The sequence below is a fragment of the Argentina silus genome (assembly GCF_951799395.1).
Source record: "Argentina silus genome assembly, chromosome: 7".
Classification (NCBI taxonomy): Eukaryota; Metazoa; Chordata; class Actinopteri; order Argentiniformes; family Argentinidae; genus Argentina; species Argentina silus.
In genome coordinates, this window is record NC_139661.1 from 4,795,377 (window position 1) to 4,867,020 (window position 71,644).

The 71,644-nt window shown below is 40.8% G+C and overlaps 6 protein-coding genes across 6 annotated transcripts in view; 4 read left to right on the top strand and 2 right to left on the bottom strand.

Moving 5' to 3' along the window:
- Positions 1-20,967: 20,967 nt before the first annotated feature.
- Positions 20,968-30,097, top strand: htra4 (HtrA serine peptidase 4; the record flags this gene model as incomplete). The annotated part of the gene is made up of 9 exons (XM_083672809.1): positions 20,968-21,390; positions 25,319-25,410; positions 25,642-25,846; positions 26,780-26,974; positions 27,169-27,201; positions 27,927-28,041; positions 28,196-28,253; positions 28,434-28,529; positions 29,465-30,097. 9 exons carry the CDS (start codon positions 20,968-20,970, stop codon positions 29,628-29,630), a joined length of 1,383 nt encoding a protein of 460 aa, XP_083528935.1. The 3' UTR covers positions 29,631-30,097.
- An 841-nt stretch (positions 30,098-30,938) lies between these two features.
- On the bottom strand, positions 30,939-33,397 carry tm2d2 (TM2 domain containing 2). The gene is made up of 4 exons (XM_083674073.1): positions 32,904-33,397; positions 32,455-32,542; positions 32,093-32,208; positions 30,939-31,537 (listed from the first exon to the last, which is right to left on the bottom strand). Exons 1-4 carry the CDS (start codon positions 33,158-33,160, stop codon positions 31,324-31,326), a joined length of 675 nt encoding a protein of 224 aa, XP_083530199.1. The 5' UTR covers positions 33,161-33,397; the 3' UTR covers positions 30,939-31,323.
- Positions 33,398-36,204: 2,807 nt separating this feature from the next.
- tbx3b (T-box transcription factor 3b) lies at positions 36,205-37,982 on the bottom strand (the record flags this gene model as incomplete). The annotated part of the gene is made up of 4 exons (XM_083672713.1): positions 36,205-36,285; positions 36,732-36,878; positions 37,203-37,470; positions 37,609-37,982. The coding sequence occupies 4 exons, from the start codon at positions 37,980-37,982 to the stop codon at positions 36,205-36,207; spliced, it is 870 nt and encodes a 289-aa protein (XP_083528839.1).
- Positions 37,983-56,277: 18,295 nt separating this feature from the next.
- On the top strand, positions 56,278-62,877 carry lman2lb (lectin, mannose-binding 2-like b). Its single transcript, XM_083673208.1, has 8 exons — positions 56,278-56,476; positions 56,826-56,944; positions 57,290-57,407; positions 57,517-57,596; positions 58,176-58,337; positions 58,468-58,582; positions 58,805-58,924; positions 59,201-62,877. The coding sequence occupies exons 1-8, from the start codon at positions 56,284-56,286 to the stop codon at positions 59,341-59,343; spliced, it is 1,050 nt and encodes a 349-aa protein (XP_083529334.1). The 5' UTR covers positions 56,278-56,283; the 3' UTR covers positions 59,344-62,877.
- Positions 62,878-63,648: 771 nt separating this feature from the next.
- LOC310807625 (leukocyte surface antigen CD53-like) lies at positions 63,649-67,153 on the top strand. The gene is made up of 8 exons (XM_083674175.1): positions 63,649-63,863; positions 64,298-64,397; positions 64,944-65,132; positions 65,511-65,585; positions 65,682-65,792; positions 66,019-66,126; positions 66,262-66,345; positions 66,732-67,153. The coding sequence occupies exons 2-8, from the start codon at positions 64,335-64,337 to the stop codon at positions 66,798-66,800; spliced, it is 699 nt and encodes a 232-aa protein (XP_083530301.1). The 5' UTR covers positions 63,649-63,863; positions 64,298-64,334; the 3' UTR covers positions 66,801-67,153.
- Positions 67,154-68,194: 1,041 nt separating this feature from the next.
- LOC310807303 (leukocyte surface antigen CD53-like) overlaps positions 68,195-71,644 on the top strand; it is a 4,334-nt gene continuing 884 nt past the window's right edge. Inside the window, exons 1-8 of the mRNA XM_083673722.1 lie at positions 68,195-68,359; positions 69,197-69,280; positions 69,404-69,592; positions 70,038-70,112; positions 70,635-70,748; positions 70,857-70,964; positions 71,122-71,205; positions 71,363-71,644. The exon at positions 71,363-71,644 is cut by the window's right edge and continues 884 nt beyond it. Coding sequence (XP_083529848.1) covers positions 69,218-69,280; positions 69,404-69,592; positions 70,038-70,112; positions 70,635-70,748; positions 70,857-70,964; positions 71,122-71,205; positions 71,363-71,434 — 705 coding nt within the window. The 5' untranslated portion in view covers positions 68,195-68,359; positions 69,197-69,217 and the 3' untranslated portion in view covers positions 71,435-71,644. The remainder of the gene's footprint in view (positions 68,360-69,196; positions 69,281-69,403; positions 69,593-70,037; positions 70,113-70,634; positions 70,749-70,856; positions 70,965-71,121; positions 71,206-71,362) is intronic.

The window sequence follows — 71,644 nt, forward strand, 5'->3', positions numbered from 1 at the left end:
CATTTCTTACAGATTTAATAAATATGTTTAGTTGGTTCCTCTTGACTAATGGGAATATTAGAATGACTCCAGATCTCCAGGCAATAGGCAGCCAGTATAGCAACCCCAGGGGGAATGGGACAGTCCTTCTCTCCTGTCTACGACGCCTCTGCTCAACTCACTGACAGCTTTGCAACTCTCACAACCTAATATGTAACACCATGTAATACTGTGCCAAGACACCCTCATTCTGTGTAGGACATTGAGAAAGTTTGTCTGTGGAAGATTATATAGTGTGGTATTTATACTAGGAGAGGATGTACAGTTACGGTTTAACTCCTTTTCGAATTGCTTAGGTGTTTACGTGACGAGAGTAGGAACCCTATGTTGGTTAAATTAGATGGATTTATGTGCTAATGAAATCCTGTGTTTTCAAATTGAAATTAATGATGCGTGTATGACATCAATCTCAACAATGGAACAGATTAGATAACCTTAGCTGCTTCTGTCATTTATCAAAATAACTTAATTATCTTAAGTATCTTAATTAGTGTCATTGACAAATCAAGTGTATATAAAATATTTGTTCAATATTTGTGCATGGCCCAAATAAGTGTCATCCATACTTCTAATTCTCTATTTTAGATCTATCTATTTTATTTTCTGTAGGCTTTTGAAATTTCATAGAAAGCAAGCAGTTATTGAAAAAGTTCAAATGTAGTCAGATACAACAGGCAACTGAAGATCTGAACATCAAAAGTGCTAAGCCTGCATATTTCTTGAGAATGTCTTGAGAATCAAAGGGAATGACTTACCAAAAAATAAATTATTCTTTGGCCTCTCTATAGATTCCCTTGTGTTGATCAAAGATACAAGTAAGTCCTTATATTTAATACATAAAATAAATGTGTATCTTTTTCTTTTGCCTTTGTGAGAGTTGGTGAAATCTCAGCACCTAAAGCCTTGGAGATTTACCCAAGTTTGAGTGAGGAGTACATATACAGTATTCTACACTGCATTGCATAAAGAATCCTTGATATCACTCCTCAGTATCAAATGATAATGATAATACTGTCTACCTTACCTCTTGTGTCAATAACATGAAACGACTCAAAATGTCTTATCTCATTCATGCACAATATCAACATTATACAGTATATAACTCCATGAAAATTAGTTGAATAATGAAAAATCTTGAAATGTCTTTCACAGTTTAATAATCTCACATAAGGAGGTAATAATTATGAGGAAGGGATACACTTAGCCTTAACAGGGATAAAATATCACACATGATCAGAAGGCCAATGATAAATCATTATCCCTCCAAAGGGGAATGAGACCGTTGGGCTCTCTCTGAGATTTGGATGAACCAAGCCAAACGAATTTCCGAGATAATTTAAAAATCGATTATAAAAAAATCATCCATAAGTGGCAACTCCCTTGTTATCGTGTCAGTGAATGTGCTGTTTACTATTTACTTGCACGCAGGGAAATATGAATGAGCAAACAATGAATGTGACAAAATCTGAAATTCCCAAGCCCCTCTCAAGGTCTCATTTCACAGGCAGCTGCTGGGGAGCAGGGGAACCGGAAGACAGATCGTCTATCAACAGCCTTTGGGAAAATGGCTACAGGATTTGTTTCCCATGTAATTTATCTGAATTCAGTCAGGCTAAACCGGATGGAAGCTTTATCCCCTCACAATGTCTCTAAAAGACAAAGAAAACACAAAAAAACACCAACAGTGAAGTCAATTTACTCTCAAGTACCATACCATTAAAAGCAACCAAGAATGAATTAAACCTCAGAATCAATTACACCAGCCCTTGATTGTGAAGAGAGCGTGTTGTGTATGTGTGGAAGACCTGTCACACAACAGTATTCATATGCTCAGTCACAACAGCAATGGTCCATATGTATTGTAGCTGCTACAAGTCACAGGCTCTCCAGAAGAGATCATAACCTTGCAACTATTGTATAACTCTTCATACTCTTACAACTGGGAAAGAACACTGAGACCAATGTCTTTTACTAGTTGTGTTTCGAGAGCATTTACATCAAGAAGTAAAAAAAAAAAAAAAAAAAAAAAAGAAAAGTGAAGTGGAGTGAAACGTATTTAATAACACAGTAATTAATTAGAGGCTTGTCAAAGTTGAATGGCATCCATCCAACTCATGCAGCGAGTGACCAATTAGCAAGGTATGCAAAGAAAAAGGGGAAACCTGTGCTCCTCAGCGGAGCTACTCATAAAAGACTGAGAAAGGACATTATCAGGTATGCCAAAACATGTCTGTCAGACTTGATCCAGTTCATTAAAACAAGAACATAGAGTGCTTTTTTTTTTTTTTGCATGGGAACAGTGTAATACAGTATTAAAAACATGAACTTCAGTGTTTGCATAATGACATTTACAGTTGACAACATGTTGACAACTTCTCATTTGTAAGCAAGAAAATCCACCAACTATTAAAAACAGCAGTTGCATTTTGATGGCCGTGTGGGAAATCTGAGTCGAGTGTGAGTCGAGTTCCCCTGACACAGCCCTAATGAGAGTCCTGCTCCACTCTGAACTGAGCTTGATCTACATAACCGTTTGTAAATTGAAGTTGTTTTGTGTGTGATTTTGTATCCCTTAGCCAAAACACCACCGGTTATCCTAATCTACATATTGATTCTTGTCTGGTGTGTGAGCAGGTTAATTAAATATGAATAGTTAGGCAGGTACATAATATTGAGCATGGAGGACCGAGGAGAACAGCCAGTCCTTTAGATGTTAAAATAGCAATCAATACAGCATACAGAAACTAGGGAATATCGGTCAACACACCGCAAACGGATGGGATCAAGAATAATCTGCAGCAAGATTAAGTAGCTGGCATAGGGCACTTGGGCTCAATTTGAGACTTTGTTATGCATTTGTAATGAGCTAGTGATGCCTATGAACTAACATGGGGAGAGTTGAGAGGATGTTTCACAGAAGCACTTCCAAGACACCTGACCCTAGTATTAGACAGCAGCATTATGCTGAGTATGATCAGGAAGGATTGAATTGCCCCAAAGGAAAAACCCAAACCATTCACTCAAACCACATAACAAATGTGAGAAACAAGGATATTTGCTGAATTTATTGAAAGTAACAGTAGCCCTTTATCTGAGAGCCCTATTTTCTGGTACTTGCATTCATAAATTCAGAACAACTGGTAATCTGGTACTAATTGGCCCATAGAACAGTGTTTGAGTCAGTGAATCTAATAGAAGCAGTGAGTGTAATTAATATGCAATCACCAGTAAATAAGGGTTTTATCCAGTATTTGTAAGTTCCTACTTAATACGGATTGTAAAAAAAGGGGGTTTGTATTTTATTTTATTTATTTAAGCTTTATGTATCATGGGAAATACACTGAGACCAAGGTAGCTATTCACAAATCCAATATAAAAGAAAATATACACACATCAAGCTTCCACATATACTGTCTATAATAGTGGTGGGCACCAATATGGATAATTCAATATGATATTGATATCAATCGAGATTGATAAAACTCTAGGATATGTAATATCACTTCCTTTTAACACTATCCTGGCAGGCTAGGCCGCGTGACTTAACTGATCTTGCAACCGCTATCTGAAACAAAGCCATCAATAGACTGACAGAACCAACTATAGAGAGAAAATCTAAGTTGATCTCCATGTGATCAAAATAAGAGAAGACTGCCCTCATGTTATTCATACTAGGCCTAGGTATAGTAAAACTGGACATAGCCAGAAGCACTATGAGTCACTAGGAGCAGCTCTATTACAATCAGTCGTATCCATACACATTCTTCTCTACACATTCTGTCCTAAACCATGTTGCAAAAAGAGGAGTCCCAGCTTTCTAGCAAGCCTAAATGTGTGTCTCAAGAATTTAGCAAGATATAGCTTGAAATCAGCTGTTTTCAGCATAGGACAACGCACAGTGACTCTCGTCTCCACCACAGCGGCTCGCTTCACCTGCAGCTAGACATTAGCTGGAAGTGGGCACAACACAGCTGCTCAGGAAACACACTTTAGTCCCCAATTTGCTTCCGCTAAAGAGCGCTGCGCAACACTACGTTATTATTGGCCACGGCCACTAAATTAGGAATTTTCATTTAAAGTGGCGGAGGGCAGGTCTCCAATGGGCAATGAGTAGGTGGGAATCATTGAAAATGAGATGAAGATATCCATTGGTCTCGCCAATCTATGATATCTTAATCTAACCACAAAGGAAGCCTAGAGTGGGCACCAAACTCAACCTGAGCTCCCTTATAGCCAGCATAGCAAACACTCTGTTGTTGTAACAAAGGCACTATGTGTGTATGAAAATAAAAATCAATTCATTCATTCAATTAATTACAGTACACATATGATTTGTCTTAATGGCTTTAGAGTTAGTTAATTCTGTGTATTCCAAATAACATATGCTCTATCTTCAAGTCAACATTATTAGTAATTTGTCTGTGTATAAAGTTTTAAAGGTCAGTTCAGAATACTTGGCTTTAAGTACAATGCCGTTTATTTTTTCATCATCATTATTACAAAAAGTGCAATATCTATATCAATTTTAAATCTGACTATGTTTGATTATACCGGATAACACCTGCGGAATATCTTAAGAGACACCTCTCTAACCTTATTCGTCAGAAGAAATGTCCTAGGTAATGCCCAAGTACTATTCCAATCTATATCATTGTATAAATTGTTCTAAAATAAAACCACAGAGAGCTTGGAGACAATGTCTCTCTGAATTATGTATTGAATGCACAGATTTGTGGCCCTTGCACTAGACAAAGAGCACTCATTGTCAATATAAATTTCCTCAGGAATCACTTCCTTTGGGAGGTGATATTAATAACATTCTAGCACTATTTGGGACTGCATCAAATACCTAGTCTCTGGGAGTGATAGGAAAAACATATAGTGCCCTCCATAAGCATTGGAAAGAGGAAGTATTTTATCTTCTGTACTCCAATAGTTTGGATGTGAAATCAATTACTCTGGGGTCTAAGTAGAGATTCTCAGCATTAATTCAATGGTTTTTATTTTCAGATTGGGTTCACCATTTAGAAAATACAACATTTTTAAAACATACTCCTCCTATTTCAGTGCTCAGTGTTTTAGGATAACTAGTGGTCTGCACCTTGTAGTGAAGCCTCTGTAGTTCAGCTGGAGACATATACATATTTTATGGATGGTAGTCTATGACACATTCACGTCTACCTCCTGGAGAGTGTTCCTGATCTGTGGGACAGTTGTTTTTTTATTTGTTATGGTGAGCATTCTTCGGTCATCCACTGTAGAAGTCTTCCTTGGCCTACCAGCCCGTTTGCGATTACTGAGCTCACCAGTGCTTTCTTTCTTTTTTGATGATGTTACCAACTGTTGATTTTGGTAAGTCTACATCTTCTGATATTTCAGCCTCATAATGATTTCCTTGACTTTCATTGACGTCTCTTTGGTTCTCATGTTGACAGACATCAATAGCAGACACCAAAGGCAAATGCAAAGCCTAGAATCAATATTGGCAGCTCTTTTATGCCTGCCCAAATGGTGTGACAGAACACCCGACTAACCAGAAAGACCTATCAAGCCAATTTTCCAATACATTTGGTGGCCTGAAATAGGAATAACATTTATTTCTTTACTTCTAACCTTATAGTAATTGTTTGAGTACAGAGCTATAGAGCAAACTGTTGGAGTATAGAGCTAAAAGAAGACAAAATGCTTCCTCTATCCTGTACTTATGGAGGGCACTGTATTTAGATTGGAACTCATCATAAGTAAACAGTTGACCTTCAGCATTTAGTAACTGACTGACAAGTATTATACCAGAAAGGACGTAAGATAGCCAGGAGGTTCCTGTAACGCTGCTTTATACAAAACAACCAGTGGTGAAATCTTGGTTAGAGAAGGTGGTTAGAGAAGGCCAGCATACATTTTGATATAAAATACAGTGGTGGGTGCAAAACATTTCATCAGTAATAAAACGAAGGGTACTATGGTGCAGTCCAGAGGATTTAGCATAGTAGCGGGTGCATGCATATTGATATTATCCCCGTAATCAAAGATTGGCAGGAACATAGCTCGTATGATTATTTTCCTATTATCCAGAGAGAAACAGGATTTATTCCTGTAAAGGAATCTAAGACTACTGTAAGTTTTTTGGTTAGGCCATCCACATGTGTTTTAATAGACAGCCTGTGTTCAATCTGTAATGCAGTAATGCAATTTATTCATTTATTTACAATTTTAGGTTTTTGTACAGTGTTAAAAGCAATTTGTAGGTCATTAATAGCCTAGTTCACAGCGGGGGCACAACAATAGACCATTGCATTAAGGGGCAGCTTACAAGTGTTCATAGAATGGCCATGAATATAATTAGTAAACAGAACCGGTCATGAAATAGAACCTTGTTGTACTCCTTTAGTGATATCAAGGAACTGAGAATGTAGACCATCAACATTGATACATTGGGTTCTATCAGAAAGGTAATTATGGAACAAGTTACATGCAGCTTGACCCAACCCAATAGAGGACAATCTTTGCAGTTACCAAAATAACTAATAGAATATCTGCCTTAAACCTCTGCTACGCATTAAAGCCTGACTTGACCTCCTTTGTCTGGTTTAAATAAAAAAAAACATTGTTTGCTGTTTTGAAGAATATGTTTTACGGAAGTCACCTTCAGCATGGTGGGTGTCTATAATATCTGAGGTTTTTGTCTGGTGCAGGGCATGCTATATCAAAACCACAACTGAGCATATCAGTCATGTGAGTTCTGAGACATCAACAGGACTTTGAGCCTGTGAAATTCAAGCTATTGCCATCAGCAGAGTGTGATAAAAGAGGCCTTGCCAGACAGTGATGGGTATTGATGCTGAAAGTGAATTTCAGCTTTAAGCTGTCTCGCCTATTCTATGACATGTAACAGACAAGTGGAAGTCGCTTACAGTAAGATGTCCTGACCAAGATAAGCGTTGCTGTTTGGAAAAGGAAATCTAAAACAGGGCTTTCATCTTCCTTCAGTAACGAATCCCTGTGAGTGAGAGGCATAATGATCCAATCTGGAGGTTTTTTTACTTTCATTTCAAGACTTTTGTGAAAACATCCCTATGTATTGTAACTCAAAGTGTGGCTACAGCACTTTGACAAGAGAGTCCAAAAAGCCCTTAGGTTATTAAGGTGTACAGACCCAGAACGGTTACATAGTGCTCCCGCTGGAATGGAAACCAATCCCCGCATGGCAGGTGAAAAATCACCTATCAATATCACTTGTAATTTGCGTCCACTGTGCAGCGTCAAACAGGAGGGATCATGACAAGTTTAAATATGGCTCCCGTCTTGTGGGAGGGAGGTTATCGCTTCAATGAAACCCGCAACTGCTGCCTTCAATGTCTGGCGCCAAAAAAGAACAGTCGCAATGCATCCATCTTATTCATCAGCACCAGAGACGCTCATGCTGAGCAAAGTAATACATCCATGAGTGCTGTTGATTCAACTGAGAAGATTCACTGGGTGCCGTTATTGATCCGTAGCCCAGGCCTGTGCCCAGGAATATCATTCCCCCCATCAGGAGGGGAGACAGCAGGGCGTCACCGGGGTGACTGGCTCACCGCCGTCACAAAGAAGGAACACTTTGATTAGGAGATTAAAAAAAAGAACAAGCTGGGATCCTCAAAGGAAACAGGGATTTAGATTTGATGGAAACAAGGCGCTCTTTTTCTTTGCACAATTTTAAACAACAAACAACAGTCTTATGCAGTCTTATCCAGACCATATTGTATGTTATTATTGTATGCAGAGTAGGGGGGGGTGGGGGCCTGGGGGCTGTGCATAAATGCTCATTCCGAAAACACAATGTGGATAATGCTGCATTAATTCATTAAATTAATTCATTAAGTAAAAAATGACTTACGTTTCTTCTGCTAACTACTATACAACAGAGGCTGTGAGACATTAATTGCTGCTCAATGTTGGCATGAGCCATAGTGTGAAAGAGAGCAAGAAACTGGCATTGTCTAATTATAACAATCTACCGAACCCCTGTGTTTCCGTTTAGGTACAGTTACAGTAAGTGAGAGTGGGTTTCCATCCTTCCATCATCTGAAGAGGTGCATCCTTACACTAGCCTGCACTACCATTTTTCACTACCACTAACCACTTCCACCCGGATGGAAATGAGTAGAATGGACATGGTCCCTCAACCGATAGCAATAGGACTGACCACAAACCAATCACGGATCTTTCAGTCAAGCATGTGGGAAAACTGATGAGTATGATTTAGCTGATCGTGACCCAAGACAAGCAATTACCATTGGGCTAGTATTCTTTTATTGTTTTTTACTTTCCACCAACCAGTCGTTTTCACGCCTACCTTGAATGTTCCAGAGATCTAATCCTATCTCCAACAAAGATTCTTTTCACAAGATAAAGTAGGCCTATGCTTCATAAAAAAGATATATACCGCAATATATGTAAAGCCACGGATTTGACACAATATATAGCAGTCTACCAAAACTTTACTCCACTTTTCGCCCTCTTTTCACTGCAATGGGAATTGCAATGACAATTCAGAATAGTGTCTCTTCCTTTCTCCCTCCCCTTGCTCAATGCAAACTGCTTCAAACTGAAATAATGAGTCTATCAATGATTTTCTCGTTTTTATCCAGTTAGTTTCATGACTTTGAAACTAGCAAAGGATCTGTGTGGTTAAAATGCAGTCGTTATTTAGTTTGGAAATGTTTACGGAAACATGAACATGAAATTGAGCCAAACCCCAAAAAGGTTTCAAACAAATCACAAGTCACAACGATGCTTCATTTTAATAGGCAACCACCGTTAGCAGCAGGGAGGATATAGCCTATGCAGTAAAAGTAAATCTGCATTAATACATCATTCATAGTTATGTTAGCTAGCTAGCCGATTATATGAACAGAAATTTATTTTAAAAGTTGTCTGCATGCTCGCTAACTATTTGGATAACTATAGTTGGACTTGCTGAAGCAAGCCCACAAATTAGCCATAACCATTAGGATACCAACTCAGTCTCCAAATAGTGATGTTCTTATTGTGTTAGCAAGCTACTGTAATTTCATGTGGGGTTTGTTTTGGTTTTCTAAGGGCTGAGGCAGTGGCTCTTCAGTCAGCCCATCAGGACTGTGGAACATGAATCTTTTGGGAACACCCACAGCAGCAGACTGTGTATTTCCAAGAGAAAAAGATCATACAAAATAGTTACGCAACTTTGTTGGGGGGACCCACATTGATAATTTAATTCTTATGGGGGACCTTTGATTTGTTATTCAAAACCCTGGCAGCACAACAACCCACAGTTCTCCCTTAGAGTAGAAAGTCGTCTTTCTAGAGTGAGAAGCCTCTGCACTGCACTGAATAATAACTCCATTGATCATGCTCAAACCCAACAAAGAGGGTACAGTACACTACATGAGTAGGAACAATAGAGTTCTCACTGACCCTCCTGTCTCTATTTGGTCCTAATTAAGAGGAGGGGTATCTGAAAGCCTTTTTTCCCTGAGCAATGCAATTCTGCTGTTGCAGTATCCTGAGCTGTGTGCCTCAATGATAATGGAAACCAACCCACTCAGAAGACGACCTCTCTCTTTCTTCTAAATCTTCAGTAGCCTTCATAAACGAATAACATTTTCAGTAATGTCCTCATATTACGATATGAAACACTTTCATGCATTGAGCTTGTAATGCTTACTTAAATAAGTGCAGCTGTGAACACCATCAAACGCATGCGTCTCATCTCCTACTTCTACTCCAGTACTATGCTGGAGTGGAAGTTGACAGTTGAGGCCTTAATAACAGAGACACCTCTGATGAGACCAAATAACAGAGTCAGAATGTGTTAGGGGGCAACATGTAAAACTGTTCACAATAATCCCCCTCACAATACACCAATGAAATGCAATACATCTATATGCAAATACGCAGCCAGGGAGACTAAATAGCCAGTAGGTATTAGGTAATAACTGCATCTTAAATACAATATCCCTCTCTGTTTGCTGGCTTTGACTTTTATGTAGTAACCTCTCTCAAGGCTACTGATTATAAAATAATGATGGATTATTTTGGGTTGAATGTGACTGAATATTCAAATAATATAATAACCTTTCAAACCATTACAATGATGTTTTCCTGTAATATAAGACAACATGTGACGCGAGTATTTCTAATTGCAATGATACTATTTTCACCATGACCACATAAGTGATACTCCTGTGGGCAAATCACCTGTCGGCAAGATCCTGTTATGTGTCCATATCCACATAGAGAGAATGACCATCTCTTCACTCCAGCTTGTGTGACATGAATAGAAACCCCAAGGTTGGAGAAGGAGTGGGGACCATATGAAGGCAACACCAACTGATCAGAGACACAAGGTGCCAAATCCAACATATTTTTGCTTATCAGTCTAATTAAGCCATCTTGAGCGGGGCTGCATCTCTAAATCACCTCCCATCTGTTGAGGCTGTGACAGTGCCATTACTGACTCCTCCACCCCCGTCTCAGTAGACATGCCATCCATCAATCAGAATGTGTTGCTCTCTCTCTCCCTTTAACTCTCTCAATCAGACTGCACACAGACTGCACTCTCCACTAAATCATGAGCAGGACACAGCGAGTCAGTGTCGTCTCGCTGTTTCCCTCATTACTTGAATACATACATCCGGCATAATGGTCAGAGTGAGGTACACCGACACATCAACCTGCCTGGGTTTCTAATAGACCAGGCCATACCTTAATCATGTGTGTAGCAACTAGAGCACTGTGGACTGTAGCATTTAGTAAAAGGAAGAACAAGATGTCAAATCCCAGCCTCTGTGCAGGGTAAGGTCACAGCGATAGGCAGAGTCGGATTTAGATAGGGTAGACCAGCTCCCCCGCCTAAACACACAGACACAACCATACACGTGGACAGGTGCATAGAGGAGAGAGAGAGAGAGAGAGAGAGAGAGAGAGAGAAAACCAGAACACCTGCTGTCTAACGATGGAGGGTCAGGGACATCTCTGCACCTACCACAGCCAAATTGGAGTTTGTCACTGCTGCTAAATATACACTGTTGTTTAAAAACGGCCCACTTGTTAACCTTGATTGATCATCAGTGGTGTGGTGAGCCCAGAACACCCATATAGGTAAAACATGGCTTCCCCTCCCTCCCAAACCTGGAACAGACTGCTCTGCTTTCGAGAGACTGTGCATAGCAGCGGAAGGTTTTTGCTATAGAAGGTTGGGTTGCTTTGTTTTTAGTTTTTTTTCATGAGGTATGCAAATAGCTGAGAATATTCCTGGAAACACCGAAATAGTATGTGGTTTCACTACGCTCTCACCTCCTCCAGTGCATGCTGTGAATCCTGGGGCTTGAAGCAGTGACACTGTACTTACAAATACATTATATGCCATAATGCCTGTCAGCTTGTCTTATTCACCAAGAACATCTCATCTCAAACTTGTCAAAAAAACCAAATGCCCTTTTGAGATGATTTTTTATGTACATGTAATTGCATGTGTTCATTTCAGAGTGGTGCTCATCATGTCAAGAGCATCTCATTTCATACTGTGATGCGATGATGTTTTCTAATCAACTTCGGCTTGAATCACCCTCACCGGCACCAGACTTGAGTGTATGACACTCACTCTGAGCCTGGCCCAATTGTCTTTACACTTCCGCCACAAACACCACCTCAAGCACCTCTCCGCATTGGATTTGCCCTCTGCACGCAGAGACAGAAAGGTAAAACAGCTGTTTTTCTTGGTCGGCAGAGAGCAGTGTAAGTAAAGAGACATGAAATATTCATGATGTGACATACAGAGCTGTGCCTCTCCGTGGAGCCTCATGGCAGCCTGTTGTAGGCTACTTGGGTTTAAGGAGCGCTCAGAGGTCTGGGAATTCAGGATCCTCCCTCTCCGATCCCCATCCCTGTAAACCAGCTTGTTCCTCCAATTTTAAATTGCTTGTTTTGTACCACTGCATGCTGTTGGTCGGTGCGCGCACACACACACACACACACACACACACACACGTACACACACACACACACACACACACACACACACACGTACACACACACACACACACACACACACACACACTGCGACATGTGGATAGATTTGTCAGCGGTATACTGGAGTCAATGCACTGGTTGGTAGTACGATTACAGTACCCCACTGTCACCCCTTCAAACAGACGTGAGGAGTGAATTAAGGCCCACAGACAATCACCATGGCAGACTCTAGTTAGCGGGCAGATTGTGGTGTGAACGTGGCTTAATCAGATTTCTCTCCGGCACTTGCATATGTTGCACATATGCTGTAACGGCTTTATTTAGGTAAATAGTCCAATTTAAATCCTCATCTATATTTATGAAGTGTCGGATGAAATTTGCTGCTATTAGAGAAAAGAAACTGAGTTGAAAATGTGCAAGAAAAAGTTGTAATTGCTTCCCGAGATACAGGAATAATGGCAGGCCAAGCATCGCGCAGCATAGCACAGTGTAATTGGACAGATCTCTGGGGGAAGTTTTGCTAAAGGGGCAATCTGGGATTGGTACATACATTTTGTTACTTTTAAATTCAGGATATGGAGTATACAGTCATTGATTCTTAAATAATGTAACTTAAAAATGCCTCCAGAGCTTAGTTCAACTGTCTTACCCGTCAGAACCCAAAATATAAGCTTGTGTTTCTCAGTTCTTTGTAAACAATGTTATTGTAAACAAACACTGGATAGCTTCGAAACATGGTTAAAACATGAATGTTTGACATCTCATGAATATTCAGTTTTTGCATCCGTAGCTCCGTCTATGAATTTGAGAGTGGTTACTCTTTCTCCCGCCCCATCCCATCCCTCAGCTGTTTACCAAAACAAGTGGTGGGTAGAATGCTATGTTAATCTCATATTAAGGAATCATAAATTAGGTGTTTTGACTGGATCACACTCCCCCTCCAACAGTAGCCTGCCTGCCTGCCTGCCTGTCTGTCTGTCTGTCTGTCTGCCTGTCTGTCTGTCTGTCTGTCTGTCTGTCTGCCTGCCTGCCTGCCTCAAACCTCCACCATCTCCTGACACTACAAAAGAATGGGACACTTGCTCTTGTCCTTTTACAGCTGTCAGTGTTGCCCAAGTCCCAAAGAGTAATTGCGGCTCAAAATCATTATCGCTAGCCCTTATCAAACAGCTACGAAAGTCTGGGAGCCAACAGTTCAGAACCCCTTTCACATAAAATGAAGTGAAATCCAATAAGCTACGGAACAACGGAGATGAATCTTCAGTCAGCCGCTTGTCAGATAAAAATGATTTCAGTCATAAATTCTGCCTGTTGGACCTCAAGGTTTTCCCAGTAAATTTCCAAAGGCAACCTACAGTACAAGTTGTTTTGCCAGTAATTCTCACAAGTCAGAGCCTCAGCCTGAGAGAAATAAAACTGACCACATACTTATTCTCTTGAGAGACAAGTTATGGAATAAACAAAGATTAGTGAATAGAGAGTAAGTGTCACAACAAAACAACAAAGTAAAGGTCTGAACACTGATTCAACTTTGTTACGAGACAGTTTTACAGTACTAGTAGTATAGTATAGGAGGACGTAGAGGACGGAGATGTTGACTGTCTACGCCGCTGACCATCAACCATGCACTGAAAGGCTCTTTACTGTGTAGTATGCACTCCTCTGGGAATGCGAAGCTTCCCTAGCAATGTTTTCAAGAGCTTTCCTTCCCTTGTCTTTGCCAGTTGTTAGCTGTTAGAGCTTTAGAGTGCCTGCTGACACTATGAAAGGTAAATCCCCTGCCTCAACTCGAGACACATAGACGCAGAAGCAGAGGCAGAATCCTCTTACAGTTCTGTACGTGTGCGTCATCACTCAGACCAACGCAGAGAGAGGATATGAACTCAATACTCATGCCTAAGGTTATTCATCTCTGTGTTTTTTCTGACAGCTAACAATGGAGAGTTGGGATCCTGAGACAAGGCATTACCACCACGTTATTTCTAATCCTCAACAGGAGCTGAGCATAATGACGTGTGATATTACAGGTTCTATTCACCCAGACAGCTCCAAATCTGACGATTGTCATGTGGGACCTTTAAGAAGATGGAGCTCAGAGGATGGAACAGAGGGGCTGTCATATTGGTTTTCCTGGATGTCACTGCAACACATAGGCAATTAGCCGTGCGGTCGTCACTGCAGCTGAGAGCAGGAGCACAGAGAGACGCTCCCCAGATGGCTGGCCGGGGAGCAGTAGCCCTTCCCTCATGCATCTGTGCCTGCAGAGGCACAGCCTTGCAGAGGTCAAAGGCATTCTTCTCCACTGCACCTTGTTCCCCAAAATCTAAAATGAAACACCATGAGAGAAAGAAAAGCATTGAAATATGGACTACTTCTGCCCCCTATTGGTCACTTGAAAAATACAGTGACTGGATTATCGAAGAGCTTTCCATACTAGAGGTATGTGAAGAACATGTGGGTATGATCTCAGGACAAGCTAGGCTTGCTCAAAGTCACTTGAGGAGTCAAAGTACTTTAGCAGGAGAGAAGAAAAAAAAAAATTCAAATTGTTCTTGACTTTTAGAACTAGGCCACTTCTGATCACGAAATTGCACAGAGGGCTCTTTTTAATTCACAACTTCTATAATGAGCTTATGAATTATGAGTTTTCGAGAGGAAAATAAATGGATTTGTATGCAGAACGAGCAGGCAGAATGACAGCAGCTATAAATGAAAAAATGACTTATGCAGTTACACTCAGCCATTATGGAAATGTCATGTCATTTTTTTTCCCTTAGACATTAAGGTTCTTAACTATACGATTTTAAATTGCAATCCATTTGCGTTGTAGACATACTGTAATTACAATCATAACAAAATAATCATAAAAAAGAATTCCACCACAGTATGCTTTTATGCCGTCTCATTGTGGCCATTATAAGCGCTCAGACCCATTTTAGATTTGTAAATCATGATGGTAGAACAGTGGAGTGGGTGAAATGCACTTGGTGGTATTTAAGTGCCTAGAAAATGATGCAGTCAGGTCAGATTGATTTCAGTTAAAATCAGACTCTGTCCTTCGCACAAAACTAACCTAAGTCTCTTTGGTTGATTTTGCTCGGCAGACTATTTTCGACTTGCCATGACTTGTGTGTTAAGCAATTTAACAACACACAACAATCAAAGGACTGATTGTTCTGTCCACCTGCTGTTCGCTAATTGAATAAAATCGAAATTCCCAAAGGAAGTTGGAAGCCTTTTAACACATCGATGCAATTCTAACCATCAACATGAATAAACACCAACTTGCTGTATCATCTACAGAAGCTGCCATCAAACTACAGTATTTTTCACTATGTTTTTCCCCTCACCTAGTGTACACTTTACCAGTAATTCAGAAACATAGAATTTGTTAAATATGGTGCATACCAAAATAGTCGTCCAAACGTTCTGGGGATCGTTTCTGCAGAGCAAAGAATATGTTCTGTGTCAATGTATTATCTGGCTATACCAGCGTTGACCACATGTGGCGCTGTAAGATAAGTCAAAAACGAAAGATACGTTGCAGAGTTACGTGAATTAGGGCTTGCTTGGCGGTTTTAGTATTATGCATTAACTTCGAGTGGTTAAGGTAAGGGTAAATTGTCAGAGAAATACATGAGCAAACATTAGCATAAGCAACATGAATTAGCAAGCAACTCCCCCCCCACCCCCAAAAAAGTGTCTGAAGCTCAATTCGAACCAGCAACATGCAAGTCGGGAGGTTTATGCCTCCACTACTCCAACAACCTCCTTCTGCAGCGTTTTGCCTCCGTATTTACCTGCCAGTACAACCAGATAATACAGTACGTTGACACAGAACGTATTGTAGCGAACGGCGGGGCAGAGCAGCTTGCCTTAAGCGGGTATCGAACTCGCAACCTTCCGCTTACAAACCGGCCGCGCTAGCCACAACACCAAGAGAGTTAACTCACTTGGCGGAGCTGCTAACGGGCCTTACACAGGGTCGTTACACTATCCCCTCCGTTCGGGAGAGCGTGCCCTCACGCTTCACTATACAAGTCTCTCACGTGGACACGCCTCTCCGATGGCCTCACGGGCGCCATCCCACTTCTGACACCAATGTAACGAACGGCGGGGTAGAGTAGCTTGCCTTAAGCGGGTATCGAACTCGCAACCTTCCGCTTACAAACCGGCCGCGTCCATGAGAGTCCATGTCTTATGAACTGCATCAAACACTATGAATTACTAAGGAGAAGATTTGATGTGCTATGACAAGCAGAGACATTTCCAAAGAGAAACCCAACCAAAATCAGACAAAGACATAAGAAAAACTGAAGCGTTTTTGAAGTGCTTTGCTGCTAATGGGTTTACTGTTTGCTAAAGCCATTTCATTAATTTTTTTTCATAGAACTCGCCTACGTCATCAAATAACACTCCTTAAACTGTGGGGGACAACACAGTAGACATTGGGCGGGCCGAAAATATTGTGCTATGTTCAGGTGTCACGTCTTAGGTATTAAGTACATGAGTGCAATGTCCCTGGTACAAAAGTGATTACATTTTATTCCAGCAGCACTCAGTTGATTTTACCATAAAAAGTAGCCTCTTAAAAACATATACATATATATTTATATAAAAGAAAATACGATGTTGTGATGTGGTCTCAAGGACAAGCAGATATTTCTATTTTCATGGAACTGTTCTGTACAGCATATTGTAAGACATTCCTAACCTCCCCCACTTACTGTGGAACAAGCAAGGAAAAACTGCTGAACTATTGTTGTGGCAAAGAGAATTGGAAGGGCAGTATGACAGCTAAAGTTGCTGCTGCATCAAGTCTCGATAGCCTTTTCAAGTTCACAGCGTTTCATGGCCACCTCCTTTAACAACAGACAGGAGGTGATCAAAGTCCTGAGATTCAGTTAGACCCCTTTACCAGCACTTCTTAAAGATCATCTGGTCAGTATGTCTTAGTGTTTACTAACTTCAAAAAAAGGAAAGATAAATGAAAAGTCATCAAGCTAGTGCCAAGAATGTGTCAGATGGAGGTGCTGCCTTCTGACCAATCTAATGTAGGTGTGGGTAGAACACAGGCCTCTTTCCCTGTCGATAAACATATAAAGGGGTCATTCCCACAGTGTAAATAAGACGAGACAGCTAATCTGGTGACTAAAGCCCCAAACAGATACAAAGAGGATCTCAATGAACCAGGGGGAACTTTAAGGAGAAATGGAATATATGGCAGTAGATTGAAGACCCATCTCTTCAGGCTACATCTTAACTGTCCTTCCTAAAGACCTCTTTATCCCCACTACCCCCCTGTACAAGTTTATCTCCTGTTAAGAAAATAAATCAAAAAAATAAATAAGAAATAAAATAAAAAGTAATTTTTCCTTCTTCTAGCATTGTGACTGCCAATGGCCCCTGGTCCGAGCATTGATTACTTTTTCTTATGATGACTTATGATAGATGATTCACTTACTTAGACAAATGTATTTGTTATAAGTCACTTCGGATAAAAGCATCTGCTAAATGCCATAAATGTAAATATGGATAGTGGATGATACTGACCTATGGGAATAATGCTTCTACTTCAGTCAAGAAAATAATGTGAGATTGGAAAATAACTGCATCGACTGCACATAATAAGCTTTCTAAATGCTTTTGAACAGCGGGTCAGAGTTATTTAGCGAACACTGACTTTCAAGTTTGTTTGTAAATACTCTCTTGGTGAATTTCAATGGACAGAGACCCGGGTTGTAAAGTAGCACACATGTATTATCTTTCTCTTTTGTTCCTCATTCAAGACATTTTCATGACCAAAAATGCCTAACTCTGCAAAGTTAAAGTTGGTATTTATAGTGCCAAACAAACAATTAGGTCACAACACATATTTATAGCCTATCAATTCTGATTATCTCAAATTACGTAATCTTCCTGCCTTTGCCATAATTGTTTGTCTGGCACTGATGAAACACCTGCTGAGACGCTGGCATGCTTACTTTCGCTCTTCACCGCACTTCAACGAAATATGATGATCAACTTTGTGAATCACTAGGTGAGCGTTTAATGCTGTGGTGGATTCTTATCCGGTAACTTTGTTCTTCGAAATCATATGACATAGACATAGAGTACATTGCTTCATACTATCTATGGAATCTCTTATTCAATGCCTGGCAAGGCTGACTCTAACTCTGTTCTGACTTCACCTGTTGAAAAAAAGCAGGCCATGCGGTATTGTCACTGAAACAATTTAATCCAACTATCCAGATGTGACCGCTCAGCCTGCAGCATGACCCAACTAGCACACCACTGCTGGGACTAAGCCATTTATCTCCTGGTCACAGCGAAGTCACTTTAGACAGTAATAGAGGCATACTCCTAAGCTCTTTCTGAGCTCTGATATCATGAGGGGAATGTAAACGCAGCATTTAAGTAATCACTTAATGACTTGGGGGGGGGGGGGGGATATTGGTCTGCACTCTGTTACCCTTTTTAACCTATTTGGGCGCTATGCAGTATCACCAGCAATTTTGCACTCTATCTCTATCTCATGCAACCAATAATGTAGGCCTAATAAGGCTAATTTGCTTCTAATCATGCTAAATCCCAGATTGTTAGGTGACTACCGGCTCTGAACACATTTGCACATCTCGCCTCATCTGCTGAAGAGGGCTTTCATCGTTTGGAGTTTTAATTGGGCTAGTTCTGGTTCACCATTAGAAATTAGCTTTATATTTTGCTGAATACAGACTGTGTATTACCCTGCTTTTTGGTCATTTCTACAACAAGGTAGATATCACTATTCAGCACTTCAGTTGGTGAAGTTCGAAGCAGTAATTTCCGTTTTCTGGCAGGTGGATGTCCCAATAGCTCATTTAGAGAACATATATTACAGTCTGATAACAAATTTTTTCATCAAATATTAAACAAAAACATACTTCTGCCCTGCCCTGATTTTAAAGTGGTTGAGGGGGGGCAAGCGCTTCTGGCTACTACATAATCATACTGGTGGTGGTAACCATGGTGAAAGACCCAAATTGAATTACAAAACGTTTGCTCACACATAGGCCTAATCATAAGGAGACAAGCTCTTTTAGCTAAACAGAGTCGCTCAGTTTTTGACATGTGGTAAGAACGTGCATGAGGTATTTAGCCGAGGGCTTTGACTGCATTCTCCCCAACCCTAAATCTGCCTTTAGCTGTTTGTGTAAATGGAAAAAGCATCATATATTTGGTAAACATCCTGAACTAAGCTGACCATTTCCCTACGGCGCCATTTGGGCAGGATTTTGAGCAAATCACAGATCTGTATTAGTGTGATGGAAGCCGACTAGCAAACAGACTAGCAAATGGAAGACATCGAGACAACAAGTCCCCTATTTCTCCAGGAATTGTTACAAGCAAACGTCTTTCAGTGTAACATAACTTATTCAAGGGGCACATCTACAGGTATGACGGCAGTCTTTAGCTGACATTGTAAGCCATGGGAGAGGGTAACCATAGAACATTGGAATGGTTTGATAATTTCCTATATTTTCAAGATTGGAGACTGAAGACAAGATGACACCACCATACATATGTTCTGTCTAAATCTGATGAACACTCATCTTTTACCACCATTCTACATCCTGTCTACCTGCGGCTATAGTCAATCCCACTTTCAGCTGAGTGTGGGAATGTTTTCAAGGCCCTGATATTAGACTGCAACAAAGATATTGGAGTTATCATGCTGTAACTCTTTCTGAATTGCAGATAGAGAAGAGCAGTTGGAAGATGTGAATCAGGGAACTTATATCAGACATGATTGTCCATATGTGTGTGCTGAGCATAGCCTGGTGGAAGTGAAAGACTCTATCATCCAAGTTCATCCTGTCCCATGCATTTTTTCTTATTTTACAATCGTAGATGCAAGTTCCAACCACATACTGTTTAATATTTTCCATTTATTTTCATCTACACATAGTATGCATCTAAAAGAAATATACATAAAAATGGAACCCATCTCTCACAGGGCCTGACAAAAAACATTGCTTTGTCCCCATCTGTTCCAATAATTACATGCTTGGGATACGCCAGGCGGATTTCCTTTTGCATTCAACTCCTCAAGACTGCCTCCTTTTATTGCTGAATATAGGGGTCTCCTCCTATACACAGAAGGACATTTGCCACATTTATCTTCATATAAGCAGAAGCTGCCAAGGAAATAGAGCTGGGATGGCAATGCAGGCTAGGTTAACATGGAAGTTCTTATTTAGTCGGAAATATTATTTGTTTGTGATTAATCAATCTTCTTCTTCATTTACTATCAGAGGACAGATGTGATAACATATCCAGTTTGTAGTGAAGTCTGATTGGTGTGATCATCTTGAGTGGATGTGGAAAATGAGGGCAACAGAGAATATATATATACTGTATGTATGTATATATATACATATATATATAATATGGTCCTCCTATCATTTTTACAGTTAATTATATTGTAATATCACTTTATTTTGTTACCATCTATGTCCATAAACCATTACACGTAACTCCTAACATCATTTAATTCATTTTAACTGCCCCCCTAAAATGCACAGAATAACTTGCATATTAGGCTACCGGTATGTCATCAAGTGATACTTCCTAGGTAGAGAGGGTCTTCTTTGGGTCTCTGCTCTAAATATTCATAAACGCATGCAGTTGCATACCAAAGATACCAAAGGTACCTGGTGGACCAAAGGATTGAGCAACTTCGAAGAGAGCATATGATCAGCAAGTTTCTACTGGAACATAATTACAATGACATCTAGACAAACCTGCGGAGAAAGGTAAACCAGAGGGTGTGAAGTCGAACTGCACCTTGCCACACAATTACGGTTATATAGATGACACAGATAAGCAATAAGCACAGGGCGATTATTTTCGATTGCTTCTTACTAATTGACGAGGGGTAATCAGAAAGTTTAGACCATGATTAAATTAGTGGCTTGCATTATTCTCGCCTCTGTAATTCATGCGCGACAACTTCGAAAGAGACAAACTTGTCCGGAGGTCTGCGATGCTTCCCGTTGTCCTGCATCCCGCGGATTGTGTTATTACGGTGTAGTAAAAGACAGTTGTGGATGTTGCACGGTGTGTGCCTCTGGAGAGGGTGACCTTTGCGGGGAACGTGGGAATGCCGTTTGCGGTGAGGGGATGATATGTGATTATCCATCAAGAAGGCGCAGAATTCGCGGTTCCTGTGTTTGCACTTCTAATGAACCAGTGTGCGGGAGTGATGGAAGAACTTACCCCAGTATCTGCCGATTAAGAGCTGAAAACAGAAGAGCAGAACTTAGTGGAACTCCCTCGGTAATCTTGATACAGAAGGGCAACTGTGATTCAGGTGAGTGTGTAATGATTATGGTTGGAGGTCAAAGTGCCTTACGTTTGTGCTACTCCAATCAATCAAAATGTCATAAGTAGGCCTAACCAATTGATTTCTGTCGTTTGGTATTAATTATATACATCTTCCTCAAACTTATATTGGTCTAATAAGGGACGAAGCATTATTGTATTTCAATAAACATAATTCTCTAAACTCTGTAACAAGTCAAATTACGCACAGGCTACACACACACTCACGCGCACACACGCACGCACACACACATACACACACACACACACACACACACACACATACACACACATACACATAAGGAAGGCTTGTTGAATAACTGGATTGTACAATCCTAATTGCTTGTCAAGATGTCCCTACATGGGTATTTCTGCTCTGATGTGTACACCATATCTCCATGTCCTGTCAGGGATTGTAATTAGCAAGTATGTAAGTATGAAGACTATACCATTGCTTCCTCCTGAGGAAAAATCCTCCACAGTAAACCAGTAGAGAAAACTGGCTATCACACCTTCATTGTGGTAGAACTTTTTGCTCCCGAGGGAACTCACCTGTTACAGGCAGAACTTTGCAACAACACAACAACACCCATAATAATGGAATGAAATAGAGTAAAGGAACAGCCTACGACATTGCAGGCTGAACTAGAAGATGATAAATGTTTTTCACTTTCCGTTTGACAGTAATAGTATACACTTCCATTTATCATAATACTAGCACCACAAGTAAAGGTGGCAAACGTTGTGATGTCGCTTTTGTTATTTGTGTCAATAGGATTGTAAAAAAGGAATGTCGGGGTATAACAGCGTGCTATCTATTATTTTAAGCAGTTAGTTATCATTGCTACCCACAAAAGATTGTGGATGGGAGAATTCATCATGCATTAGTTCTCCTCCTGGTTTCACAGAAAAGCAGGTGTGGAAGCCACATGGCTCCCAATTACTCTGCGCTTTTCCAGGGTGTCACATTATGTTTAACGGACTGGCACAACAATGGGTTGATTGGACTAGGAGTAATCACCTAAATGGGATGCAGTCTATAAGGAGCTTGGATCGTGTGGAGGGGTTAAGAGAGCAATCAGAGAACCTACCTTAGATGGGTTCAGCGCATGACTGGACTACACATGGGACCCAATGTTGCCTGCATACAGAAGAGAGCTGTCTTCCTTTGCAACAACTGTTTACCCAGTTATGAACCTGATGTAAGTGTAACGGCAAGGAGGATGCCAGCGGCACATTACTTCATCACCTTTCCTTGGAATTTCCTAGTAATCGCAGCTTATAAAATACCCATGCTGAAATTGTTGACAGCTGTTGTCTTTCTCTCTTTGTCTCTCTCTCTCTCTCTCTCTCTCTCTCTCTCTCTCTCTCTCTCTCTCTCTCTCTTCTCTCTCTATTTCTTGATCTGTCTCTCTCTCTGTATGCCCATGTGTACCCCCAGAGGTGCCAATTCCCTTGTGAGGTTAGTTTAGCATTGCAAATTGACAAATTCATTGGATCAATATATAGCAGATAAAAATATACAATCCTAAAAAGCTTTTTTCTAAATCATATGAAGAGCAGTCCAGTCGTCATGCATCATAGTGTATGTTATCTTCAAAGCACATGTGATGTGCAGCCACCAGTATCTCACATATTGAGGAGGCCTCCTAAACATTGCCCATCCATCAGGGTTTGACAGTGGAGCCTTAGGAAATGGTATAGGCTCTGAGGGAGCAGTGTTTTCCATGGCCTCCCTCCCCCCCATGACTCTGACAGTACCAGGGGAAAAGAGATGGTCTTCATGCATTGACTATTGATAGTCATAATAAGCAATGTTAAACAACTTGGTCTGGTTGTAAAATGCCATAGATGTTAAAAGGTGTCTGCTACGAGCTCAGAACATATTTTAGGGGTGATGACAGGGGATGTTTTTCTGCCAAGGCCGTTCTTAGCCTAAGGAGCACAGACACAAATTTGCATTTAAGGATGTTTCCGCAGTGATGACTACATTTTGGGCTGCTATCCAAATATGAAAACTCTTTCTGTCTGAATGCACAAAGGAACGTGGGCCATAGCTTCAGGAATCGTTCATGTGACATAGCACATGTGAGATAAAAGTAGAGAACTGAGAACTAATGCAACCAGGGGAGGAGATACTGATACTGCAGGGGAATATTTTGGGAGCAAACATTTCCATTTACCCTGAAACAATGGAGATACATTTCATTGAATAAAGGATAGCTACCGATAAAGGAGCTCCCTCTGCTGCCAGTCATTCTGGTACAAGCTGTGTTTGCTGCATGCAAACTTGCCTTGTGGGCAAACGAGCCTGCCCTCAGCTGCCACAGGTTCGGTAGTAAGTACCAGATATCATGTCGGAATGTGAAAGCACTTGACAAGCCATCCCAGGACACACAGGTATGGTACCGCAATGGGGGCAAATCGTATGTAAGCGTGTCAGTTCACGTTGTATCTGCATTAGAATCTGGAGAACTTATGTAAGTGCAATGATGTGCTAGTACATGCCTTAAATGAGTCTCGGCATTATATCCATCAATTATTCTACAGGTAAATAATGCACCAAAGCAACTTCTCAAAATATTTTGACCCATGGAGTATTTATCATGCTCAATGAAAATGTAATCCCAAACTATTTTGTCCAACTATTCACCATTTTCCATGTCTTGAAAATCAAATCTGATTGGGTTTAGGCTTTTAGAGTTTCGGCTGATAGGGTTTAGGATTTTTTAATAAATATTCCACATTTAGTAAAATAATCCTAATATCTATACTATTATATATATATGATACTATTATACAGAAACACCTCATGTACATAAGTATTCAGACCCTTTGCTATGACACTGTGACACAAATGTCATCAACAAATCACTCAATAAGTTGAATTGAGTCCATCTTAATACAAGGATAATAGTTCATGTAATTTTGGAATTAATATCTTTGTTTTTATAGGGTTTCTGATTTGCATAACAATCAATTACACACTGTGCAGATTACGATGTCACTACCAACTCAGCAAATTTCATAATTTTCTCTTGATCCTGACAAACTCCCCAGTTCCTGCCAGTGACAAACATACCCATAACAGCTACTACTATTCTTCACACGAGAGATGGTGCGGAAACTGCATTGCATGTGCTGAATTTGCACCAAACTTAATGCTTTGTAGTAAAACCAAATAAACACATTTCCAGCCACTTTCTTTGCTGTATCACTTGAATTCATTGTTGCAAACACAATATGGATATGAGATAGATTATTTTCCATTAAAGGATTATTTTTGGCCACTTGGTTATAGACCAATTTTGTAGAGTGACTGAGATGATATTGTCCCATCGATTGTGGTTTTCCCTCTCCACCATTCAATTTGTAGATTTTTTAAAGTCTCCCCAGGCCTCAGGGTCGCATTCCTGGCTCAGTTTGTAATGACAACCTGATCCACACAGTGTGTAATTGATTCCTATACAAATCAGAGTCCCTATAAAAACAAAGATATTAATTCCAAAATTACATGAACTATTATCCTTGCATTAAGATCTTAATTCAACTTACTGAGGATTTGTTAATGACATTTTTGCGTTTTAGCTACTTTTAAGAGTGTCATAGCAAAGGGTCTGAATACTTATGCACATGAGGTATTTCTGTATTTCAATTTTAATAAAAACCTGTTTTGGCTTTGTCATTCTGGGGTATTGTGTGTGGATTGATGGCAAATTATTTTTAATTTATTCCATTTTAAATTGATTCTATAACACAACAAAATGTGGAAAAAGTGAAGGGGTCTGAAAACTTTCCGAAGGCACTGTATATTTATATATATATATATATATATATATATATATATATATATATATATATATATATATATATATTATATATAGTAAAGTTATGACACTTACATTCTGTCCCTACAGGTTCCCAGAACCCAGGAAGTATGCGCTACAAATTCAACTTCATTGCAGATGTGGTGGATAAGATTGCCCCAGCAGTTGTGCATCTAGACCTTTTCAGAAGGTAAAACTCAGAGAGCAAGTATTGCAATCCTGTATTCCTTTCCATGCTTTACTTATTACTTGCTAAATACAATAGTAGACCTCCAATATGATTGTTCTATTTGTTACTTTTTGTCTGATTTGTCAATGGACAATGTACTGTTGAGGGGATTTGTGGTACACCCTGATTGGATTAAGACAAAAAAAATTCCATGAAATTACATCATTATGATTGGTGTGTCTTTTCACGCAGGTTACCATTTTCAAGCCAGGAAGTCCCCGTGTCGAGTGGTTCAGGGTTCATCGTGTCGGAGGATGGCTGGATCGTCACCAACGCCCATGTCCTCTCTAACAAGCAGCGAATCAAAGTGGAGCTGGCGAGCGGTGTGCAGTACGACGCCACCGTCAAGGACGTGGACACAAAGCTAGACATTGCACTCATCAAAATCGAGTCTGATGTGAGCATTCCCCTAAAAGACACTTTTCTCATTGTCACTTTTCTTCCCAGAGGTTTTCCCACTAAATGTTGTTTTGTGTTTTACACTGGCTTATTGCTGGCTTGTCATCAATGACTAACATCAAAGTGGCAGAGAGTGAATTAATCCTACAGAGACAGTCCAGCAGATGTTCCAAGGGGGGAAAGTCAGCAAGAGCCTTCGCCCACTAAAATTAGATTCTACTCCTTGACATGGTCAATTTGTCGTCAGATGCTCTCTCAGGGGCTATTGGTTCTGGTCTTATAAATCCACAGCTTCAGCTTTTTGCAAGTGCTTTTTAGCTTCAGTATTTGAAAGTGTTGCTGTAAATGAAACATTTGTTACAGCTAGGACAGTCGGTCATGTAGACAGCTCCTCCTGTGCAGCATTAAAGGGATCCCTGATCCAAAAAAAACTGTCAGCAAAAAAAACATTCCAGGACCAAATTCGCAGTAAAAATACCTAAGATAACATTTTGACCTCGGACCTCGTATTGACTTCAAAATTTGATGCCAGAGGGAAAGTCCTCATACTGTATGTAATGTACAGTAGTAACAAATCCTAAAAGTATCTTGTAAAGTGACGCTGTGATGGAATGAGGCTTTATGCCCTAGGAGGGGTGGGGTAGGTCGCAATAAACCATAGGCCAAGAGCCAGATTCCAGCAATAAAAAGAAATTTGACGTGAGAAAGCAGGTGGAGACAGGCTTAGGCTAAGTATGAGTGCCTTTCTTTCATTATCGGTTCTTCAGCTGTCCTGTGGGAGAACCCTTTGTCGAACATTCTGTCTTCAAAGGGTTCGCCCGCAGCCGAAGAGCCCTTGATGGTCCTACGCAGTGTATATGCACAGGACCAGTGATGCCTATAGAGTCAATCAGTAAAACCATATTTGTTGCTGGTCTCTGTCTGGTTCTAGGGTCCACTGCCTGTGCTCCTATTGGGCCGCTCGTCTGACATTCGCCCGGGGGAGTTTGTGGTGGCGGTGGGAAGCCCTTTCTCTCTCCAGAACACTGTCACCACGGGCATCGTAAGCACCACTCAGAGGAATGGCCTTGAGCTGGGCCTCAAGGACTCTAACATGGAGTACATCCAGACTGATGCCATCATCAATGTGAGTTATGTCTGCTAAACCAGCAGGATGAGAGGCATTCTTGTGTTACATGTGCTGTGCATCTCTTGATCTGCATTGTATTACACACTGTAAGTACTGTGTCTCTCCTCCTCTCCGTTTTCTTTTGAAGTAAACATGGCATCGCAATACAATGACGCCCAATAACTTCTGTTTATCGCTCCTTTCCCTCACAGTACGGCAACTCTGGGGGACCACTCGTTAACTTGGTAAGGGGATTTATTGTGTCATACTGTGTTTAAAAGGATTATGATGTGTAATCAGCATATTTGTCAGACCGAACGTTATTCAGACTATCTTTTTTCTTTCATTTAGGGAAGAGAAGTACAAGGTCATACTTCACTTTGTTATATGCTTAATGCTCAAGGTCCTCGTTCTGCGTTTTACTGCCCAATCTCTTTTGTTTTTAATCCGCCTCTGGAAACATTATTTGAATATATTATCTGCAGCCTCTATACAAATGGTGATGACTTATGTCTGACTATTGATCTCAATAGGAAAGAAATACTCCCACTGCTGCCCTTGACAAAGCTTAAGGCTAAGCTTACTCCTTTATATTTGTTCATCTAAGCACTTGAGAAACATAATAGTAAGACTTCTAGGGAACATTGCTGTGATAAAGTGTATTCATATTCATATCACCCAATTGTACACACTGTATCAAGGCTATGGCCTGCAACTTTGTGTTGTAAAAAAGACACTTCCTACAAAGGAAACAAGGTGCCCTGTACAATATATATCCCATCTATGTACTGTAGCTTCACACAGTTAGAACGACTAACACGCTTATTATCGTCACACATTGATCGAAAATGATTGGAACGACATGAGATCACAGTCTCCTGTTTAACTTATATAAAACAAGGAAGCTAACACTGACACATTTAGGTGGCAGTCATAAGTCATGTATGTTTGCTTTTTGCTGTGTTTGAAGGATGGGGAGGTCATTGGCATAAATACTCTGAAGGTGACCGCAGGAATATCTTTTGCTATTCCTGCTGGCAGAATACGGCAGTTCCTTGCAGACTCCTACAATAGACAAATCAAGGGTTTGTAGGACTTCATACTTTACTAGCTAATTAACAAGGATTTTAAATTGAATGTTATCATATGCATAGTTCAGACTGATACACATCTGGATATGTGGTATATCTGTAAAAAGTATTTATAAAAAAACATTTGCTGTTACTGTGCTGTCATCAGGAACGACACTGCCAAAAAAGAAAAGCATGGGTGTCTCAATGCTCCAACTCTCAGCTGCGTAAGTAAACACATGCGTTTGGTTTGAAGGCACGTTTCAATGTCAGTACCAATGTATATTGAAATTGACAGTTAATTTGTTGCCGTAGCCCAGAATTTTGTTGGATAAAGATAAATCATTGGTGACCATTTCCAAGCCTTGTCATACTAGAATTATCCAATATCCTCTCTGTCCTCTCAGTTTGATTCGAGATCTGAAGGAGAGGGAAAGTGACTTCCCAGATGTTAGTTCAGGAGTGTACATTTATGAAGTGATCCCAGGAACAGCTGCCTCCAGGTAAGAGTCAAGTCCAGACTTCTCCCCTCCTCAAGGTTATAGTGGGAACACTCACCCCCATCCCTCAGGTCCCAGGATCATGGAAATAATGTGTTAATCACGAACGCCAACATTCTGTGATTATCTTAGTAATGTGAATGGCCTAAAGTAGGCCTATCCAAATGGATTGGCCTGTTATTTATTAAAATAATAATAATAAGTCAAATGTTTTTCTAATAGCAAGGATGTTTCATTCAGAATCACAAGGAGACTGGTTGAAAAATGAGCATTCATACTACCTACTATTGGCGCAAATGAAAAGGTTTTGGACATAACCTGAAACCAATATGTATGATTCACATGGATCCTTCTTTGTCATTTAGCCATTGGGCATTGCCAATTGGATTAGCAGTGCTGTGCAGATGGGGTTTGGAGGCATCAGGTAGTCTCAAAGGACTGGAATAAGAACGTCCTTGTGGTTCTCAAAGCCAGAGATTCAATGTTGGGCTCCTATTACACTCCTGTCTCCCACATGCAGATTTCTCATGACTTTCTCGCCTTACCACATGCTGAAGAAGTACACTAGCCAGGATCTCTCATCCACCTTACTGGCTCCGTACATATTGTATTCAGTAGGAGACGGTACCCATGGCAATCGAACACAAGCCACTAACAGCATGCGGAAGCATACTTAAGTAAAATCTTCATGAGCACCATACCAAAATAGAACACAGATGATGCTCCAGTTAGCCTGTCACAATTATCTTGTCTCACAATTATACTTAATGCAGCTGATTCATTTCAATGCTATGTTTCCACAAGAAAGAACTTGTCTTAAAAGGTCACTATTGTTTCCTTCAGAGAACAAGATGAGACGTCAGAGGATGGTTGGGTTGTATGCAAATGATAGAGTAACTGCGAGTGTGTGATTCTATGTTGTTATGTGTGTTCCCCAGCGCTGGCATGTTCAACAGCGATGTGATAGTCAGCATCAACGGGAAGCCCATCCAGACCACTGAGGAGGTCAGTGAGGCTGTCCAGTCAGGCAGTTCCCTCTCGATAGTGGTGCGTCGTGCTAACAAAGATATCATGCTAACAGTCGTCCCTGAAGAAGTGCATTGAGTGGCTGTGTCTCTCCGCTCATTGTATGTCATTTAATTCCAAGAATACTTCTCAGTCCACATTCACTATGCACAGATGTTGATGCTGATGTAGGCTACTCTCCTGACAATATTACCACAAGGTGCAACATTATTGTGGCCAGCAACAGTGCTAGACTTTCCTAATCCAAATGTATCGAATTAGAAATATAATCCTCAAATGTATTTAGAGGAAACATTCAGCTCTGTATGAAACTGTAGTCGTTTGGGCAGTTTAGAAGAACAAAGAAGTTCAGTTGTGTTTTTCATTCATAATATGTACAATTGATGTTGCTTCCTTTCTGAATGTGGTAAATATCAATGTGGACATCAAATGTAGCCAAATATAATACATTTTATAAATAATTCTCCTTGAATCTGAGACATTTGTTTTTATGTTCCACTGTGTACAGTGTAATTAATTCTTTGGTGGTGGCAATATTTTGACTGGTGCCTTGTGAGTGGGTGAGAGGGGATGAAGAGGAGATGAATGATGGAAACAAAGTCTCTTTTTAGTAGAAACAGACTCAACCACATTTCAACAGAATTATTGTATTGAACCACAAACACTTGTTCGACAGGGTAAATGTAAGGTGGTTTAGTCGGTATTCCACATTCTCCCAATGCTCATGGGAAGGTGCATTTTCTTAACTGCCATTTATCATGAAATTGCAATATACACTATACAGTCAGATGAATTCAACTCATTTTGGCATTCTGTGCATATTTACAGAAAACTGTCATTAGACTCAAACATATTTTACGTAATATGTAGAAATTAAGGCAAAAAAAACAAATCCATATAAATAAAACTATGTACATAATTTTACAACTGTCAAGTGCGGAACTCAGTTTATGAATATGAATTACAGAATATGGAATTGAAACTTAAAATCAGAGAGCTACCTCACCGCACACTGCATTTGTAATCATTAAAAAATCATTACAATTTCAAAATAGGCTAGTTCAGAGGTGACAGTTTGAACACATCTTTAAACTTTGTTGATGTTTGCCTCAAACACTTATATAATCACTGTGAAATGTTAAATTCTTTGTTGTACTTGCTATTAAATGTAAGAATCACAGGCCTGTGTTTACTGTGCACTCAACCAATGTTCCAAACCAATTAATTCTGTTTTTTTATTAGATTTTTGGGAAGACACCCAAGGCTTGAGTAAATATTTTCATATGTGTGTTACTAGAAATGTACAGCAACTGGAAAAACAGATGAAGTAATTATGTATATACATCATGACGTGATCAGATGGGATAGACACAATGAAGTCTGATAAACAAAAAAATCTATTTCTTTATTTACAATTATTTATTTATTGTCAAGATGTCGATAACAAATGTCATCTGATGCTTGGACGGAGAGACAGTTCTAAGATTTGGTGCACTTTAACATACAATACTGCAGTTATCCCATGGTGACATTTATAACATAGATTAGATCATACAGACAATACCTGTTTACTTGACTGTAACTGTTCAGTGGTCCACCTATGAAACCATAAAGCAAAAAGCATTGAAAAGATATTGAATATGCCAAGCCATGGCCATGCTCCTGGACAGCACAGTGCTCTTGTGCTGCTCTTGCTGATCCATAATGATGACAGAGGAAAGACTGAAGAAACATCCATCTTCTATTCCATCCATGCTTTGCTTGCAGGGCCTCAGTAGAAAGTGCACCAGTTGCTGTTATCACTGGGTATCAGCCCCCCTGTGATGAGGAGAATCAGGTCCACGAACCACCAGATGCCCAGCCCTCCCAGGGTCAGCAGCTTGCCCACGGCTGTGCCTGTGTGCCCCAGGCAGAACCGATCCACTCCGAAGCACCCCAGGAAGAAGGAGTACAGCAGAGTGGTGATGAAATAGTGCCCTGTATATCTGAAAACAGAACCACAGGGGAAAAGAGTTAGATAAAAGTGATGCACAACTTATCTCTTCTCTACAGTTGGATAAGGAGTTTGGAGGATGAGGAGTTTGTGCTGTTTCATAAAGGCTACTTTTTGGAGACATTGCAGAGAGACTTCAAGGATGTTTGCAATTCCTTTTTAACTACTGCCCTCTAGTGGTTAAGAAATGTCAACCTCCAAATCCACCTACATTTTGCTCTGACCATTGCATAGATTCTAATGGCTTTTTTTTATTTCTTCATAATCCTGTAAAACCGTAAACTGGATTCGTCTAACTGCAAGACAATTTCAAATCCAAAGCATAGGCCTAACTTTTTTTTTTATATTTCCAATGAAGAATGGAATGTTCGATTATTATCAAAAACAATAAGTGTCCAAATAAACAACAAATAATAAGACAGACCAGGCTAAAACTCTTTAGTTTCAGTAGATTACATCAAGATTGAAGACAAATGAGATACAATCCCCCACAAGACCTTCACCACACCAATAACACTCGTGCCATTTCTAGAATGCCCTCACTTACTTGATGCAAGGCACATTTCCTCTCAGGAACTCCCGAGGCCCTGCGCACTCAATATCATCCAGGGCAGCGCAGACGACTGGTGTGTGGTTTACATCTTTGTGTACCTGGCCTCCAAACTGAACAGAGAGAGCAACTGTTCAGTTCAATGTCAGAACACACACTCTTCAGAACATAAACATTGCACATCAATAACCTGAATTATCTGAGCACAAACAATGAATTGCATATAGGCCTTCTTCATGAGGAGTTGTCGACTGAGTATATGTTTACTTTGTCATCTGTTCATGATTTGTCATCGTCATTCATGGCATGCTTTGTAATGTAGGCTAACGCTACTGTAAGGAGGTGTAACAGTCTCATACCGATAGACAGCCGTGCCCAAGCTCCTGCAGGGCTGTGCTGTTTTCTGCCAGGTCCAATGGTTCTTGACAGTGTATGAACTCCTCAGGCCTTCAAACGAGGACAAAAGGTGACACACATTAGATACAAACTTACTTCGGTTATAGGCAAGAATGGCAAAAAAAATGTGCTGTCTTGTACATTTGTTTAGTATATATTGTATATTCTTTAGTATTGTATATTTTACATTGGTTGGCATTCTGCGGACAGCAAAGCAAGAATTTCGTTGTACAGGGAAACATGTTTTCTACTGTGCATATGATAATAAACACTTTGAATCTTGAATCAAAACCGCAAAAAGCACAAATGCCAATAAAATAGAGAACCAGTCACTTGTGATCTACAGACTCAGGCCGGCTGTGATTGTTTAATGTGGTGGGGTTTACAGAACCACCGCGAATGGAGTACTTACAAGTAGCTGCAGAGCACAACTGGTGACGGTGGTCTATATTCATACTGGTCAGTGTAATTCACTCGATCAACTGGTATTACATGATATGTCACGTTCTCCTGCGGTAGTTCACCGAACGCAGCTGTGGTTGCTCTGTTTCCAGGTGCGTCCGATGAATTCTGAGAGTGAATTCCTTCCAAACATTGCAAAAGCAACACAGTCAGCAGTAAGAGTATTTGCCCGCATATAAGAATGTAGTTGACGGAAATCCTGGCCATCTCTTCTTCACCTCAGACAATGTTGGTGCAGCTGTTGCTGAAGGCTAGCCAGCTAGCTGCTAGCTTACATGCGATAAGCGTACGCTTGTTTGCTAACGGTTTAAATTGTCAACTGAATTGTCAAAAAAAACTGCTTGCTATACCACCGAATGACTTGGTCTATAAAAAGTGACCTCAATTCATCTCTTCTAATATAGATACATGTTTGATAGGGAGCGTTGACAGGGGGCTCGGCTGGTGTAGTTTTGTTGTGGATATGACGTCAAAAGAAATCGCCGATCTTCTTCTTCAGGCTCTGTAACTTAGCAGTAATACAATGCCGCCACCTAGTGGTGAAGTAAAACATGCAGGACAGTGTGTTGTGAGGCACTCTGCTCAGAAATCACCTGCAATTTAATTTCATTGGCCAAAACAGAAAAGCAAACCACTTGAAAATGGACAGCCAAACGATGTAAAACATTCAGTCCAAATAAGTGAAAACAAGGGTGTAACTTTATCAAGTGCATGATTTGATTGATTACAGTAGTCTATGACATGTTTTTAAGATGAGCTGGTGCATGCATAGCCTAAAGAACAGCATGGACTAAATAAATAAATATGATATGCAGACATCGGCCTTGCAATACCTTGTATTCATAACAGACCTGAATAAAAACAATTTCCCTCATTTCTATCTAGGTCTGCGATAAAATAACCTACTTACTCAACATAAGCTACTTCGTGATAGGCCCAAAAACAATTATCGCTATGAAATTATGAGAAGGTTGGAAACAAGAAAGACAATATCATGGCACAAACACAACTTTAATACAAATCACAATAAATACTTTAGCAAAGTTGTATTTATTTTCATCTTAAAATAGGCCAACAAATAATATTATTAATGGATAGGACATGGCACTTTTCCCGTTTGCATATCGCATTGCTTAAAGCCTAAAGGTTTATAACTGATACGAGAAAAATATTCAAATATTACGACCAAATTTAATCGCAATAAATCAAAATAGTAGCCTACACTGTAAAATGGTTTGGCAACAAAATAGGACTGTACATTGTTATATGAAAATAACAAATGCCTGCATTTTCAAGTCACACCGTGCAATGTTCAAATTATAAATTCAAGCCCTATAGGCCTACACGAACAACTTCGAGTCATCAACTTGTCAGCCTAAAATCTGCATCAACAGAAGAATTACAATTTAATTATTCACACTTTAGTTTCGTCGTTAATGTCTCGGGATATAGGCTAAATTAAAATTTAAAAAATGGTAAAGTTGGTAATCCTCTTCACTGTAAATAAATACTGCAAAGCCAAACTGCTCTATTTGTCTGGGGGTGAAATGCAGTTGCGGTTTAAAACGGATTTTATATGGGAATTAAGATACATGTAGCCAATGAACACAAATAAATCAAATACTAATCGCATAACCTATCCATTATCCAAATATCATCATATTTATTCTCGTGCATTATTCATGGGTTATGCAGCATTTTTTAAACAAATGTATCAGTGTTGATAACATGGATCCTTATGGGCGCATTGCAACTGGTCTGTGTGATCACCATGTTCATCAGTTTGTAAAGTTCAAGTTTTTATTTATCTATGCCGCTAACCAGTTGTTGCATTCTTTGAAGCTCATCCGCTGAATCTTTGCAGGGGGACATTTTAGGAGAGGACGCAGTAGAAGCCAATCCCAAGTAACCGTCGTTGACCTCTGACATGGAGCCCAAATGAACAGAGACCGGGATATTTGCTAAACTGTGGCATTTCACGTCTGTGTCAATCACAAGAGGAATAGATTTTGGGAGCGCAGAGTAATCGTCTGATAAGCTCATCATCGGAATGGAGTAGGGTCTGAATCGGGCATGAGCGCGCACAGGGTGGCTCACTGGGAGGTGCACTGGTGTCGATACTGCAGTGGAGACAGCTGCAGCTGCTGTGGCCAAATAGGAATAGGGATAGGGGAGAAGTCCTCTGAACTGGGAAACTGCGAGGCCCTGAGAAAAAAATTAAGAGTATTTAGGTAAAGATCATTTGAATCAACTCAGAAACATCAGCGGTGCATATATATACGATTTGGCCTTTGAGGTTGACGGGCATGACATCCTACCTGCGATACCAGAGGATGCTGCTGAAAGTTGATGTCTAATCCTGGCGTCCCTGGTAGTCTTTGAAGAGAAGACGCGATCCCGGTCGTGTCCATAGCGCACACTCCACCAGATGACACAGCCGCGAGCACGCGGTCCATCGATGCAACACTGCAGAAAGTTCCCCCCATGTTTACTTGAGAGGGCTGTAAGAGATGGTGAGCGACAGCCAAGGGGTTGAGAATGTGTCTTGTTAAGTCCAGTGGATAAGAATAGTAGTGTGAGAAAGTGCTGCGGAAATGAGCACTGTGATCCATTCCCACTGTTGGCTCGAGGCCCTCCGTTGTCCCCGGGTCCTCTGGTTCAAATGAGCGCGGTCTACTGTCAACCTTGTTGATGTGGCGTTGTTTAGCATCATCTCGGTTTTTCTCTGTCATGGGTGCGTCGTTTAGTGCCCTGTCCTCATGCATCATGGTAACATTTGGCTCTGGTTTCGGTCCCTCCATGGTGGTAGAGATGGTTCTCATATCTTGTCCAGCTTTGCCCAATTCCTCGATGTCCTGATCGCTATCATAAGCCTCTTTTGGAAACGAGAAGCATAACATGTTGTAACAACAAGGTCATTAGCATACGAAAAAATCCCTTTAAAATCGAAATGGAATAAGATTGGTAACAAAGACTATAACGATAAATAAAACGTATATTAAAGCACATATCCATATGAATTTCGTTATCAACGAACCTGTTGATTTTATTAATGATGCCGCAGCCAAAGAATCAACGAAGGTTCCATTGACTTCTCGATGGCTCATCCGCATTGAATTGGACTTTTGTGAATGCACCCCTAGTTGTTTCCTGCACTCAAAATAGACAACTTCTTCAACAAAGACAATTCTATTCCGTTTTATTTGAAGTTTTATACAAGAACAAATTGACACTTGTCTGAATTATCTCTCTCACCTTTTCTCTCTTCTCCCATTGCCAGTGTCACGGAATCCCTTTGCAAAAGGATTATTGTCGATTTTCAATTGCGTGATCTGAAAATGTAAACGAAAATTACCACTTTCAACAACCCTACCATGCAGTATATGGACCCAATCCTCAAAATACCGAACGAAATTATAAAAAGGAAAAGAACAACCCGGTGCTCTAGAAATTATGATGACCATCACAAAACATAAACATAAACATTAACATTTAATTGATTACTTAGCCCATTCTATAGCCTATGGGGAAAGGTAGGCCTAGGCCTCTGACAAGCACAAACTGGCTTAAGCCAATCACATGTGATTCATAAAGATGTTATAAATACAATGATTGACTATTTTGTATTAAGAAAATGTTAATGACAATGACAATCATTGACATTGACTCCTCATAAACGGTGGCGCGATGTTTGGCCTCCTATAAGCCTAGCCTGATTATTGGACATATTTGTTGTTTTCAATGTTATTGCATTGATTAAACGATACAGTGCGCCTACCTTATCATTTTGGTATGCGGTTACACCGATGAATTCTGTCTCGGAGAAAACGTAGGTCTGGAACGTGCTGCAAGGTAGTTTCAGGATATCGTTGGCCCTCACGACGTGAAATCTTGGCTGGTATTTGTGCATCGAGTTAAGAATAGTCTGCAAACATACGAAAATAACCAATTTAATAAAGGAATAAAATATGTTTAGCCTCAGAACGAATAACAATTGTTATTTAAAGTAGGAAAAGTTAAAGTTTCATTGTTCACATTAGTTTTTCAATGTATTTCTCGGAATATAAATCAACTTGAACACTAGGCTAGAAAGCAATTGATGAATAAACAATTTCAATCGAATAAAGCAATAACAGTTATAATCGAATCATTATTCCATATAACTTCGTTACAGGCAAAGAAAATCAGACTACAGTAACAGTAAAATGTCCAAAACATTGGGAGGAAAATTTAGATTAATCAATCTTACATATCCGTGTTTGTCAGATATGTTGTTTGTCAGTTTAAGTTTGTGAAAATTGACCACTTTTGACATCCATTGCTCGCCAGTGGCCGGACTGTCCGGGTGAATGTACATCCGCTTTGGCATTTCGGGGTCGGCTTTCCCTGCCACCATCCAGCGGGAGTTGTGAAATTTGTATCTGCAATCGTCGGCCGCCACAATGTCCATTAGCAAAATATATTTTGCCCTTTTGTTCAAACCGGTACATCTGGCTTTGAACGGTGGAAACATGCGCCTGGAGAAAGGAGAGCAGCCTATCATTTGTCAGGAATGAGTAGAAATATTTTGTATATATTATATATAATATTTTGTATCAAGTTATGTTATAGTTTACATTTTATTTCAGAGTTTAGTGATGTTTTCTAAGACTTACCTTCCTGATTTTGTAATGACCATTTCAGTGCCACATTTGTGGAATTGTGTCCACAGATCCCTCGACTCCAAGTGAACTTGTGGGTCATCTTCAGTGTCTTGCTCGGTATCCAATATTTTCGGAGGTCTGAGTTTAGACTGTGTGGCAGCCTGCTGTTCTAGCAAGGATATGTGAACACTCGTTTCAGCATTGCTCGGATCCAGGGTGAGGCTCCTTTGCGCAACCGGCAAGGGTAGAGATCTGTGGGAAGTTAGCGCAATGACTGGGAAGAAGGGAGGTTGTCGGGCCAGCATTGCGTCAAGGGCGAAATCCGAAGACCGGTTTGGTAAAAAGGTTTGGAATGCCATATCTCCAGGGACAACTGGGTCTCTCATCCTCTTCATCTCATCATGGGCCAGCTGATTTCTTTTTTACGCTCATTAGCTTTAATGTCACAGTGTAGCATTTTATACGTTTATGTGAAGTTGGATTTTATCGTAAATAATTCAAAACTTACGTTTGTCAAGACAGAAGTGAAGGAAGGCTATTTCACTTTTTTGTCGGTGAAATCATTTGAAGATAACTTTTGCATTGTGTTGTCCTATCAGCTTTGACATGTCAAGTTTAGATCCGCATACGTTTCAGCCCAAATGAGACAAGTTGAATTCAAATACATTGACCTTCAACTCCATCTCCTATATCAAAAGAAGACGTGCTTGCATTTTCTTCACTTCTTCATAATCGCGCGTAAGCGTCGAGATCCTCTCTAAGACCCGTGAGTCTGGCTCCAGCCCGCGGTCTGCGTTCCAAACTGGAGGACGAATACTGTAGGCTGGTCTGACAGCAAGTTGATTGGCTCCTTGACACGTTTGGACCAATTGTGTCTGACACCCAACTGTGGGTGTGGTTTTCTCGGGTCAGGTGAGGAGAGTTACAGTAGCCTACCACAGAAAGCTTTTGGGTGATGTAGACTGCTAAATAGGGAAGTTTGATGATAATAATAATAAAAATAAAAATAATAATAATAATAATAATAATAATGACAACAATATTATTAATAATATTGTTGTTGTTATTGTTATCATTATGATTGTTTTTTATTTCAGATTATTATTTATTTATTAACTTGGCAAGTGGCATGTGTCCCGGCATGAGCAATTAGTGTATATACAGTACTGCATCCCGGAGCTGTTCTATTAAGTGGTGCTGAAATGCATTTGTCATCAATTCTTTCATTGATAAACATTGTCTTGTCCACATGGCCTCACTGAGATGAAAAACAGCAACAATCTAATCCTAAATAGGGAGAGTCTTAACAGTAGACTTAAATATGTTACAAAGCATGAAAGCATAACATGATACAGACTGTTCCAAATGTAATAACCCCATCTTTTCAGACTATCAATCTCAGTAACAAGGGTAGGGCATTTATGACATATACATTTACTGTAGGGCTATATTCTAAAATAATATTTTACTTTTACTCCCTCTGCTTTCTGTTAACCTAACAATTTGAGTCCTCACATTCAGACCAAGAAGAAATAGAGGTGACAAATTCCTGAATGTTGGTATGCATCATGTTTAGTGTGCCTACACATTCACTTATGCACCAGTGTTCCCAGAACTTCCCACATCATTCCTGTACCCCATGGTTCCCTGAGCCCATGCTGGGACAGCCTTGTGACATGAGAAACAGCGCTGGGGACAGTCTGCGTGGATTCAACCGAAGGTCTGCCAGCGATTGTCCAGGCTGGATTAGTCTCTGGATTGAGTTACAGGCTTTTTATTGCTCAATGGTCCATGGCAGGCTAGGAACGTCCTAGTGAAACCCCTCACTGAGTGAGAGCGGCAGGTTCAGGACACAAGTCTCCAATTCCTAGCCCACACATTGTCGCTGGTTAGCTTGCTGCACGATTCAATTTCGGTTTTTGTGTGAGATTTCCCATTCTTCAGAAAAAAATAACCATTTGTAATTGAACAGACAGTTGGAGACAGACAGAAAAGCGAGAGGTGTATTTCAGAAGACAAAGGTATATAGACAAAGGTACATGCTAAAGGTGGTAGTACTACTGTAACTCCAAGACCAACCTTATGTGATGTCAGTTTCACTATTTGATATCGAAGGACATCTGTCCCTGTTTGTGATAGTATGAATATAACACATGCTTCTAAGTCTGGCCTTGTCTTCTACAACAAAGGGTGGAAGGCATCGTCATTGTATACACTATCTGCTGCCAGAGTGGTTGTTGACCTAGTGACCCTTACACGCTGCTCCTCATACCTGCCTCAGCGGCATAAACATGAACATCTCTGAAACATCTCTAGGGAGTTCTCTGGGTACACTCCAAAAGGGTTCCAAAAGGGTTCTTTGACTGTCCCTGTTGGAGAACGCTTTGAAGAACCATTATGGGTTCCATGTTGAACCCTTTTCTAAGAGTGTATCTGGACATCCAGATACGGGAACTGCCCGACTTGCAACCTGGACGTTGGTGGTTCGAATCACGCTTGGGAAACTTGGTGCTAATTGTTGTTGCTTAGGCTAATATTTGCTAATGCCTTCCGCTGACAACTTACCATAACCGTAACCACTCAAAGTGAATGCCTAATACTGCCTAACTGCCACGCATGTCGTAATTCACGTGGTCAAGCATACGTAAACATAGGTCGTGTTCTGAGGCATGAACAATCGGAAACATGCGTCCATATGGGCAATGAGATCAGGTTGGCCTACTGGTTCATGGTTCTAGGTAGCACCTTTTTTTCTAAGAGCGTATCTGGACATCAGCAGGACTCTACAAACTATCTGGGATGGAGGTAGCTGATAAATCTCTCTCTCAGAAAGCCTGCATGCTCTCAAAGCTTTTACATTATGGTTGGCTGGTAGCACAAGATTGAGGTTGTCTTGAAAATATCTTGAAAAACATTTCCTCATTAAGGAAAACAATCAACCCAACAATGGCTATGACTGATTTGATTTATGACATGTGGCATCAATGTACTGACTTTGAAATCAGCTAATACCTCGCCATGGGACGTTTGTTATAGTTTAATTATGTCTCTGATAAAACCCTGGGATAAGAATGTCTTTTATTCAGGGGTTACACATGTAGCGGGTGTTACTGATGATGACCCAATCTTTTTCTGGCAAGAGCGCAGGGGAAAACCCTGCCGGTCCATCAGCCAACTTCAAAGGCCCAGTGAGTAATTTGAAACAGGCCAGAGAATGATGGCAAACAAGACGCCTGACTGTTATTTGTGGGCTTGGCCACAAGCTGTGTGTGAAACCTGTTACAAGGGATAAACCGCAGATCTCTACTGGGTCACTGCCCAGCAACACCCCTCTCTTTTAAACATCCACATTATGTCCCTGTTTGGATATATAGGCCATACACTCTTAAGGGTTCCAAAAGGGTTCTTTGGCTGTCCCTGTAGGAGAGCCTTTTTAATAACCCTACGTGGAAAGGGTTCAACATGGAACCCAAAAAGGTTTTATATGGAACTCAAAATAGTTCTTCAAAGGGTTCTCCCACAGGGACAGCCAAAGAACCCTTTTTGGTACGTAGAACCGTTTTTTTTCTAAGAGTCCATTGGTTCGAGGCTTTCTGACTTCATGGTGAGAGCCTAGGAAGTTTAGGTTTCAGCCATATCGTCACCCATCTCTGATTGTCATCCCTTTCTCTTTCCATGGTGTCATAGTAACAGGCATCGTCGCTCTCTTTCTAAGCTGAAGGAAGAGTATTATACCGTATTTGAGAGGCAGTGGGTAAAGAGAGGAAGTGCAATGTGGAAAGGGGCACCGGAGTAAGGTGTTGTGATGAGGTCAGTGTCAGTTATAGTGTTTTATAAACAAAAGACAAACAGTAGCGCAGTCTACTGACACTGCCACAGCTGTATAACACTGCACAGCCACTCAATACACAAACCAATCCACTCGCCACATGAAGTGATTGCTTTGGTAAAAATGCATTGCAAATATATAACGTGTCATCATCATAAACAACAAATCAAATGGTCAGTGGAATCCCAGCTCACAGCCAGCAGGGTTACTGGAAGCTCTCCAAACCACTGTGGCCATGATGTCTCCCAAACACCTCTGATGTTTGGACAGTTGAACGTTGATGAATGGTCTAATGGTAGCAGGTCAGTGCGACTGGACATTTTTGGCCTCTCGAGGTGGGAGGAATGTAGTTAAACAGAGGAGCAGAGGAGCAAAACCAGACGAGTGGCCTGGGGGAGATATCAAACAGCAGCAGCAGTACAGCAAAGACTCATAACAGACTGAGGAAAAACCAAACCAAAGCAAAGGGTTCTATTCAATTATGATAATCAGGTTATGTGTATTATTTTGGGCTAGTCTCAGGCAAGCAAAATAAAGGACAGGCCCAATTCTGTCAAATCACATGATGCAAGGTGCAACTTGTGATATGGTGTTTTTTTTGTTTTCACTGTGTAAATATATTACTACCTTCCCCACTTCAAACACACCATCATATTCACAAACAAGTGACACAATTATATTGTTTGTTTTTGTAATGTTTGTTAATATCAGTGAGCATATAGCGTGTGTATGTGTATATACACACACACACACACACACACATTATATATATACAAAAATAAAACTATTTCACATAAAAAAAATGGTGGGAAATGATTTGTAAAAATGATATTTAACAAGGAACTTTAACGCGGAGGTCACCATTCCCTGTGGACGAGTGGCACGAAGCACAGACAAGAAAGCAGCTGGTGATCGGCATGATTAATGTGACATCAGCGTGAGGAGGACAGCGGCTCCACTGGAGCACACTGCGCCCCCCAGAGATGGTCAATTCTGAGGACACTCAAACGCTCCACTCTAGCGCTCTCCCATCCCATTTCACTCTCAGTCTGATGTCCAGAGGTTCAAAATGCTAAGTGTCAACACTACACTATATACACGTTACATTTTAAGCCATTATCTCTGGTAATTAAAGCCAAATACAGTGACAACACCTAAACGATTTCAAAAGAATCAGCCACAGATGTACTGAAACAAACAAAGAAAATCTGTAAAACCTGGAAATGTTATGTTTTCTGTAAAAAAAAAAACACACAAAAACAGAGGGACCCTACACATATACTGTAGTGGCAATGATTTGTAGCCTACTTTTCACAGTCTTATACAACCTCAATCATCATCACTTATTATTATCACAAAGCAGCCATGAAAACTAACTAAAGCATGAAAGCAGCATTCAGTAGATGTCCTTCCATCCCTTTTCAAGCCTCCATTCAAGGTGGTGAGAGGAAAAATATATATTGTTAAGTGATTTAAGTTGTTAAGAACTGTTTAATCTGAGATTTGTAAGACACTTGAGCTTCACCCCTCACCATTATCATTGCCAACAATACAAAACTGTTAACTGGCAAACTCTCACTATACAACGTAGCCTTGGTTTAAACCAGACAGGGCCGAAGACAAATGATGTGTGAGGCACTGTAATGAGGCATTGTGTTGGGGGGACAGGGCAATATCCACTCCAACTCCTTCTTGCTGATTGGAACACTTTCATTTTGCTCAAGACCATCTGAGCATGCAGTGCACACACACTCAAAAGAATGTCTCCCATTGTCCTACTAGCATTATGAGAGAGCATGGGAGAAGGATCAATACAGGTTCAAGGCTTGGATCTCAGTCTTGAACATAAGGTTCAGTACTGTATGTGTGTGTTTGTGTGAAGGGCTTACATGATTGTTTCTTTTTTTTGGCCATTTAAACAATACTTAACATTACAAAAGTATAGATGATTTTCTAACTAGCTGAATTTCCGTAAAATTAGTTCTAAGACAAAACCCTATTAATAACCCACATTAATATAAAACATATAACAAATGTATTGCATCTACAGACACGTGTGTGATATTGATACAGAAGCATATGCGCACACACAAAACGGAACCCACATTTAACCCACACAGTCCTTCTCCAGGTTGTCCCCAAAAGGTAACAATTGTTTTACTTGCGATGATTGTGATGTGTAGTTGCTTCAATGACGTATTGTATGTCGCTCTAAATAACAGTGTTATTATATTAATGAGTAAAATGTATCATGTCTCTTTTCACTGAATCAGGTCAAATAACAGTTTCACAAAAGAATAGCTCAGTGGTGTTTATTTATTTGTATTCATTTATTACCATTTTCATTATCACTCTTACTGAATGAAGATAACCGTCTGTGTCCTGAACTGGGATAGGGTGTTGGGAGGCAGTGGGGTGGTAGATTCACATGGACATGCTAAAAATTCCTTCCTTCTCTAAAGGTGGGAAAGAGATCCAGTCTCAGGTTAGATACCGCTCAATTACATTCTGCTTCCCCCAATGTAGGAGGAAATAACCCCATAAAAAAGCACACCAAAAACAATATGGAAATAGAGGACAATGTCATAATCAGTTGAATACAAACCCTCGACCATTTACTTCACACACTGCCCTTCAGGCAGGGGAAGGGAAACCCCATGCCTGAGAAGTAAATACATTTATTCTTGGTCATAAATATTCTGGTGCAATATGACCTCCCGAAATCTTTGGGGACAGGCTTGAAAGCCACCAGTGAGGCATAGTGTAGTGTGAAATGAATGCACTGAAAGCGGGTCGTGAACGTCTGTGTACCACAAGGGACTGTCTTTAAAGGCTAAGAACCTCCCTCAGTGGCATACCATGATGGTGGGTAGCCCAAAAATGTGTAATACAAGGTGTAATGTACAATACTTTCGTCTGCACACCAACAGTTACTGGGTAGACATGAACCATTTCGAACAAAAACATCCAGCTCCGCAGTTAAGCATGGGTCAAAAGGTCGGTAGTAGGGTGAAACGAAGGGAAAAGCTACACCTGCTCGTAAGAGAGTCACACATGCATCCATTGCATCCCCAAAGAAGCACTATTTGAAGAGGTGTTTCGCTTTTAGAGTCAAATCTAGATGTTGACTCCTGGTTGTTTTCTTATCTCATAAACAACCGTAGCCGTCGCCAGGAAAGGAGGACAACTCAAGAGCGAGTGACACAGAAAGAAAGAGACATGGGAATGTTGTCAACAGCAACCACTTACTGTACATTTTTCTCACAGCTGTTGGCTTTTGCTGTTCATATGAAAAAGTAGGAGGTGGTCACCAAAAGTCAAAAAGCATCATCCAATATCTTATTATTGTTTTGCAGCCCAACAAAGGTTTACTTGGTTTACGCCTGCAGGGTAGCATGAAGAGTTGCTCGATTGCTCTGAGACGCAATTGAACTGAAAGACCATAGGGATACAGTTTGTCTTTGTGTCAACCCCTCACTTCTTTAAAGTCCTCGCCAAGTCCTTGTTCAATGTGAATCACTATTCAGCAAATACACCTCCCATGGACCACAAACTTTACACAAACCAACGTTTTTTTTATTGGAGAGCAAAATCAATTTCAGCTTATCAATAACAACAAGACTATAAATCACCATAAAGCCAAGTGGTAGACCAAAGTGAATGAAAAAGGGTTGAGGAAGGAGGAGAACGCAGGTCCCTAGAAATCAATTTTCACACATTAGAACTATTAGCTTATTGAGAGGTGGGTGACAGATTGAGGGGTTGCAGTTAAAGGGAAAATGTACCCTCCTCTGGGGAGCTGTAGAATATCTCCCTGTGTGTGCATCTCTCTCTCTCTCTCTCTCTCTCTCTCTCAAGCCGTTTTTATACTATGAGGCCGTACGAAGCCGTACTGTGCTGGCCCAGATGTTTTCTTTTCACATTGCACATTGTGTTTTTTACAGCACAGTTGGGACTGTTAAAAGAGTGCTCAGCTGGACCCACAACACATCTGGTGCCAGCTTGTACCTGTGCTGAGGGGCGGGCAACCGTGGCGATGTCTGAACCAGACCTGTCCATGTAGTGTCGCTAAGGTATAATTTCTTACTTCAGCTCCCACCCTGACAGGGCTGTAACGGGCAATGTGAAGTGAAAGCATGCTGTTCTTTAACGTGCTGTACTGAATGAGGTCTGGCATAGGGTAGCACAGTCCTGGTCAGCCCCATAGTGTGTAATAGACTTTAGAGAGAGTGCGTCCTAAATTCAAACACTTTAGCCTTGACACTTTAAGCAAAGCGTCGTACAGTAGCACAACTCAAGGATCAAGTTTAAATTCTAAGGCTATTGACGTTCAGGGTGCGTGATCTGCCTTTCTTGAAGATGGATGGAAGTTGTTTTTTTACAGAGTTTAGACTCTTAATAAACTTAATGTAGCTAGTGAAGTGAAAAGCTTGAAACTTCATTGAAAGCACTTGCTATGAGATGATTCAGCTATCAGAGCGCTGTGCAAGCAACTCTCAGTGGCAGCATCTATCACAACAGATACTTCAAGTCCTTATGGGTAAAACGCTAAAATAAACAGACAATTTCTCATGAGAGAGAAGTACAAAGAAATGAACACAATGTGTTTTCTTATTTAAAAACATGCCTAATCTGTCTTCCTCTACTTTCATTATCTGGATTCACGCTTAATACTCTAAAGGGGTGCTGGTAGCACTTTTTGCCAATTTACGGAGTCTGGCAGTCATTTGCTAATCTTCAGGAGTAGCTTTTCATTGCAGGAAAATGTCAATACAATATATTTTGATGCAGGAGAGTAGCTTGCTCAATCTCAAAACGAGTTCTTGCACTCTATCTCTAAGAGCAGGACAGTGAGAAAGGAGTCTGGATGCTCCAGGGTGCCTCAGGACAGGTCAATGATTACATTGTGTCTACTGTCTATGATGAGTAAGACAAAATTGATTACTGGTTAAATAAAGGAAAATTAGAAGTAAATGTTAGATCTAACTCAAAGATTATACCTGCTGTAACTCTCAGCAACTCCCTCAATTTGACAAACATAAACAAACAATCTCAAGGGGGACTATAAAAAGTTTACTTCAATGTTGATGAGAATTATTGATTCCCTCGAAACAGTAAAAATTGACAGACAGATAAAGCATAAAGAGTGGCAGCTGCCGCTTGAACCATAAATGTGTGTGAGGCGGTCTAAATGCCCAGCCGTCTCCTCCCGTTGCGTACTAACAGTTTACCCTGCATGAGAGACAATGAGTCACAGAAGTTTTGCTACAAGCTATTCTGCGTCCAAATGGCAGTGCCTTCATAGAGTACAAGTGTGAGTCAGGGGGTACCTTCTTTCCAATTCTACAGACAGTGAAGCAAACTGAGTGTGGTTATGATAAGCAGTATTCCACGAGTTCAGGTTGGGGTTATACTTTTTTGCCACTCAACATATGACGTTATTATAGTTATTACAATTTGATGAATTGAAAGAGTCAAATAGCAATGGACTGTAACCACTAGCTATTGTTTTAGCACATTATAACTGATTGAGTGTTTACCAACAGCGTTTATGAGGTGACGTGGCTCAGTGAAATATTGACTTAAGTGCCTGGATAACACATCCTTAATAGAGGATAGTTAGGAAATGAGCTCTTCAATTAAGAAGATGTGCTTTCCTTTTTGTCAGCACAAACAGCTAAGGAAGAAGAAGCACATTAAAGGCGATCTGACAGAAGGGGCCCGCTATCTGTCATTCCGCTGACTGGCCTGACAATATTCTCCCTGGGCCTTTGATTTGAACAGTGTGAATATTTATGTCCAAAGGTGTTTGCGTGTTCTTAATGTCTGCTGTCTCTGAGAAGATAAAGAGGACAGTTATTGCCAGGATAAGTGGCTATGGATTATAGAAAGCTTGTCCTGCCAGAGGAAGCATTAAGGGCTCTTCATTATCTAATCATTCTCAGATGTGCAATGAGGAGGCCCATGGAACTAACCTACTAACCCTGTCTTGGTTAACACCATTGTTGGTGATGCACGTAATCAGATCAAACAATTAGCACCAACTATATTTTTTTCTAAATGCAAACATGTTATGATCACCTTTTTACATACTTACTCTACAGTGCTGTATAGACCACTGTACAGTTAATAACTTAAAGGTAGACTCTGGGATATGACATCACGCCCGTGAAAACAGAGCGACTTTCATCAAGTATATTGTGGTGAACAAGAACGAACAAGAGTGTCCACTCATTTGACTGCCCTTCACTTACTTTTCTTTACATTTTTTGGTTTCATTTCTCTGAAAACTAGCCTAAAGTAAACAGCTGCCTGGATGAGAACCAAACATATTTTAATTCTACCGGAGATGGTCACAACTGCAGAACAAACCTTTTGACGCATGGGCTTCGTCTTAACACGCTCTATTCTTTAGTCTGCATCTCTGTTTCTGGCAGCGTCGTCATGGTAATTGTTGCTATGACATCATATCCCAGAGTCTACATTTAATGCAATGAGGAGACACATAGAGAAGACACTAATCATAACAGCAATGGGAGAGGAAGGTGGGATGGATGGAACACTTTCTAAAATGATTTGCCTAGCAATAAAAACACTCATACCGATCATCCATGTGGTTAAAAGGAAAAGCAATGCACTTTTAAAAGATGAGCTTATACAGTATAACATGAGGTGATAAAGCTGTGTCACCAGGGTGGTCCTCACTGTTGTCACAGGCCGATGAACTCCAGCCACTCTAAGTCACTTACATTATGTCTGTAGGGACAACAAGAAATAGAGAAATGGAACATGCAACCATTTTTGCCAAATTGCTTGCCGTTTTTTTTTTGCCACTCTCATTATTCATTTATCATATTTCTTTGCTGTGGTGATTTTTTCCCGCTGAAGGTATAGCAGATAAAGTGGTGAGAAGGAAAATGTGTGAAAAGGAAACCGGATGTGGGTTCATTCTCATGTAAAGTGATGTCTGCTGGCGGTCACCCTAACTCAACCCTAGCCCCAACCCTAACCCTAACTCAACCCTAGCCCCAACCCTAACCCTAACTCAACCCTAGCCCCAACCCTAACTCAACCCTAGCCCCAACCCTAACCCTAACTCCAGCCCAGGTCACATGTGCCTGTGCCTGTGTGTTCAGTTCCCTTGCCTTTCCCATAGGCAACAACACATGCTATCAGATCCCAACTGTACTCCACGGGAACAGGTGTTCACAAGATCAATATAAATTTTGTACGACTGAGCTTGGAGCCTCAAGACATCTTCTAACGTTACCAATATGGATTAGGTAGAAGACCAACACAGCAGGAACACATAGTAAATAACATTCTCAGAAATCTCTCTCCGGAAGGAAGCTGAGTGATACACAATATACTTTTCGTTTATGACACATAGACCTGTGTGTATTTCTCTGGAACTAGGATTATGGAAAACACAAATGGTGTTGTGTGGGTGTCAGAAGATGTGGCAGACTGACTGTGGGTGTTTCATGTTTCAACAGTAAGCTGAAATTCTGCAGCCTTTCCAGTGTAAGCAATATCTTCTCAGGGGACATATAGGGGAAATACTGATGACTTATAAGGAACTTGCTGGAGCCAAAAACATATGATCTGTCTGGCAGTCTTAACACCTCCATATCTGCTCTCCCATTTCCTGCAGATCTTTGCCTCTATTTGTTTCTCAAAGGCCGACCTCAGCAGTGAGCAATAATAATTACTGAGTGCCCCAGTATGAGGGCTTCGGATGTAGAGTTGGATGAGCCGTCCCAGCTGTTGGACCTGTCAACAAGGTCCTGGGCATGTACAAGCAGCTGGTCAGGTAAGAGCTCACCTGCCACGAAGACGATCATGGAGTCAAACAAATAGTGAGATAGTAAATTAATAATGTACATTTGCAAACTGTTGTATCACTGAGGCCTATCTCAATAAGTCATAAACTGCAGCATTGATATTACAGGATGATATTCTTGACAGGGTCTGTATTGATAGAAAGGCCTTCCATCTGTGGAAGCCAGTGCCATACGTATATTTATGCAGAGAGCCATACCAAAGACACTCTAGTTATAATTGAATCATTCACATACAGTATATACACATACAGTATATACTGTATTATATATACGATTTGGCATTAGAGTTAGTACATTTCAAAGTGTCCATATGTTCTCCAAAAACATAGACTCATGGTTTTTGAATAGAACATTTGTTGGTATGAATGTGATATTTTGTTTTGAGAAGGTTAACAAAAGACAATGAATTGACATCTAAAAAATATTTTCTTTGTATTCCAAATAATATATGCACACACACACACACACGTTCCAAGTGAAAGACAGATTCTGAAGCTCTGCTTTGTTGATGATACACCTGTTACTGTGTTAAGCTATCCTGATACTGCATATAGAAGCTAGATGAATTACCATTTGGTTTGATATGGCTCATCAAGATACAATCGTAACATTCCAAGAATGAAGTTCTGCGTGTATTATCAAGTGCATTGCTATCATTATTTATTTACGTTTATCATTGATCTCCAACAGCCCACTTACACCACCAACCAAGGTGATAATGAACTGAACTGAATTGATTTAATAGATTTGAAAAGATGCTTTACTCTGTCTGTTTACAGTCCATTGAGAAGACCAGTGACAATGTCACGTCAGTGTCTTACATTGCTGAGGCCTCCACCTCAACTGGAGAGATTCAGCCACAGATGGCTTGCCTCCCTAACCTGGTCTCTGAGGACACCAATGTAAAGGTGGAACAGCTCCTGTAGAAGACTGCCCAGGAGCAGGTGAGCAGGTCAATCCAGCTGGCTATAGACCAGCTCTACAGGGAGACTGCTGCGGTGGAGGTGGATAGGTCTATCCAGCTGGCCAAAAATGAAGACGAAACTAGTGGAGGAGGAACCACATGTTACCCTAGACTAGAGCTGAATGCTACAGAGAGGTAACTGAATGCTGTGAAGTTGCAGCTGAATGCAGCGGAGTGGTTCTGCTAGAATATCACGTTGAATTACATTATGAAGATGAAATACAATACAGTTTTTTCAGACTCTTATACTGTTCTATTCATTTTGCTGGGTTGATGTTGGTGGTGAGCAGCATTGGAGAGGCAGAATGCTTTGGGGAGGCAACTGGATGCTGCAGAGTGGATACAGAATGAATGTTGAGTAGAGCGATGGCGAGTACTTAGTGACCATTTACTCAGTGGGAGGTCTAATAATAATAATAATGTTCAGTATCATGAGAAATGTGTATCATTCAACATAACAGATACACTTTTTACATGTTTAATATTTGTGTCAAAACTGTAACTCTGATGTGTGGACAGAGATCTCACATGGAAAATACTATGTTTCAGACAAGAGGGATACAATTCTTATTCAGGAAAATAAGAGGAAGAAGAAGAAGAAGAAGAAGAAGAGGGGGGGAGTCTTCCAATGCCTTGGGAGGATCCTTACCTGCTCCACTGGCCTCCCCAAAGAGGAGTGATATGAGCCCTTTTTTCTTATCTTGACCTTTGAATAGTGAAGTCTGTGGACAACCTTAAATTGTATAAGGTTATGTCTAGCATTAATAGAGCAGTGATGTATATTTGTTAGAGATCTTTCCCATCCCTCAGACCTAGGTCTAGAGGGATGAGGTGGAGCTCCTCCCAGAGGCCCTCTCCATGGTGAACACACCTCCAATGACTGGTGAGGTGGAGATTCCCAGTGTCCTCTTTGAGGAAGTTGACCCTCTGGCCAAGGCAGAGGCCAAAAACCCTCCTGAAAGGAATGAAGAGCTCCAGGACTCAGTGACCACGACACAGTTTGCCTTCTTTAAGTAATAAGGTAAATACTCTGCCCAGGATGGAGAATGTTCATAGGATGGTTGCGCCTCCACAACAGCTTGACACTCGACCAAAAACACATCTTGCAAAGGTGAGAGCCCCACCCAGATTACTTCACACTGAGGTTAAGTATGTGCTCCATCAGAGGACAAGGACCAGGATTTAAATCCAACTACACCTAGAGGTCCACATTTCATCTATTGGTACTCACTCTATCCAAGATTATAGGACAAAGCTCAATCCATTGCATCTACGCGGTAACAATGATCACTGAACACTGTGCTAGCATATTAGAACATGCTGCTATCTGCTAGAACACTCCTCATGGAGCTAGCTCTGACGTTACCACTGAACTGCGCCCAGTATAGCAACCCAGAACCCACAGTTACATTGTTAAAGCTAAAAATCACCAAAACTTGCATGTCAAACTGTAATAAAGAACCCCAAAATACTTTTAACACTGAACTGATACCGTACACCCATGTGAGCTATTGAACTTGCATACTGAAGAGCTGTTCTAACTATTCGTTACGTAACTCCTCACCCGGTAAACACTGCTGTGTCTACAGTACCATTATATGGAACACACAGAACTCATCCTGTGGGAAGATAACGAGACAAAGACATGTTTAACTTCCTTGTTCACCGAGGGCATTTCGCTGGAATGGCAGAGGTGATCTTCTTGTCGGGCCTTGCTCGCCCGAACATGGGAGGAATATCCCTATCCCTATCCGAATCATTGTGAACAACACTGCGATCTCTAGGTGGAATATCGAGAATGCGGCCCATGGGCCCAATCAAAACATACAACTGAGTGACAGCGAGCGAGTAGTACGCCGAATCTTACTAGTTGACAAGGAAAGCAAAACCGCCGTCAGTGATTCCAGAGGTAAACCTGCTCAAATCCTTCGAATATCGAAACTAACCAAATTAGGGTCCAGAAAATTGGGCCAAAGAACCCCATGAACATGTGATGTGTGTTGCTTTCTTTCATACACGGGTTCAGCTGTCAGCTGCCCCACTCTCCTTAAAGTGTCCTGCCTGAACCTACGTGAACTTAATGAGGGCCACAACACATTCTACATGCACTCAGTTTGAGTTGTGTGTTTACTTTTGGGCCGAGTCTGGTGTGTGGTATGTGGCCCAACAGCATTATTATGGTGATAAGGCCACAAGAATGTGCACCCAGGTGGAATTCGCGCAAAACATAACCACACAACACAGAGAATGTCGAGACCTGTCTTCACTTCACTTCACCTGTCTTCACCGATTATTCATACAGTAAATCATGCTTCAGTTTATTAAATCTGCCAACATAGCGTTTTGGGAAACGTGCCCAGGTAACGCTAACATGTTTAGATGGTTGAGTAGCTACAATATAATTCAGATAGCACAAGCAGAGGTTGCCCAGCTAACTATGCTAACGTTACAGACTTTGGGGTATTCAGCTCAAGTGGATCAGTCGATTTGACTCATATTAGAGGTTTTAACGTTAATGTGAAACAGCAGATTCAATCGTTAAATGTAATCATGTTAGAATATTTAACATTACCTAGCTAGCATTGTCTATAATACATAATACCCATCCTGAGTGAGTACAAACGTTGGTTCGCCAACTGTAGCTCTACTATATCACGTTTTGTGGTTCTTCCAGGACCAGGACACGTACAAATACTACCTGAAACAGCAGGTAGGGTCGCTCAACCTACACCCAGGGAGGCAATGCACCTCTACTGGTATCAAATTGTACATCAAACCAAACACAAAACGTTTTTGATCAAGGCGTGTTGTTGTCCACCATAACCAGAGGGTTGGTTTGCTAACATTGTGGAAAGGTATATGAACACAGGTGTTTTTTTGTTGTGAAGGCCAGATCAAGGAGAAGAGGCATAAGGAGGCGGAGGAGAAGGATCGTTATCAGGATGGAGGAGAAGAGGCTAGCAGAGCAGTGGGTTTGTATCCGGGATGCAAATTAACGAATGAGTGATGCGTGTTGGAGCAATACTGGTTGTGTCCAAGGCTCGAGTCTGGCCTCTGCCAATCGTTCACCTAACAACAAACAGATGGAGAGGGAGGTGAGAAGGTGATGAAACATACTTCATGAGCTGTAACCGAAAAACTACTGTAATTTGGAAAGTTTGAGGTGAGGGAGCAAGTGTGAGGGAACAAGAATTGTTAGCATTGTTAAGTATCTTGGTAGCTTCATCGAATCAACATTAGCTAACTTAGCTGATCAAATAATTGAGTTTCTGGTGTGAAAATTAGCTGTCTAACAAAGTCAGACAGCTAGCTAGCTACATCAGAGGAGCTACGGTTAGTAGCTAGAGGAACCAGTTAGTGATAGTAGTATTAACTGGTATACGACTCCTTGCCATTCCACAAGCTATAACTATAACATTAGTTGCTCCCTGGACCCTGGTAATCTGTGTGAAATGTTAACTAGTTAGCTAGCTAGCTAACAAACTAATTACTATCTATGAACTAATGTTTTCCCTCTATGTGGTTAATTTTCAGAATAAGAGAATTTGGTGAAAATCATGCTTGTTAAACAAGTGGATTCAGGGATCAAGTATCTGAGTCCACCAGTCCTCTCCCAAATAAATCTCAGATTGTTCCTGTAATGTAAATGATACAGCACTTGATTAAATAAATGTTGCTCAGTCTTTTAATTGTTTTAGCCTGTGAATTGGAACAGAGTAATTGCCCCTCTGCAAAGTCCTCTTTAGTTTTGCAGCTAATTTGCTTTCATTCTAGGGTAAAACCTATACCCTAATCCTAAAAGTCACCAGAAATGAACATTTAAAAGCTTCTTTTTTTCCCCCCTTTAATCTTTCCCGGGGCGGCATGTAGCATCCCTGCATACAGACTGATGATGTCATCTCATCTCTTCCCCCTTCATCCACAGGTACTGCCAGTGTGAGGGGAAAAACCTAAAACTGGGCAATTAAACGCAACGGCAAAAATGATGAAAGGGAAACAATTCATCACTAACCCCCACAGTCCGACCTCTACTCCCATTGCAGGTCCACTTACCTTATCATCACCTGCACGCTCTGCCAAAAACACTACATAGGAGAAACCACACACACAGCAGAGAAACCAGACTGAAACACCTATACAACATCAAATGCGGGCACTTACAGACACAATTAGTCACTCACTTTCAAGACCACCCCATCACTCATCTCACCAACTCAGGTCTACAGTCAAACCCCAGGAGGACCAACGGGCAACGGAGGACACTGGAGCACAGGTGGATCCACCAACTACATCCAATAGCGCCTATAGGACGAAATGAACAATTTTAACAAACACGTCACCTTACAATCACAGACATACATTGAGTTTGAGCCATCGGAAATCAGGAGTTTTTAAATCAAATGTTGGAAATTAAATGAAGAAAATGACCAACATCCCCTGAGTTATATGTTGTTTTTCTTGTGTCTTAACAGAATTTGCATTTGTACCGTATTTATATTTGTATTTATTATACTACAGTGCTTTTTATATGTATTTGTGTCTGTCTCTGTGTGTGGTTTACATATATATATATTGTGTGGTTTTTCTAATTTTAAGATTTCAGCACTCCAGTCTTAACCCTAGCTCCAGCCCTAACCTCAACTCAAACCCTAACTTCAGCACAAATCTTAATTCCAGCACTAAGACTAACACCAACCCTAAGAGTAACTCACCCTAACTTCAGCCCTAACCCTAGCTCCAACCCTAACTCGAACGCTAACCCTAATTCCAGCATTAAGACCAGCTCTAACCCTTAACCCTAGCTCCAGCCCTAACTCTATGCCCTCTCATTCACTGGGCATTGAATGTATTCTCTCCAAGCACTGTGATTAACCCTGTCAAATTGCTCTCACTACTGTATGTAGAGTCAATCACATACACAACCACAATAAAATGATTACACATACACATCAATGTGATGAGCTCTTTTGGCCTAGCTTTGGTCTAACTGTGTTTTTTGTTTTCCCAGTCAAATCCGGTCCTGCCCTCAGTGAAAGAGTTGAGCTCTTCTCCAACACCATCCATCCATGATGAGCCTGCACTGCTACTCTCTAGATTAACTGGCATTGTCTCATAATATTTGACTATAAATGTATGTATTAAACATTTTGGGTTAAAATAGTTTGTCTTAGATAATTTCTGAAACAAAGTTTGCCTTCTCCGCGCCTATACTTGAGTTTCCCATCTTCCCACATTTTTCAAGTCACCCTTCTCATGATGCATGGCTTTTTTGGTGACAATTGCCACACAAATAACTTGATTGATTGAATATATTATTAATGATTATTATTGATGGTATGGAGTGGTATGGTATGTGCCAGCTGTTGGTGTGAGAGATGGGGAGGATATGTCTATCAAACACAGAATCTACACATCTTCCCTGTCTCTCCTTCCAATAGCTCAGGCAATCATTTTCATGATTTACTGCCAGTTTTGGGTCACATCAGTTGAATTCAGGGCCATAATTCAGAAGTTGTATAATCGGCAGCACTAAGTCCTACAGGGTTGACTACTAATAAAGTTGACATAGGTTCAGGCAGGACACTTTAAGGAGAAGGGACAGCTGAACCCACATATGAAAGAAAGCAAACACATGAAATGTTCATGGGACAAGGCACTTCGTTGGAAGGGCAATCTTCTTGTTAAGCCTTGCAGGAATATCCCTATCCGCGATCTCCAGATCATTTTACAGTGTGTTGGTCCGAGGTGGGCCACACCTTACCTTTCTAATTTGATCGGGTGTGCAGTGTGTGGGCCAGAAGTGACTAGAACAAAACAAAAGTATATGGGCCACACCTGGGCCACTGCTAACTGGCTTTAATCTCGTCGTAGGCGTAGACCACGTTAATGTTAATCGCTGCGTGCAGATATATTGTCTGTAATTGTAACCTCTAACCTTTATTAGTCATTCTTTACATTTTGTGGCTCTGTGATAAACCGACGCATGACGTCGTTCTACACACGGGGCGGTCTTATTTGAAAGTAGGAGGAGCAACAACATGGCCGCCACTATGAACAAGTCAGATCTGTCGCGAATGATTACTTTTCCGAAATTGAATGTAATGTTTAATCGACGAAACATTCATGAATTAACATGCATAATTGCCGTTGTCTTTCTTTTGATGAGCCAGTCTTTGGCAGACGATGGATACGAAACGGACGACTTTTTAAAGAGGGAGTTCTCGTTGACCAAGCCATATCAAGGTAACGTCAATTCAGCTGTTAGCTAGCTCAGCTAGCTTACTTGGTCAGCTTTTCACATTCAGCTACATGTTCATAAGTGTTTGACATTTTTCCTTGGGAACAATAGTCATTTAGTTGAAGTTGCAATCCAGTCGCGTAGTTTCAAATTCAAAATTCATAGCGTTATGGCCTGTAAACATGGGTTTTGTCAGCTTCAAGTAGTGGCAGCTCAACTATCTCATGTGACAGCCCTTTGGCATTTGATTGCGCAACAGCAAAAGTTATGTTCACATTACCACCAAATGGTTTCTCAGTGCTCACAGAGCATGTACATTATTTACAAAACTAATAATTCACTGTGTTTCTGTAGGGGTGGGCTCCTCGAGTTCCTCCCATTGGGACCTGTTGGGCAACACCATGATCACCACTGATAACGTGCGACTGACGCCCGACTTGCAGAGCAGACAAGGAGCGGTTTGGAGCCGCCTTGTGAGTTAAACATGACAACTTTCAGTTCAGCAGACATCTGACCTGTCTTGACATGACAACATCTTACTCAAACAACACTGACAACATAGTTAGTTAGTAGCGAGTGATACACTACAGTACACACAATCTACACTACAATGCATGATGAACTGTTTCACTCCTCAAGTGACTACAATCAACAACGACATATGCTGCTAAGGACATTACTGACATGTCCTAGGCATGCATACTACAGTATAGCCTCCAGGCTGAACACCGTAACCTGCTTGTCCTCTTTCTCTCTCTCTCTCTCTGTGTGTGTGTGTGTGTGTGTGTGTGTGTGTGTGCGGTGCGGTGCGGTGCTAGCCTTGTTACCTGCGGGACTGGGAGCTGAAGGTGCAGTTTAAGATCCACGGCCTGGGCAAGAAGAACCTGAATGGAGATGGACTAGCATTGTGGTACACCAAAGAACGCATGCAAACAGGTACTGAGCGTCCACTGCCATCTCAGGGTCTATAACTAAAGCAAACAAAGACATGTGTGAATACAACTGACAGATGGTCTGCTTGAAGTGCTGGTCTTATCACTTGCAGGTCCTGTGTTTGGAAACATGAACCTGTTCACTGGGCTTGGGGTGTTTGTGGACACGTATCCCAATGAGGACAACCATGAGGTACTTCTTCCTCACACATGCACACACACACATACTCACACTCACTCTCTCAAGTGAACTGTCCTAACCCTTACTACACATGGATGTCCGTTCGTTCCCAAACACTGTTCGTGTGTAATTGATTTGGGGTGCTCAGAGTTGTGTGCTCACATTGCGTCCTATGTTTCCCTGACTACCTGTTGGATATGCAGAAGAAGCGCACTCCCGGAACTCAGGTAGCTACAGTAACCGATTAGCCTATCCCTGTCATCCGATGAGTTGAATAGAACTTTTTTCTAGCGCTGTCCCATGTAAGTCTGCCATCCCACTCCGTTCTAGTCATGTGCATGTCATGTGTTTGATACCGTCGCTGATGTTTCATCTCTCATCTCCTTTCCGTTGCATGTTACTTAGATGTGCTACAGTGTACTGACTCGTTTCAGAGGAGAGTCCTGCTTGCCAGGGAGTATAACTTTGGCAATGGTTTCATGCATTCAGGTTCTCTCAATGAATGTAGACATTTCTTCTTTCCCTCTCTCATGTTTTTTTTTCCTCCCCTCCTTCTCTCTCTCTCCCCCCTCCCCCCCCCCCCCTCTACAGAGGGTCTTTCCGTATGTGTCAGTGATGCTGGGTAACGGGACTCTGGTTTATGAGCATGAGCGCGATGGACACGCCACAGAGCTTGGTGGATGCACAGCCTTGGTGCGCAACGTCCCCCATGACACCTTCCTCTTCATCAGATACACCAAAAACCGACTGACGGTGAGAGAAACCACACACTCTCTCTCTCTCTCTCTCTCACACACACACACACTGTGTCCTCAACTCTGAGTAAGTTTTTTGGAATGCAATTATGCTCACCCATTTGTCCCTCCCCCCCTCTCCTCTGCAGGTAATGATTGACATAGATGGCAAACAGGAGTGGCGGGATTGTCTTGACGTTTCAGGGCTGCGGTTGCCTCAAGGCTACTTCTTTGGGGCCTCCTCTGCCACTGGGGACCTCTCAGGTACAGGGACTCTACAAATGTCTTTGTGGTTGTAGTTTCTGTACGATCTTGATAGTAATCCAAGTCATTATTTAGCATTTTCCTGGACACATCACTCTTTGAATGGAAAATCTCCATTGAAGATGGTTTTTTTGTGTGTAGGATTAGGGTTTCATTAAGTGTCTATACTATATGTGGATGCACTGTATTCACAGCTCTTGCTCCTCCTCTTTTCCCCCCTAGATAACCATGACATCATCTCCATGAAGCTGTACCAGCTGTCTGTGCAGCGGACTCAGCAGGAGGAAGACGAGGAGGAAGAGATCACCATCCCCAGTTTTGATTACGTGGAGCAGGTCAAAGGTAAACCGTGGTCTCCGCGTCTCTTGTGAATTTTGTCATATCGTTTTTTGCAGGTACCAAATATATAATCGTAAGACATATAATACTGCATTGTGTGTTTCAGAGGAAGCCTAATGCGCAATTTTAGCTGTAGCAATTTACTGTCGCTAATATGAATTTGAGGAGTGAGTTCACCATCTCAACTCGGTTACACTAGACACGTAAATACAACTTAATCCATTGTTGTGTCGATTATTTTGACTCAGTGTCTGTCTTTCACTCGTGTCTGTCTTTCAGTGGAGGTTCAGGAGGAAGGAATGAGTGGAGTCCATCTGTTCTTCACCATCATCTTCTCCGTTATCGGTCTCCTCGTGCTGGGAGTCGTAGCAGTGGTCGTCTACGGACGCTGGAAGGAGAACAGCCGGAAACGATTCTACTGAGGCAACAAAAGGAGAAAGAGAGTCTGTGTCAGTGATCCTCAATCCTGGTCCTGGAGAGCTGCAGTGTGTCCAGGTTTATGTTCCAGCTTAGTGTTATCACACCTGATTGAAGTAATCGACTGTCTTCAAAACCTTGATAAGACGAATGCGGTGTCTCACTGCTGAGCTGGGATAAAAACCTGTAGTGCTGAAGCTCTCGAGGATCAGGATTGAGGATTACTAGTCTGTGAGACGGTGTATAGGTGAATGGAAATTAGGAAATATGTACTTTTTTAAATCAACAATCAACACACATACTGACTGCCATAGCTTTACTGAACAATCCCCTTGCCTCAATACCTCAACTTGAGCATTTAACTGACCTCAAACCTTATCATGTCAGCCAAAAGAACTGGAATGTGACCCCCCCCCCCCCCGTCCTTACTGTGAGAGCTGTCTTCTGAGCCCTTTACTTCATTTCAGTTTAAAAAACAAGGCATACCCTGATGCTTGCTAGCATAGGGAATGAGACATTGACCTATGTGTACCCCTCACTCTGTCTTCAGTACACTGCACCCACATTTATGCAACGTGCTTGATGGTCATTGGAACAGGAAGAGCACTCAAAATGTTTGTGATATCATGATTGCACTAACATGAAATTCCCATGAGATGGCTTTTATTGAACTTCCATAATGAATTGATGAATGATGTTATTGAAATTCCTAGCTAGGGCCGGTTAAGACAAGTCATTCATTCATATCTATCAGTTTGAGAACCACTTAATTTATACAACTATCATGTATACATCTCATCGAATGCCCCACTTGAGTTACACAGTTCTCAGTTGGAGCTACTGTTTGAAAAAGTCTCTACCCAATTTTTGTGTTGTTTGTTTTCCATTTGGTAACCAAGTGTTGTCTAACCAACTGCCAGGTCTTGCGCACACCTGACTTATGCATTATATCATTATTTGTGGAAAAACTGGAAATCATCTCACCTGCGGAGAAGGACAAGTATTTATTCTAATGAATTCATGTAGTTGTGTCTTTTCCCTTTAGGCTTTAAGCCACTGTTTGTCTATATGTAAGCAATGCGAGCCATTATGTTTGTTTTTGATCTGATGTCCTTTCACCTGTGGAAAGTTGTTGGTTTGTTTTTTTGGTTGTTTTTTTTTGGTCATCTTTTTATGTGGTATTATGAACAAAATGCACAGGGTCTTCATCGTCCATCCGCAATGTCAATTGAGATTGAAATGTGAATTTAGCGAGCTGAAGGGGTTGTGTGTGAATGGTGTGTACTATGTCAGGGTTGAGCTGTAAACCCTGGATATGGTACAGCATGGTTTGTCATCGAAGCTGCATCACTGACCCTCCCCTGCCACTTATTGGCTGGTGCCTTACTACATGCCACTCTAGAGGAAGTCACAGGACCCATGTGAGACACTCCCGGGGCTCTTTCAGTTGATGCTGTGCTACTTGAAAGTTTGTGAACCGTACAGGGATGGTCATTATTTTTGTATAAAAATGAACTTATAAAATCTTTATCTAATCCCCAATTCGTAATAAAGACATTCCAAATAAAGGACACAAACAAAAACAATATTATATTTTCATTATTTAATGAAAGTGGTTTATTTAACAAAAACTCATTTCATGTGTGCAAAAATATGTGAACCTCTTCAGTCAATAGCTTGTGGCACGTCCATTAAGCAGCGATAACTTGGAGTAAACGTCTCATATAGCCACTAATCAGTCTCTGACATCTGTTTTGAGGGATTTTTGCCCACTCCTCCTTACAGAACTCAGCCAATTGAGTGAGGTTTGAGGGGTGTCTGGCATGAACTATCCGCTTCAGGTCCTGCCACAGCATCTCAATTGGATTTAGGTCAGAACTTTGACTTGGCCAATCCAAAACACAGATTTTCTTTCTCCTGAGACATTATTTGGTAGATTTGCTTGAATGCTTTGGGTCGTTGTCTTGTTGGAAGACCCATTTTCAGCCCAGCTTTAGCTCCTTGACTGATGGCTTGACATTCTGTTCAAGAATCTCCTGGTATACCTCAGAATTCATGGTTCCCTTAATGATGTGGAGTCTTCCAGGTCCAGAGGAGGAAAAGCAACCCCAGATCTTGACATTCCCACCACCATGCTTGACTGTTGGGATAAGGTTCTTTTGGTGGTAGGCAGTGTTGGGTTTTCTCCAAACCTGGTCGTTTTGATTGTAACCAAAAAGGTCAATTTGTCCAGAAAACGGACTTCCAGAAACCTTCAGGCTTTTCCAGGTGGTCTATAGCAAAGTTAAGACGGGCAGTTTGGTTCTTTTTTGACGGCTACTTCCAAGCAACCCTCCCATGAATGCCATTTCGATTCAGTGTTCCTTTTATTGTTGAAGCATGCACAGCTACTTGAGATGCAGCAAGGGAGGTCTGCAAATCTCTAAATGTTATGTTTGGGTTGGCTTTTACCTGATTTATTATTTTTCTTGTGGCTCTTGGGATATTTTGGAAGGGCGTCCACTTCGAGGCCGAGTTGCTGTCATGTTAAATGCTCTCCATTTGTAAATGATTTGCCTCACAGTGGACTGATGGAGCTCAAATCTTGTTTAGATGATATTATAGCCTTCCCCAGACTGATGTGCTCTCACTACCCTTTTCCTCCGAGATCTCCTTTCCTCTCGGCATGGTGTGTTTTGCATTCACCTGTATGGGTAACACAAAACTGACCAGGTTTCTTATCTCTATTTATCAGAGTCCCGCCAAAACTCTTTCCTAAAGATCTCTCCTTTGATTGGTTCCTTTGGTACCCAATTATTTAACCCCCAAACTACTTACCGACTTGATTTAACCAATGCAACTTGGGGTTCACTTATTTTTGCACTTGCACTAATTTCTTTATAATTATTTTTTTCTACTACACGCATGATTTCCTCTAAACCAACATATGGAATTGATAAATATAAACCTGTTATGTCAGATAAAGATTTCATGGTAAAAACTAAAAAAAATCTATAATTGCACAAGGGTTTCACATACTTTCAAGCAGCACTGTATGTCATTTATGCTGTGTTCATGCGATCTCAGAAACTCTGACCTTCTGAGTAAAAATGTGTTATTTGCCTAGAGCTTTCTATGAGTTGATAATCTCAGAGTAGTGAACTCGGGTATCATCTTTGTAGTTTCCAAGTCGGAAATGTCTGGGTTTCGTAGTTCCGGGCGCACATGAATGGAGTGAAATAGGCCTAATGTGATGATGTTATCCAAAATGTTTACTGCAATGTCGACTTTGATCATTAGAGTATGTTGGGGGTTGTGTGGTCTGAGAGTGTAATTTATTGTGTCATAAGCCGTCATGATGCAACATGAAAAAACTTGCTTATTTAAATAATTCTCTGTGGGTTGTATAAATGTGAATGGTCTTTGGCTTACGAGGTCAAAGCTTTAAAATCTTTATTTGAAATCTACCGCTGTAAAATGTTCTCTTGTTCCTCCATGAAGAGAATGTGCACTGTTGTGCTCTTGTGTCAAAGCTTTTTGAATAAACATTTCTAGGATGATCTTGCTCTTTTTGGAAACGTGCCTTTGTGTGTTTGTCGATGAATATGGAGGGGTGTGTGGCCAGGTAAAGAGTAATGTATGACAGCATTCTTCATTAACATACATAACTGTTTCCATTTGATAATGAACCGTTATTTATATGAGCAGGGGGGGCGATCATGTCTATATCATTAGAATATAGAGGTGAATCAAGTGAAAGAGTCTCCTCCCAGTACACACAGTTGATGTGGTAAATCTATGAAAGGGTAGGTCTTTACAAGCTATTTGCATGTAATTGGCTTTCCATTCAACCCACTATTCATTTCTTTGACATTTACTTGTTGTAACTTCAAACACAAGGCAGGGTATAGTGGCACCAGACTCTGGCACTGAGTATTGTAAACAATAAAACACGTAGGTTCATCTTCGACATTCCTGCACTTTTTCAGCTTTCTTTCACCTTTAGAAGACCAGCCAGGTAACCTCACATACCAATCAAACTCTGTTGTTTCTATCAGCTCTCCTTTCATGAAAAAATGATTTGTCCTGCACCACCACATAGGCTATTCTGGACATGGAAGACAATATTGGAACATAAGGCGCTTGATGAACTGTATTCAATCCATTTGATTTGATGACAATCGATCAATCTAACAACTCAACATATAAAGGCGAAGTCTCACATTCTTCTGTCCTACTGTGACTTTACTTGACCACCACCATTTCGGCAATCATGCCTTCATCAGGGTGTTACCTATTAACTCAATGCATGACAATGACATGTCTTCTAGCCAATGACAATGATCTGGGGAGTGAAATGTGTTCGTGAATCAGTTGGCTGTTTCGTTTGGCATTGTTCCCCTCCCTCTTATCACACGTCCAGTTCTCTCCCGACTACGGTCAACACCAGGAAGGTTTGAGAAACACCGAGGGGAGTCAGGTACTGCCTCTCCCATTTCAACCGAAGGAACACTGTTGACCACTTTGGATCATTTTTGTCTTGAAGGTATGTCCTCTCCACTGATGCTTTTTTCTTATTTCATATGTTTGTCAATCATTGAATGTGCAGAGTTTAAAACAATTTTAACCAGTTTTTGGGCAGGGATATGATTTAGGGGAAAATATGTCTGCCTGGCTGTGTACAGAATCATATAGATTTTAGGACGACAATGCAAATGGAAAGAAAAGATTAGATACTGTATGACATTTTTTGGGGGGAAAAGAATGAAAATATTTTAGGCTAGCACTGCGTAGAAGGGTTACACCATGGTTGGATGGTTGAGGCACCATTCTCAGTGTTGCCATACCAAACAGTAGTGTCTTGTCAACATCTCAACCATTGGACCACCTGGACACTTTATGACTAAAGGCTGAATTAGGAGGTTTGACCAGCTACCGTCTTCATATAAGGAGACACTGATGCATTTTGTTTTGATTTAGGTTCATTTCACATCAGGGTAATCATCACTAAGGAAACATGAATCGTTCCTGTGTGAGCTGCTTGAAAACCATGATATGCTTCCTGAACTTCATCTGTTGGGTGGGTTTCTACTTTACCTTTTGACTGGTACTCCTACTGAAATCATCAACTGGTCTTGAATCTTTAGAATATGAAAAAGATTGTTGACATCATACATCTGAGGTAATCAATTAGTAATATCTTATACGGCCTGTAGAGGGTATACAAACATTACCATCACTTCTTGGTCCTCTATGGCTCAGTCGACAGAGCCTGGCACAAACAACGCTTAGGTTGTGCATTTGATTCCCACTGGGACCATATGTACTGAAAAATGCATGCACTCACTGCAGTGTAAGTCTCTTTGGATAAAAGCATCAGCTAAATGGCATATATATTATTATATATATATATTACTTCATTATTCAGTGCTACCTCTATTCTTGACAAAAACATTCTTTGTATCTTCCTTTGGGGCACGTTTCCAATTCTCCCTGAAAACAATTTTTAACCCTTTTGATACCGTACAGTGATACTAATACTGTACTGTAAGAATAAGGTATACTCTTAGTAGGCCTATGCCTTTTGACACCAACGGAAGTCTTTCACACCTGTAATATGTTCCAGTTGTGTGGTGCCTTCGTTGTTGGCTTCGGAGAGTTCCAGATGATGCACTCAAAGTTTGGCTCGCTGATTCCCTCCTTCTGGCCTATCTACCCTGCCAACACCCTGGTCGTGACTGGCACTATCGTGACCTGTGTGTGCTATCTGGGAATCCTGGGTGCCCTAAAGGAGAACCGCTGCATGCTGATCTCAGTGAGTCTACCTGCCTCTACACAAATACACTGTACTTTATCCCCACTAGAAGATAGAACTGGCGCAGACACACACATGCTCACACCCACACAAACACACACACACACACACACACACACACACACACATTGAAACAGTAGTCATATAGGTTTTTACACACTATAGGGCAGAACTGAACCATACTGTGCTGGCTCAGATATTTTCTACTCACCTTTCCAGCACTGTTTTTCCAGTAACTATGGTGGAGGCTAAACCAGGCCAGCCCAGTACAGCTCAGCTTGTCTCAGCTCAGTTTGACTTCTGTAGAGTGAATTAGGCCATAGTGTGTTATTGGAGAATCTGTCACTGTCTGTGACTGATTTATTTTGATGATTGCAGTTTTTCATGCTGTTGTTCATCCTTATGCTGGTGGAGTTGGCCATGGGCTGTGTGTTTCTGGTGTTTGACAGAGAGGTAAGACACATCCATGGGTCCCCTGCTCATTCACTATGACTCATATGGATGATAATAACACATAATGTAATCATAATCTGCTTGTTTGCGATACAGATTGACTCTTTCTTCGAGAAAGATCTAGTCCGTAGCTTGGAGACATACAAGAATTCCACACTGGAAGAGAATCTAACTATCAAAGAGGACTTTGATTATGTCCAGAACATTGTGAGTGTACTGTATCTGTTATATCTAACTGTTCTAATGGGGTGCATTTTCAGTATATGGGACATTCCGTTTAGAAGCTCTATCTCACTGAACAACAACGGGTTGTGACTAGACATCTTACTGCAATAATACACCAAGTATGTCTTCTTGATTAGATTCACTCCTTCATGACTCTTCTTGACTGTTTCAGTGTTGCTATTGTAACCCAGTGGTGTGCTCTGTTCAGTTCAGGTGCTGTGGGGTCTATGGCGTAGCAGACTGGAAGGGCAACGTGCCTATCTCCTGCTGCAGCAGAGACCCCTGTAACATCTTTCCCCAGCCAAACTGGCAAGAGGTGGGAGTTTATTATGTGTTCTGAATTATTATAACCAGTATAAAGCCATATATACTTATTTATTTTTAAAGAGAAGTGTGTGTGTGTGTGTCAATAAACAGTTGAAGTAATAGTGCGTGTCTCTCTCTCATCTAGGGTTGTCATATAAAGCTGAGGAACTGGTTTGCGAAGAACTTTCTTAGCACCGGGGCGGGTGTCGTTTCTCTGTTCATCATACAGGTATACTGACTGTACATTTAGTTTTGTGGCTGTTGCTAATATGACTGTCTTTTTAAGTCAGCCATACCCACTTCCATACCCACTTCCTTTGTTTGTGTGCAGTCGGTGAGTTAAAAATATGATGACTCAATGTCTTTAAATGGAGACACGCACTGACCAGAATAAAGTTGGTGGTGCGTAGACCTGATAAAGTCAATAGAAAGAGATGGTAAAGTCACTTTTGTTGCAATAATCAATACACTCGTTTATTGTCCTGAAATATGGAATAAACTAATGTGTTATTGCAACAACGAAAGTGAGTGTGGACCATCTCTTTTTTCTATTGATGCATTTTTAAGCGTGTTAAGAGATGTGTCTCTGATATTTGTCTTTGTCTTTGTTTGCAGTTCATTTGCATGTGTTTCACAGTCCCCCTCTTTTGCCACTTCAGTCGAAATGGACTTGGTTACCAGTGAAAGGACACCCCTTGACTTTCAACTGGCACATTGCATAATAGAGGATCCAAGTGACCTCACTGACTCGAATGGTTCTCTTTTGACTAAAATCCAGACTTCACAGGCCGGTTTCCTGGACACAGATTAAGAGTAGTCCTGGGCTAAATCATACTTCGTCTAGAATTAGGCTTAACCTGTGTCCAGGAAACCAGTCCCATATATTGAAAATAATATTCTATCTTGTAGCTTTTTTTCATAGGGTCCATAGGAACCCATCAAAGGACATAACAGTCCTACACTAATGTTTATATTGTACATGTATAATTGTTATAATAATTAAAGTAACTATGTCCAACAAAAATAAAGGCACATTAGAAAACAACTCTTTAATTTGTGATTCCTTTAAAAACCTAACATCTGACAGGATTTTGACCTCCGCTTTTCTTTCCATCATAACTCTTTCCTCACCCAGACACAATGACAACAATTGAGAGTCTGTTAAATTGGATAGTCCCAAATCGATTGTTTGGAGATGTTCAGTAAATCCAACAGACTATCCACTAACCCTAAACCTAATCCTGTAAAGACTGTTGTACTTAGGCAGAGGACTCAAATGCACAAAACTTGAATCTTCAGAGACAACTTGAATCCAACAAATAAAAAATAAAAAATAAAAAGTTTGGTAGGCAGTCAATGGGTAGGCAGATCATCCAGGAAGGGGGTAGGCAACGCAGGGTTCGATACACAGGTAGGCAGTTCAAAAAGGCAGGCAGATAATCCAATAAGGGGTAGGCAAAAACACAAAGTCAGAAAACCAATCGTAGATAAAAAAATTAAAAAAACAGGACTACTTAACACTAGGAAAATAGCTGGGACGTAAGGTACAAAGATGAACTGGTACAGAGACAGGGGAACACACAGACTAAATACACAGGGAAGGATGATGAGGAACAGGTGAAGCCAATCAGGGCGAGGTAGACAATCACACAGGCGGGAAACACACAGGTGGTTGGTGGTGAAATGTCTGAAACAAGAGACAAGGTGAGGAACACAAAAATAAACAGGAAACAATAAATTAATAACATGAAACAAAGACAAACATAAACTAAGGAGCAGGGCGACGTTACAAACCCTATCAAGCCAGCTGTTGCATATCAAGAGTTGCAGTTGTTAGTTTGTTGATAGTTTGAGCAACTGTAGATCATCTACAGGGGACTATCCAAATAAAATGTGACAGAGTCCCTTTTGTAACTGAAACATTTCTAAACATTGATTTTCATGGTGTGATACACAAAGACCACACTTCCCTTTATATGAAGGTTTTGCATCTTGGTGACATAAGAGTGTTCATGGACTAAATCTTCCCCTGTGCTATTTTGGATGTTTAACACCCCCTCCCCTCGGTCATAATGTTCCCTTGAATAAGGAAGTAGAATGAGTTTGTGAAGCCCCGACTTTTACACCGTTATGTGCAATGGAAACTACAGCCAACGCAAAAGTACAGTGCATGCTATAGGTATACAGCAGATTGGTCATTGTCTTGATTTCTTCAAAGGGAGGAAACCATTTCTGTTGGCAAGGTGAGGAGAAACTTAAATATGTTGAGCTCAGCACATTTTTAGGGTAAACCTATAGTATAGTATACACAATGTGATCATCTGAAAGTTATTTTATTTGTTAAAAAAAACTGAGAATATATCGGATTGTGTCTTTGAAGAGAATAACTTTTCACTTGTAGTCCCAGAAATCCATACTTTGTCAGAGAGTAGTCCTGTTCATTGCCAGAGGATTAGAGAAGTTGGTCAGAGAGAGGAACTTGGGTGGAGATCACTTCTTACACTGAGTGATTGTTTGACGGCATTTTACATAGATTTGAATGACAAAGGAGGATTACAAATTTGATTCAATGACTTTTTTATGACCGGTATCAGAGGACCAGAAATATGAGTTGAAATTGTTTAGTTACATTTTCACCCACATTTCCATCCCACACTTAAATTAAAACTGATTTTGTTGTTGTAATACATTCACTTAAATTCCAAGAGCATATGAAAAAACATATTGCTCTAAACTTAATGTTAGAAAATGGTTTAAACATATTCTGCTTGGTCCTCTCAGTAGATCTAATGGAAACATTGTACACAGGAAAGTAAGACGCAGGCTCATTTCCTCATTGTGTGACACTTGATGGCCTCAAAACTCAGAGAACAGTGCATTAATCTGCTTTCTTGAGATGAAGGAAATAACAATCTGACTCAAAGAGGCCTATTTTCAAATCAGCTTGGCTTGTTGGTCATCTTCACTGATGAACTTTGAAGAGGTATAAAGTCAAAAATACACATTATCCTTTTTAATGTCTTGATACTCTGTAATGTACTGTATGTGTATGTCTCAAACACTTCTCTCTTTTTTGGCAGGTGTGAGAACGGTTTTACAGAATGGCTCAAAATTGTCTCAAGTGTTTGAAATACACCATGTGTATCGTCAACTTCTTGTGCTTTGTACGTATCCCCCAATGGAACACTCCTCTCTTTCAATGAGATTTAAAACCAAATTTCAAATCAAATCAAATTCTCATTCATTATTCTGTGTATATTAATGATGAAGTATGTGTTTGTTGGCAGGTATGTGGAACAGCAGTGTTTGGCTTCGGGGTGTACATGATGATGAACTCCAAAGTGGCCTCTCTCTTCCCCTCTCTGTCCTCCATAAACCTGGCAAACGCTCTCTTCATCACCGGCATCATCATCACCTCTGTGTCCTTCCTGGGGTTCCTTGGGGCCCTGAAAGAGAACCGCTGCCTCCTCATCTCCGTAAGCCTCAGACAGAACCTAACTTTGGCAGCTTTGTGCCGGTTTTCCGGACATAGATTAAGCCTAGTGTTGGGACTAAATAACATTTCTAATAATAGATCTCTATTGAAGATACATTTTAGTCTAGGATAAGGCTTCATCACATGACAGAGGTTATTTGACCTCTGAATTGTGTGATGAATACATATATTAAAAGGCAAAAAAGACAAACAAAAAACAATATAGTATAATATACAGTGATTAAGAGTTGGTGTTCAGTAGTTATAAATCCTTTAAACAAAGACAATATCAAACAGTGAGTCATGCACATCGGATTCAATTTGTTTCTTGGCATAACTCATAACACTTGACATGGCGACACAATAATACAAACAACTCAAAACCATGTGGGTGACATTTCTCTATGAAGGGTTGTGCTCATGCTCTATGTTTGCTGGGTTTCCAGTTTTTCATCCTGCTGTTCATTCTGATGGTGGTGGAGTTGGCTGGAGCCTGCTTCCTGCTGTTGTTTGAGAAAGAGGTAAGAGGTACAGTACATATCGTAGGAGCTAGTATTGTCAGTTTGGGTAAGAAAGTGTTTTGGCGTTTTGGCGTTTCGGAGACTGGAAGGTCTGTGAGATGTCTCTAAGTGTGGTAGTGTGATAGCAGATGACAGAAGGACCGAGGGGGGATTCTGATTAGGTATGGTGATAGCAGTGGAGGTGATAGAAATCGGAGGACAGGCTCATTGTAAAGCATGGATAGAATGAGGAATGGTATCAAACACACCCTAACCCTCATTCTATCCATGTTTTACAATGAGCCTGTCCTCCGATTTCTGCCTCCGACAGCCTCCCCTGGGTGATAGCAGGAGAGATTTGAGGGATGCCCGGATCCAACATACATTCATTGATTTGCATGTGGAAAACCAGAAAAATAGATTTTTTTTTTCTGAGAGGAAATTAAAGGATAAGGAGAATCCAGACCGGACACTTTGTAAGAGATGGTGATCATCATGACTACTACAGTACTAGTTATACAGATGTACTGTCTGTGTGATTAGATCGACAACTTCCTGCACAAGGACCTCACAGAGAGCTTGGCGAAGTCCAAGGAGTCAGGAAAAGCTGGCAACTCAACAATGAACACGGACGACTGGGACATCATTCAGACAGCAGTGAGTGAATAACACACATACATCTGAATACTTCTGGGCTTCCGAGAGTGAGATGTGTTGTTTTGTATCTCTATAATCTCAACTTCAATTGTTTTCCATGTACTATAGTTCAAGTGCTGTGGAATCTATAACGCTTCTGATTGGGTGGACAAAGTGCCTATGTCATGCTGTTCCAAGCCTCCATGTGACCTCAAGAATCGGGTATACTGGACAGAGGTATAGCGTATTACGTAACCTTGTCATTTATTTGGCCAGTGTGGGTGTGACTTAATCAGTTGCCCATAGAGGCTAACAGGCCAGGCTAGAACTAAATCCACTGTACCAAAGGGATAATCTGCTGTCACTCAAAGGTGGTTTCTCCTCTTCATGTCAGGGTTGTTACAGTAAACTAAAGTTGTGGTTCGAGGACAACTTTCTGAGCACAGGGGTTGGTATGATTGTGATCTGCATCATTGAGGTAGGATCATCCTCCATCTTTATTATTGACATTCCTACAAACTACATATCCCTGTCTTGTCCCAAATGCGTTCATTTGTTGTTAATCCTGAGTGGAATACATGGAGAAATTACACCTGAACACCATGTAACATTCATCTGTCTGTCTTTGTTGATAGGTCTTGGGCATGTGTTTCTCCGTGACTCTATTCTGCCATATCAGCCGGTCTGGACTTGGCTACAAATTATGAAAATGCTTCCTCCCTGACGTGAAAAATCAACTCCTTCTGTCTTCAAGTGTTTTGCACAATTCTAAATTCTGTCTCCATGAACAACATATTTTCATGTAAAAGTAAACAATAATCAGGTTCCATTGTTCTGGTAATGAAAAACTGGCAAAGCAACAGCAAGCAACAATGTTGGAGTTTTATTTGAAATGACACAAATTGGCCAACAATGTA

What these genes read in the sequence shown, in the direction of transcription:
- tm2d2 (XM_083674073.1), bottom strand. Translation starts at nt 33,160, where the DNA reads ATGGCCAGGATTTCCGTCAACTACATTCTTATATGCGGGCAAATACTC. An exon ending in TTGGGCACGGCTGTCTATCG is followed by an intron (nt 32,209 to 32,454) that starts GTATGAGACTGT and finishes CTCTCTGTTCAG; the next exon opens with TTTGGAGGCCAGGTACACAA. An exon ending in GGAAATGTGCCTTGCATCAA is followed by an intron (nt 31,538 to 32,092) that starts GTAAGTGAGGGC and finishes TTCTGTTTTCAG; the next exon opens with ATATACAGGGCACTATTTCA.
- lman2lb (XM_083673208.1), top strand. Translation starts at nt 56,284, where the DNA reads ATGAACAAGTCAGATCTGTCGCGAATGATTACTTTTCCGAAATTGAAT. An exon ending in CAAAGAACGCATGCAAACAG is followed by an intron (nt 57,408 to 57,516) that starts GTACTGAGCGTC and finishes TATCACTTGCAG; the next exon opens with GTCCTGTGTTTGGAAACATG. An exon ending in TTACGTGGAGCAGGTCAAAG is followed by an intron (nt 58,925 to 59,200) that starts GTAAACCGTGGT and finishes TCTGTCTTTCAG; the next exon opens with TGGAGGTTCAGGAGGAAGGA.
- LOC310807625 (XM_083674175.1), top strand. Translation starts at nt 64,335, where the DNA reads ATGAATCGTTCCTGTGTGAGCTGCTTGAAAACCATGATATGCTTCCTG. An exon ending in ACCGCTGCATGCTGATCTCA is followed by an intron (nt 65,133 to 65,510) that starts GTGAGTCTACCT and finishes TGATGATTGCAG; the next exon opens with TTTTTCATGCTGTTGTTCAT. An exon ending in TTTCTCTGTTCATCATACAG is followed by an intron (nt 66,346 to 66,731) that starts GTATACTGACTG and finishes CTTTGTTTGCAG; the next exon opens with TTCATTTGCATGTGTTTCAC.